The sequence below is a fragment of the Acinonyx jubatus genome, chromosome D4, assembly GCF_027475565.1.
Source record: "Acinonyx jubatus isolate Ajub_Pintada_27869175 chromosome D4, VMU_Ajub_asm_v1.0, whole genome shotgun sequence".
Classification (NCBI taxonomy): domain Eukaryota; kingdom Metazoa; phylum Chordata; class Mammalia; order Carnivora; family Felidae; genus Acinonyx; species Acinonyx jubatus.
The window spans coordinates 54,404,914-54,477,002 of NC_069391.1; the positions used below are offsets into that span (position 1 = coordinate 54,404,914).

Consider the following 72,089-nt stretch of genomic DNA (forward strand, 5'->3'; position numbering starts at 1 on the left):
ACCAGAAACAGAAACTCCCTGAAGCACCAGGCCCTGGATGCTACATGATCTCTTCTTTATAAGGTCATTACTTTCAGAGAAGGAGATATAACTGGCTTTTCTAACACATCAAAGCAGGTAGACACTAAGACAAAATGAGAAAACAAAGGAATATATCCCAAATGTAAGAATAAGATAAGGGGCGCCTGGGTGGCTCAGTCGGTTAAGCATCCAACTTCAGGTCAGGTCATGATCTTGTGGTTCATAAGTTCAAACCCTGCATTGGGCTCTGTGCTGACAGCTCAGAGCCTGGATCCTGCTTCGGATTCTGTGTCTCCCTCTCTCTCTCTGCTCCTCCTCTGTTCATGCTCTGTCTCTCTCAAAAATAAATAAACATACAAAAAATTAAAAAAAAATAAGTTAAGACCAAGGCCAGAGATCTAAGAGAAACAGATATAAGTAACATGCCTGATGGAGAATTTAAAGCAATTGTCGTAAGGATACTCAAGGGGCTTGAGAAAAGAATGGAAGACATCATTGACACTTTTACCACAGAGATAAAGTTAAAAAAGAATCAGAGATGAAGAGTGCAATAAATGAGATTAGAAACAGACTTGATGCAAACAACAGCAGGCTGGAAGGAGTGGAGGAATGAATTAATGACCTAGAAGACAAAGTAATGGAAACAATGAAGCTGAACAAAAGAGAGAATTATGCAAAATGATAATAAACTTAGGGAACTCAGTGACTCAATTGAATACAATAACATTTGTGTTATAGGAATCCCAGAAGAAGATAGAGGTAAGAAGTCAGAAAATTTATTTGAAGAAGTAATAGCTGAAAACTTCTCTAATCTGGGGAAGGAAACAAATATCAGATCCAGGGAGCTCAGGGAACCCTCAACAAAATCAACAAAAGCAGATCTGCACCAAGGCATATTATAATTAAACTGGAAAAAGATAATGATGACGAAAAAATCTTAAAAGCAGCAAGACAGAAGAAGACAGTTACTTATAAGGGAAAACCCATACAGTTATCAGATTTCTGAGCAGAAACTCTCCAAGCCAGAAAGGACTGGCGTGATATATTCAAAGTGCTGAGAGGGAAAAATCAGCCAAGAATGCTCTATCCAGCAAGGCTAACATTCAAAATAGGAGAAATAAAGAGTTTCACAGGCAAAAATTAAAGGAGCTTGTGACTACTAAACCAGCCTTGCAAACAATACTAAAGGGGACACTGTGAGTGGAAAAGAAAGACCAAAAGTGACAGTATAAGGGTAGGAAACACAAAAGCAATAAAAAATATTTCTATTAAGAAATCAGTCAAGGAACTCACAAAAGAATGTAAAATATGACAACTTATACCTAAAACATAGGGACGATAGGAGTAAAAGAATGGGTTCAAACTTAAATGACTATCAACTGAATATAGACAGCTATTTGCAAAAGATGTTATATACAAACCTAATGGTGACCACAAATCAAACTTTAGTAACATGCAAAGAATAAAGAAAATGAAATGCAAATATATCACTAAAGAAAATCAGCAAACCGTGAAAGAGAGAAAGATAAGAAAACATCAGAAAAAATTTCCACAAACAACCACAAAACAGGTAACAAAACTGCAATAAATAGATATCTATCAATAATTACTTTGTAAGTGGACTAAACACTCCAATCAAAATACGTAGGGTGTTAGAGTGGATAAAAAAAACAAGACCATTTATATGCTGCCTCCAAGAGACTAATTTTAGACCTAAAGACACCAGCACATTGAAAATGTGGGGATAGAAAAACACCTATCATGCAGATGGATGTCAAAAAAAGTTGAAGTAGCACAAACTAGACTATAAAACAACAGTAAAAAAGACAAAGAAGGGCACTATATAATAATAAAGGGGACAATCCAAGAAGATACAGTAAATGTAAATATTTATTCACCCAACATGGAAGCACCCAAATACATAAAACGATAGCAAACATAAAGGAACTATCAATAATAATAAAAGTAGACTTTCATACTCTACTTACATCATTGGTCAGATTATCTAAATAGAAAATCAACAACAATCAATGGCTTTGAATGACACTGGAGCAGATAGATTTGACAGATACATTCAGAACATTTCATCCTAAAAGAGTAGAATACACATTCTTTCCAAGTGCACATGGAACATTTTCCAGAATAGGTCACATATTAGGCCACAAAACAGACCTCAACAAATTCAAGAAGATTGAAGTCATGTGACGACTCTTTTCTTACTAAAATGCTGTGAAACTAGAAGTCAGTCATACACACACACACACACACACACACACACACACACATCTGGAAAGACCACAAATGCATGGATGTTAAAAAACATGCTATTAAGCGATGAATGAGTCAACCAGGAAACAAAAGAAAAAATAAAGAGAAAAATGAAAAAATGAAAATGAAACATAATGATAAAAAAAAAGTTTGGAATGTGGACCAAAAGTGGTCCTAAGAAGGAAATATATAGCAATACAACCTATCTCAAGAAGCAAGAAAACTTAAATAACCTAACATTACACCAAAAGAAGCTAGAAAAAGAACAACAAACAAAACTTAAAACCAGCAGAAGGGGGGAAATAATAACAATTAGAGCAGAAATAAATGAGATAGAAACAAACAAAATAATAGATCAATGAAACCAGAAACTTGTTCCTTGAAAAAATTAATAAAATTAATGAATCTCTAGTCAGACTTCTTAAAAGAGAAAGGACCCAAATAAATAAAATCACAGATGAGAGAGGAGAAATAACTGACACCATAGAAATACAAACAATCATAAGAGAATATTATGAAAAATTATCTGCCAAAAAGGTGGACAACCTGGAAGAAATGGAAAGTTCTAGAAACCTATGAATCACCAATACTGAAATAGGAAGAAATGGAAAATTTGAAACTGATAACCAACCGATAACCAGCAAAGAAATTGAATCAGTAATTAAAAAAACTCCCAGCAAACAAGAGTCCAGGATCAGATGGCATCACAGGTGAATTGTACCAAACATTTATTTATTTATTTATTTATTTATTTATTTATTTATTTATTTACTTTCAATATATGAAATTTATTGTCAAATTGGTTTCCATACAACACCCAGTGCTCATCCCAAAAGGTGCCCTCCTCAATACCCATCACCCATCCTCCCCTCCCTCCCAGCCGCCATCAACCCTCAGTTTGTTCTCAGTTTTTAAGAGTCTCTTATGCTTTGGCTCTCTCCCACTCTAACCTCTTTTTTTTTTTTTTCCTTCCCCTCTCCCATGGGTTTCTGTTAAGTTTCTCAGGACCCACATAAGAGTGAAAACATATGGTATCTGTCTTTCTCTGTATGGCTTATTTCACTTAGCATCACACTCTCCAGTTCCATCCACGTTGCTACAAAGGGCCAGATTTCATTCTTTCTCATTGCCACGTAGTACTCCATTGTGTATATACACCACAATTTCTTTATCCATTCATCAGTTGACGGACACTTAGGCTCTTTCCATAATTTGGCTATTGTTGTGAGTGCTGCTATAAACATTGGGGTACAAGTGCCCCTATGCATCAGTACTCCTGTATCCCTTGGGTAAATTCCTAGCAGTGCTACTCCTGGGTCATAGGGTAGGTCTATTTTTAATTTTTTGAGGAACCTCCACACTGTTTTCCAGAGTGGTTGTACCAGTTTGCATGCCCACCAACAGTGCAAGAGGGTTCCCGTTTCTCCACATCCTCTCCAGCAACTATAGTCTCCTGATTTGTTCATTTTGGCCACTCTGACTGGCGTGAGGTGATATCTGAGTGTGGTTTTGATTTGTATTTCCCTGATGAGGAGCGACGTTGAGCATCTTCTCATGTGCCTGTTGGCCATCCGGATGTCTTCTCTAGAGAAGTGTCTATTCATGTTTTCTGCCCATTTCTTCACTGGGTTGTTTGTTTTTTGGGTGTGGAGTTTGGTGAGCTCTTTATAGATTTTGGATACTAGCCCTTTGTCCGATATGTCATTTGCAAATATCTTTTCCCATTCTGTCGGTTGCCTTTTAGTTTTGTTGGTTGTTGCCTTTGCTGTGCAGAAGCTTTTTATCTTCATAAGGTCCCAGTACTTCATTTTTGCTTTTAATTCCCTTGACTTTGGGGATGTGTCAAGTAAGAAATTGCTATGACTGAGGTCAGAGAGGTCTTTTCCTGCTTTCTCCTCTAGGGTTTTGATGGTTTCCTGTCTCACATTCAGGTCCTTTATCCATTTTGAGTTTATTTTTGTGAATGGTGTGAGAAAGTGGTCTAGTTTCATTCTTCTGCATGTTGCTGTCCAGTTCTCCCAGCACCATTTGTTAAAGAGACTGTCTTTTTTCCATTGGATGTTCTTTCCTGCTTTGTCAAAGATTAGTTGGCCATACTTGTGGGTCTAATTCTGGGATTTCTATTCTATTCCATTGGTCTATGTGTCTGTTTTTGTGCCAATACCATGCTGTCTTGATGATGACAGCTTTACAGTAGAGGCTAAAGTCTGGGATTGTGATGCCTCCTGCTTTGGTCTTCTTCAAAATTACTTTGGCTATTCGGGGCCTTTTGTGGTTCCATATGAATTTTAGGATTGCTTGTTCTAGCTTCAAGAAGAATGCTGGTGCAATTTTGATTGGGATTGCATTCAGTGTGTAGATAGCTTTGGGTAGTATTGACATTTTGACAACGTTTATTCTTCCAACCCATGAGCACGGAATGTTTTTCCATTTCTTTATATCTTCTTCAATTTCCTTCATAAGCCTTCTATAGTTTGCAGCATACAGATCTTTTACCTCTTTGGTTAGATTTATTCCTAGGTATTTTATGCTTCTTGGTGCAATTGTGAATGGGATCAGTTTCTTTATTTGTCTTTCTGTTGCTTCATTATAGTGTATAAGAATGCAACTGATTTCTGTACATTGATTTTGTATCCTGCAACTTTACTAAATTCATGTATCAATTCTAGCAGACTTTTGGTGGAGCCTATCGGATTTTCCATGTATAATATCATGTCATCTGCAAAAAGTGAAAGCTTGGCTTCATCTTTGCCAATTTTGATGCCTTTGATTTCCTTTTGTTGTCTGATTGCTGATGCTAGAACTTCCAACATGATTTTAAACAACAGCGGTGAGAATGGACATCCCTGTCGTGTTCCTGATCTCAGGGAAAAAGCTCTCATTTTTCCTCATTGAGGATAATGTTAGCTGTGGGCTTTTCATAAATGGCTTTTATGATCTTTAAGTATGTTCCTTCTATCCCGACTTTCTGAAGGGTTTTTATTAAGAAAGGGTGCTGAATTTTGTCAAATGCCTTTTCTGCATCGATTGACAGGATCATATGGTTCTTATCTTTTCTTTTATTAATGTGATGTATCACGTTGATTGATTTGCGAATGTTGAACCAGCCCTGCATTCCAGGAATGAATCCCACTTGATCATGGTGACTAATTCTTTTTATATGCTGTTGAATTCGATTTGCTAGTATCTTATTAAGAATTTTTGCATCCATATTCATCAGGGATATTGGTCTGTAGTTCTCTTTTTTTACTGGTTCTCTGGTTTAGGAATCAAAGTAATACTGGCTTCATAGAATGAGTCTGGAAGTTTTCCTTCCCTTTCTATTTTTTGGAACAGCTTGAGAAGGATAGGTATTATCTCTGCTTTAAACGTCTGGTAGAACTCCCCTGGGAAGCCATCTGGTCCTGGACTCTTATTTGTTGGGAGATTTTTGATAACCGATTCAATTTCTTCGCTGGTTATGGGTCTGGTAAAGCTTTCTATTTCCTCCTGATTGGGTTTTGGAAGTGTGTGGGTGTTTAGGAATTTGTCCATTTCTTCCAGGTTGTCCAGTTTGTTGGCATATAATTTTTCATAGTATTCCCTGATAATTGCTTATATCTCCGAGGGATTGGTTGTAATAATTCCATTTTCATTTATGATTTTACCTATTTGGGTCATCTCCCTTTTCTTTTTGAGAAGCCTGGCTAGAGGTTTATCAATTTTGTTAATTTTTTCAAAAAACCAACTCTTGGTTTCATTGATCTGCTCTACAGTTTTTTCAGATTCTATATTGTTTATTTCTGCTCTGATCTTTATTATTTCTCTTCTTCTGCTGGGTTTAGGCTGTCTTTGCTATTCTGATTCTCTTTCCTTTAGGTGTGCTGTTAGATTTTGTATTTGGGATTTTTCTTGTTTCTTGAGATAGGCCTGGATTGCAATATATTTTCCTCTCAGGACTGCCTTTGCTGCATCCCAGAGTGTTTGGATTGTTGTCTTTTCATTTTCATTTGTTTCCATATATGTCTTAATTTCTTCTCCAATTGCCTGGTTGACCCATTCATTCTTTAGTAGGGTGTTCTTTAACCTCCATGCTTTTAGAGGTTTTCCAGACTTTTTCCTGTGGTTGATTTCAAGCTTCATCGCATTGTGGTCTGAAAGTATGCATGGTATGATCTCAACTCTTTTATACTTATGAAGGGCTGTTTTGTGACCCAGTATGTGATCTATCTTGGAGAATGTTCCATGTGCACTCGAGAAGAAAGTATATTCTGTTGCTTTGGGTTGCAGAGTTCTAAATATATCTGTCAAGTCCATCTGATCCAATGTATCATTCAGGGCCCTTGTTTCTTTATTGACCGTGTGTCTAGATGATCTATCCATTTCTGTAAGTGGAGTGTTAAAGTCCCCTGCAATTACCACATTCTTATCAATAAGGTTGCTTATGTTTATGAGTAATTGCTTTATATATTTGGGGCCTCCGGTATTCGGCGCATAGACATTTATAATTGTTAGCTCTTCCTGATGGATAGACCCTGTAATTATTATATAATGCCCTTCTTCATCTCTTGCTACAGCCTTTAATTTAAAGTCTAGTTTGTCTGATATAAGTATGGCTACTCCAGCTTTCTTTGACATCCAGTAGCATGATAAATAGTTCTCTATCCCCTCACTTTCAATCTGAAGGTGTCTTCAGGTCTAAAATGGGTCTCTTGTAGACAACAAATAGATGGGTCTTGTTTTTTATCCATTCTGATACCCTATGTCTTTTGGTTGGCGCATTTAGTCCATTCACATTCAGTGTTATTATAGAAAGATATGGGTTTAGAGTCATTGTGATGTCCGTAGGTTTCATGCTTGTAGTGATGTCTCTGGTACTTTGTCTCACAGGATCCCCCTTAGGATCTCTTGTAGGGCTGGTTTAGTGGTGATGAATTCCTTCAGTTTTTGTTTGTTTGGGAAGACCTTTATCTCTCCTTCTATTCTAAATGACAGACTTGCTGGATAAAGGATTCTTGGCTGCATATTGTTTCTGTTCATCACATTGAAGATTTCCTGCCATTCCTTTCTGGCCTGCCAAGTTTCAGTAGAGAGATCCATCATGAGTCTCATCGGTCTCCCTTTATATGTTAGAGCACGTTTATCCCTAGCTGCTTTCAGAATGTTCTCTTTATCCTTGTATTTTGCCAGTTTCACTATGGTATGTTGTGCAGAAGATCGATTCAAGTTACGTCTGAAGGGAGTTCTCTGTGCCTCTTGGATTTCAATGCCTTTTTCTTTCCCCAGATCAGGGAAGTTCTCAGCTATTATTTCTTCAAGTACACCTTCGGCACCTTTCCTTCTCTCTTCCTCCTCTGGAATACCAATCATGCATAGATTATTTCTCTTTAGTGCATCACTTAGTTCTCTAATTTTCCTCTCATACTCCTGGATTTTTTTATCTCTTTTTTTTCAGCTTCCTCTTTTTCCATAATTTTATCTTCTAGTTCACCTATTCTCTCCTCCGCCTCTTTAATCTGAGCCATGGTTGTTTCTATTTTATTTTGCAGCTCGTTTATTGCATTTTTTAGCTCCTTCTGACTGTTCCTTGGTCCCTTGATCTCTGTAGCAATAGATTCTCTGCTGTCCTTTATACTGTTTTCAAGCCCAGCGATTAATTTTATGATTATTATTCTAAATTCACTTTCTGTTATATTGTTTAAATCCTTTTTGATCAGTTCGTTAACTGTTATTTCCTGGAGATTCTTTTGAGGGGAATTCTTCCGTTTCATCATTTTGGATAGTCCCTGGAGTGGTGAGGACCTGCAGGGCACTTCCCCTGTGCTGTGGTGTATAACTGGAGCTGGTGGGCGGAGCCACAGTCAGACCTGATGTGTGCCCCCAGCCCACCGCTGGGGTCACAGTCAGACTGGTGTGTGCCTTCTCTTCCCCTCTCCTAGGGGCGGGATTCACTGTGGGGTGGCGTGGCCCGTCTGGGCTACTTGCACCCTGCCAGGCTTGTGGTGCTGGGGATCTGGCGTATTAGCTGGGGTGGATCGGCAAGGTGCACGGGGGCGGGAGGGGCAGGCTCAGCTCGCTTTTCCTTCGGAGATCCGCTTCAGGAGGGGCCCTGCGGCACCGGGAGGGAGTCAGACCCGCTGGTGGGATGGATCCGAAGAAGAAGCACAACGTTAAGTGTTTGTGCGGTGTAAGCAAGTTCCCTGGCAGGAACTGGTTCCCTTTGGGATTTTGGCTGGGGGATGGGCGAGGGAGATGATGCTGGTGAGCGCCTTTGTTCCCTGCCAAACTGAGCTCTGTGTCCTGGGGCTCAGCAACTCTCCCTCCCATTGTCCTCCAGCCTTCCCGCTCTCCGAGCAGAGCTGTTCACTTATAACTTTCCAGATGTCAAGTCCCACTTGCTGTCGGAACACACTCCGTCCGGCCCCTCTGCTTTTGCAAGCCAGACTCAGGGGCTCTGCTCGTCCAGCAGGCTGCCCCTCGGCCCCGGCTCCCTCCTGCCAGTCCATGTAGCATGCACCGCCTCGCTGCCCTTCCTACCCTCTTCCGTGGGCCTCTCGTCTGTGCTTGGCTCCGGAGACTCCATTCTGCTAGTCTTCTGGAGGTTTTCTGGGTTATTTAGTCAGGTGTAGGTGGAATCTAAGTGACCAGCAGGACATGGTGAGCCCAGCATCCTCCTACATCACCATCTTCCCTCTTGCTTCCAACCTCTACCAAACATTTAAAGAAGAGTTAACACTGGGGCACCTTGGTGGCTTAGTTGGTTGAGTGTCTGACTCTTGTTTTCGGCTGAGGTCATGATTTCATGGTTCATGAGTTCAAGGCCCGCATTGGGCTCTGTTCTGACAGGATGGAGCCTGCTTGGTATTCTCTCTTTCTCCCTCTCTCTCTGCCCCTCCCCAGCTCATGCTCTCTCTCTCTCGCTCTCAAAATAAACAAATACACTTTAAAAAAATAAAGAAGAGTTAATATCTATTCTTCCCAAACTATTCCCAAAAATAGAAAGGGAGAAACACTTCCAAATTCATTCTATGAGGCCAGTATTACTCTGATGCCAAATCCAGATAAAGTCACCACAAAAAAAGAGAACTGTAGGCCAATATCTCTGATGTCCATGGGTGCAAAACTCCTCAACAAAATACCAGCAAACTGAATCCAACAATATATTAAAAAAATCATTCACCATGATCAAGTTGGATTTATTCCTGGGTTGCAAGGGTGGTTCAATATTTGCAAATCAATCAATGCACTACATCACATAAAGAACCATATGATCATTTCTCTAAATGCACAAAAAGCAATGTACAAAGTACAATGTCCATTCTTGATAAAAACCCTTAACAAGTAGGCTTAGAGAGAACATATTTCAATATTATAAAGGCCATAATGAAAAGCTTATAGCTAATGTCATCCTAAGGGAGCAAAAACTGAGTGTTTTTCCTCTACTGTCAGGAACAAAACAGGGATTTCCACTCTCACCACTTTTATTCAATGTAGTACTGGAAGTCCTAGCCACAGCAATCAGACAAGAAAAAGAAATAAAAGGCATCTGTATCAGCAAGGAAGAAGTCAAACTTTCACTATTTGCAGATCACCTGCTACTCTATGTAGAAAACCTGAAAGACTCCACCAAAAACTGCTAGAACTGACTAAATAATTTAGTAAAGTAGAATGCAAGATACAAAATCAACGTACAGAAATCTGTTGCATTTCTATATACTAATAATGAAGCAACAAAAAGACAAATTAAGGAATCAATCCCATTTACAACGGCACCAAAAATAATAAGACACCTAGGGGTACTCTATTAAGACTACATCAAAATACAAAGTTTCTGCACAGTGAAGGAAACAATCAACAAAAGACAGCCTATGGAACATTTGCAAATGCAAATAAGTGAAAGACCTATACTCTGAAAACTATAAAATACTGATGAACAAAATTGAAGATGACACAAAGAAATGGAGAGACGTTCCATGATCATGGGTTGGAAGAAAAATATTGTTAAAATGTCTGTACTACCCAAAGCATTCTAAACATTTAATGCAATCTCTATCAAAATACTAACAGTATTTTTCACAGAACTAGAACAAAAAAAAAATCCTAAGACTCATATGGAACCACAAAAGACCCTGAGTAGTCAAAGCAGTCTTGAAAGAGAAAAGCAAAGCTCAGCATCACAATTCCAGACTTTAAGTTATATTTTAAAGCTGTAGTCATCAAAACAGTGTGGTATTGGCACAAAGCAGATGCATAGATCAATAGAACAGAATAGAAATTTCAGAAATAAACCCACAATTATATGGTCAATTAATATTCGTCAAAGCAGGAAAGAATATCCAATGGGGAAATTAGTGTCTTTTCAACAAATGGTGTTGGAAAAACTGGACAGCAACATGCAAAAGAATGAAACTGGACCATTATTTTTCACCATACACAAAAAGAAACTCAAAATGGAATAAAGACCTAACTGTGAGACCTGAAACCATAAAAGTCCTTGAAGAGAGCATAGGCAGAAATTTCTCTGACCCTGGCTGTCGCAACTTTATTCTAGAGAGGCATCCTGAGGTAAGGGAAATAAAACCAAAAGCTTTTTGGACTACATCAAAGTAAAAAGTTTCTGCACAATGAAGGAAACAATCAACAAAAGACATCCTATGGAATGAGAGAAGATATGCAAATGACATATTCGATAAAGGGGTAGTACCCAAAATATATACAGAACTTATCAAACTGAACGCTCAAAAAACAATCCAACAATCAGACACATTGATGGCCAACAGGCACATGAAAAGATAGTCAATATCACTAATCAGGGACATTAAAATGAAAACTACAATGAGATATCACCTCACACCTGTCAGAATAGCTGAAATTAATACAAGAAACAACAGGTATTGGTGAGGATGTGCAGAAAATGGAACCTCCTTGCACTGTTGGTGGGACTGCAAACTGGTATAGTCACTCCAGAAAATAGTATGGAGTTTGCTCAAAAAGTTAAAAATAGAACTACTCTGCAGTCCATCAATCACACTACTATGTTTTTACCCAAAGAATATAAAAAGTTTGCTAAGCAAATTAAGCAGGTTAAGTCAAAGAAAGACAAATACCATATGATTTCACTCATATGTGGAATTTAAGAAACAAAACAAATGAACAAAGGGGAGAGAGGGGGAGAGAGAGGGAGAGAGAGAGAGAGAGAGAGAGAGAGAGAGAGAGAGAGAGGGAACCAAACCAAGAAACAGATTCTTAACTCTAGAGAACAAACTTATGATTACCAAAGGGACATGGGTGGGGGGGAATGAGTTAAATAAGTGATGGGGTATAAGGCACTGGTGATGTATGGAATTGTTGAATCACTATATTGTATACCTGAAACTAACATTACACTGTAAAATAACTGGAATTTAAATAAAAACTTAAAAAATACTCCTTTATACATCTCTGAAATAAAATATCATAAAGATATCAAAAAAGAATAAAATACCTAGGAATAAATTTAATCAAAAAGGTGAAAAAGCTGTACATTGAAATCTACAAGACATTATAGAAAAAAAAATGAAGACACAAATAAATGCAAAGATATTCCAAGCTCATGGATTGGAAGAATATGGTTACAGTGTCCAAATTACTCAAAACAGTATATAGATTCAGTGCAATCTCTATTGATATTCCAATGGCATTGTTTTACAGAAATAGAACAAACAATCCTAAAACTTGTACAAAACCACAAAATACTGCAAATAAAGAAATCCTGATAAAGAGGAACAAAGCTGGAGGTATCATACTTTTTTCAAATTATACTACAAAGCTATAGTAATGAAAACAGTATGGTATTGACATTCCCATTGGGAACAGAAAAGCCCAGAAATAAACCATGCATATATGGTCAATTAACTTATGACAAAGGAACCAAGACTATACAACAGGGAAAAAACACTCTCTTCAATAAATGGCGTCCAAAAATTGGACCGCTATCTCATAGCATCCACAAAAATTAACTCAAACTTGAATGTATTACAAACTTGAATGTAAGACCCAAAACTGTAAAAGTACTAGAGGAAAACATGGTAAGCTGCTTGATCGGGTCTTGGCAGTGATTCTCTGAATCTGAATCCAAAAGTAACAAAAGCAAAAATATACAAGTGGGACTATATCAAGCTAAAATGCATCTGTCAGCCAAGAAAACAAAATGAAAAGGTAACCTACTGAGTGAGAGCAAATAATTGCAAATCGTATATCTTAAGGAGCTAATATCCAAAATTTACAAAGAACTTCTACAACTCAATAGCAAGAAATGATCCACTCAAAAAAAATGGGCATAAGATCTGAATAGCCATTCCCCCCCCCCCAAAAAAAGAAAAGACCTTCCGATGGCCAATAAGTCCATGAAAAGATGCTCAATATTATTTTTTTATGTTTATTTATTTATTTTGATAAAGAGAAAGCATGAGCAGGGGAGGGGCAGTAAGAGAGGGGGAGAGAAAGAATCCCAAGCAGACTCCACATTATCAGGTCGGAACCCTATGTGGGGCTCAAACCCACGAGTGGTGAGACCACAACCTGAGCTGAAATCAAGAGTCAGAGACTTAACTGACTGAGGCACCCAGATTCCCAAGGTGCTTAGTACTGTTAATCATCAAGGAAATGCAAGTCAAAACCACAGTAAGGTATCACCTCACACCACTTAATGGCTAGTATCAACAAGACCAGTGTAGGCAAGGATGTGGAGCAAAAGGAACCCTCATGCACTGTTGGTGGGAATATAAACTGGTATATTCATTGTGGAAAAATCTATAGAGCTTTCGCAAAAAAAAAAAAAAAATACAGAAATATGATACAATCTAGTAATTCCACTCTGGGTATTTACCCAAAGGGGGAAAACACTCATTCAAATAGATAGATGCACCTCTCTATGCATTGCAGCATTATTTACAAAGGCCAAGATACGGAAGCAACCTGTTTCCATGGACACCTGAATGGATGAAGAAGATGTGGTTATATACACACAACGGAATACCGCTCAGCCATAAAGAAAGAATGAAACTAGCCACTTGTGACAGTGTGGGTAGACCTCAAGGGCATTGTGTTAAATGAAAGAAGTCAAACAGAGAAATAAAAACACTGTATGGTCTCCCTCATACAAGGAATCTAAACGACAATAACAAAACCCACAAGCTCATAAATACAAAGAACAAACTGGTGGTTGCAAGAGGCAGGATGGGGGTGGGGTGTGAGAGATGGGTGAACTGTTTCTGTTTTATTTTTTTAGTTTAAATAAATTGAAAAAAAAAAAAAAGAAAAACAAACAAAGCCAAAATTGCTCTTTGCTCGGCAGCAAAGAAATATGGCTGGAACTAAGGCTTATTCCAATTTGCTCCGATGGTCCTTCCCAATGCCACTGGAAGAGGGGGAGGCCGGAGAGAAGTGTGTATTTGGTTCTGGCAGCAACATACAAAAGCTGTGGTTCCCTTGAGGGTACAAGCCCTGTCCTTGAGTCCACATGCGTCTGTGGGGCTGAGTGTGTGAAGGTTAGGGTGTGGGTACGGGTGTGGGCGTGTGCTTCTGTAAAGGGTGAAAAAGAATCTTTGCTGGAATAAGGAACGGAAAGCAACCCGGATCAGTTCAGCAGCCAAGCCGATGTGGTGGGGGGGAAGGGAAGACCGTGGTGGACTCCCTTCCAAATCGGTAGATGCAAATTGCAGCAGGAGGCTGACCTTTCACTGCAACCTGATGTCAGCTGCAGTTGTAACCTCATGCCGTTAATTATAACCCAGCATACCTCTGGTGGGCTTTCATATTGGCCACGGTTTCCCTCTTCCTCCCTCCTACTACTTTCCTCCTCATTGCCCACCCCACCGCAAGTCTCAGGTTGCAGGCTCCAGGTGAGGTGAAACGCTTTAAAAATAATAAGTATTATAAAGCCAGAGTCCGTGCGATGCATCCGATTATTTCTTTATTATTTATTTCTTTACTGCAAAAGGAATTTTATGTTGGAGCCCGAGAAAGTCTGAGAAGGCCCATACTGTGTTTTTGCCTCTAAATTTAGTGAAAACTTACACAAATAGGGTTCATGCCCCAAATTAAAACATCTCTCAACTGAGACTGGAATGTAGTAAAGCATCCCTCATTCTCCTTTTGGAAAAAGTCTGAAAGCATTTTCTTGCATGATTGGGAAACTGGAAAAAAATAGCTTACAAGTAGATCTAAAAAAGATATCTAACCCAACGATTTGGTGCACAGGACAGGAATGAAACTAGGATAATAGATCTGAGAAAAAAATGTTAAATTCTGGGCCCTTCTTTCTGTTCCATTGTGTGTGTGTATGTGTGTGTGTGTGTGTGTGTGTGAGAGAGAGAGAGAGAGAGAGAGAGAGGAAGAGAGAGAGAGAGGGAGGGAGAGGGAGTTTTTTTTAGCAAATCTGTATTTGCTTTGGATGAGAATCTTTGGGTTTTAGCTGCATGGAAAGAATGAAAACTACATATAGTACTGGCTTCACGGGCATGTGATTTGTGCAGTCACACAGGGTTCTTTGCTTATAGGAGCCTTGCACTTGGTTTAAATGCTTTGTTGTTACCATCCTGAAGTTCCTAAAAACGGAGGACAAAGGTCTCCACAATTTCATTTTGCACATACGTTATGCAGCCATTCCTGAAAAAGACCGTTGGAAAGTAAAATATAAATGGTGGGTTGGAGTCAACACAAAACTTTTATAAGGTTGATGTCTCTTGGACCAACTATTTCTGGAAATAGTCATAATTCTGAATAAAATAAATATATGCCGAGGCTTGTCTTCCTCTTATACCTAAAGTGGCACAGTTCTCTCAGCTGATTTTGGCACTCTGAATAATTAACTTAGCACATAGGACGTCTGATTTTCCACAATTTGCTTTGTTGACCCGGCCCAGAGCCTTTTAATATTTTCTCAGTTCATTCGTTACACAAATATTTCATATGACCAGGGTGCTCTTTAAAGATTCCATGGAGAGGCACCTGGATGGCTTGGTCAGTTAGACATCTGACTTTTGATTTAGGCTCAGGTCACCATCTCACAGTTGTGAGATTGAGTCCCATGTTGGGCTCTGTGTTAGACGTGGAGCCTGCTTAAGATTCTTTCTGTTCCTCTCCCATGGCCTCCCCCCAACTCATACTCTCTGTCTCAAAAAAATTATTTTTAATAATAAAATAAATTAAAATTCCATGGAAATAGCAAAAGCTAAAACAACCATGCCCGACGATTTCTCTCTAGAGAGAATGAAGTATTAAACACAAACACTAGTGACAACAGCTTGAAAGAAAACAAACGCATTAATTGGGCTACAACAAAGTGTTTTAGGAGAGCAGAGGAAGGATAAAGAATTCTGATTGGGAGGATAAGGGAAGGCAGTGAGGAATATCTACTTTTAACTTACAGAGACGAAATCAAAGGAGTTTCTGGGAGCAAGGAATGACTTCAAGATGTGGCGATGGGGAGAACAATTGATATGTTGGGGCAACAATGGCTCGAGTAGAGTGCTGTATGAGATACAGACAGGAGGGAGATGACCTTGGGAAGGGGGCTGAGGCCAATTGCTGTGTGGGCAATGCGGTCAGTGGCAAGTGCTAATGGGATAGGCGGAATGTTCATGCAGTCCAGCTAGCTTTCTACGGAGGAAAGAAGGTATCATAGAGACTGTAACTCTAGCCTGGCCAGGTAATTGAGATTCAGAGCCAAGAGAGACCAGACAGAGAAAGTGGAAGTCCCAACAGAGAGTCCATTTCCTAGCAGTATGGATCAGTTCTCAGTGTAGTCTTACTGGGAGGAAAGGAAGGAAAAAGGCCATCATGGCTTCTATGCAGTCTTAACATTGACATTCAATTTAGGACTTTCCCATAGGTGAACAAAACTTGAGAAATGTCCTTAAGTCTCCACCATTGGTTAGTGGTTTCTCTGTGTCTTTGGAATAATATTCCACCTTTCCATAGCATCTTCATTTGAATGGGCACAACAGAAATATATAAAAACCGTAAGAAAATGGGCATAGTTAGAAAAACAGCCGTGTACAAAGTGTATATACAGTTTGGTTACTGATGAGATTACGGATGACTCGTATGTTGGCATTGATTTTTTTTTTTTTTATTTTCAAAATTTATCAGAAAATAATGCGTTACTACTGTGGTTGGATTCGAATACTATATTTTATGGATGTAGCATTAAATCCTCAAAACGAATTATTTCAGAAAGTTGTTTATGATGTTGCTGTATCCCCATTATGAATCTTCAGTGCCACGTGGTACAGGGAATGGGGATTCAGTTTATTAAAAAGGCCACTAGGTACGCTGCTGAGTAATCTGGTGTTGCTTGAGTGGTGTAGGATTGTGCCCAGAATTGTGTTTTTGCTCTGTTTTTACATTATTCTATTAGTTTTCAGAAAATCATTCATAGGTGGAACACTTCGACAGTGTGGGATTTCAAGTCGTAAAACCTCCTTTCAGATTTTGGATACAGAATTTACTATTGCCCCAGGATGACTTGGAAAAAGAATTTGAAGAGTTCTGTTTTTCTTATGAGATCTATTCAGGGAGATGAATTACTTTTCCATGCCATGAACTCAAGTAAAAAAGTAAGGTGCAATATCGGCAATGACGTGACTGCTCATTTGGGGATGTCCCACTCGACCGGCTCGGATAATTTCCTGTGTTGTGTCTTGGGCCAAAAAGCTATTGAAAGGATATGATTTCAAGAACACAATATCTGCTGTGAGAATGTCAGCTATTGACAATATATTCAGCATGCTTATATATGGATTTGAATTTCATCCAGGTATACTGAGATCTTGATATATTTTTAACAAATTTTTAATGTTTATTTTTGAGAGAGAGAGAGAGAGAGAGTGAGCAGGGGAGGGGCAGAGAGAGAGGGGGGAGGGGAGATACAGAATCTGAAGCAGGCTCCAGGCTCTGAGCTGTTAGCACAGTGCCCTATGCGGTGCTCGAACTCATCAGTGCCGAGATCATGATCTGAGCAGAAATCGGACACTTAACTGACTGGGCCACCCAGGCGCTCCAAGATTTGGTATTTTTAATTGTCCTTAATATGTTTCTACTTCCCAATTCGTGGTTTTTAGTTGATTAATTATGTGGATAAACACATATATATTAAGCTAAGCCATATGGTATTGTGGGTAGTTAAGTTACAAAGATGTTTTCACAAGTTTATTTTGACACACAATCATGAATTTGTTGTGCCCATTTGGTTTATCATTTTCCCTCTAAATTTACATATATTTATATATTTTCTGAATTGTTTACGAACTAGTTGTGCCCTTTTACCTCTAAACACTATAGTTTGTATTTCTTAGGAATAAGGGGCATTCTACATGATCACCGTACCATTATAAAATCAGAAAATTGAACATTGATACATGCTATCATTTAATTCACAGTCCAAATTCATATGTTGTCAATTGTCTCAATGATATCTTTTATAATAATTTTTTTCCTGACCCGGGATCCAACCCAGAGTCATACTCCGTTTATATCTCTGTAGTCTACTTTAATTGGGGATGATTGTTCTCCCTTTCTTTGTCTCTCTTGACCTTGTCATTTTTTAAGAGTTCAGGCCAGTTCTTGTTTTGTAGAATGAGTCTCAATTTGGGCATGTCTGATGTTTCCTTATGATTAAATTCAGGTTAGGCTTTTTATAAGAAATACCACAGAAGAGATGCTTTGTCCTTTTCAGTGCATCCTATCAGAAGGCACACGATGTCAGTTTGCCCAGTATTGGTGATATTGGCTCTCATCGTTGATTAAGTTGGTGTCTACTAAGTTTCTCTAAAGTTATCATTTTCCCCTTTGTAATTAATAAGGAATTTGTGGAAAGATACTTTGAAACTATAAATAGCTGGGTTCTCATCAAACTTTCACCGATCTATTGATAATTTTCTAACCCCCTCACTTACCATATCTTTGTTGATTGGCATTGTACTGTAAGGAAGGGGTTTTTCCTCCACCAAATAAATACATAATGTGTATTTAGTAAGACAGTAAAGCCTTGGTTTGGGAGCATAATTCATTCCAGAAACATGCTTGTAATCCAAAGCACTCGGATATCAAAATGAATTTCAAGAATCATTGGCTCAGTTGTGATCATGTGACCATCAGCTTCACGGACTACTTGCATCGCAAGACATTGCTCGTTTATCAAGTTAAAATCACTTAGAAACGTTTGCTCGTCTTGCAGAACACACACAGAACAAGTTACCCGCAATCCAAGGTTTTATTTCATAGTTGGGTAAATATGGCCTTCAGTAGAATTTGAACGTTCAAGTGACAACTTAATGTGCTATCACTTATGCGCTATGCTTTTAGTATTGGAGCGTAACATACGTGCACCTTCGCATCCAATGTTATCGGCAGCAACTGAAACATACATTCTTCATTGGCAAGGCTAAAATGGTACTTTCTCCCCCACGTGGTGACCATGTCAGCCTCACTCAGCATTTCACTTATCAATATAGAAATCTCCACCCATTCGTCTTACCCACAATAACACATTTCACTCAGCCCATGTTGAAACAGCTGCACGATGGCCCTCAGTTTAATCCAGTCTATATTAAAGTCAGTGTGAGTTGTGGATGTATAAATATAAACAACATCTTTACTGCCCCTTCAAATATTTTGTTTTTGTAAGGGCTCTTCTATTTTTAAGACTTCAAGTCAATTACCAAGATTTTAGGGGAGAGAGATATAATGTGAACTCATCTGATAATAAATGCAGAACATAAACTTCTTTTTTAGTCAACTCACCTGCACCTTTATGGTAGTTTTCACTTTTCATGTAGCAGTGGAAAAAATAGAGTATTATACACATTTGTTCAGAAGAAGTGTCACCAGATTGAATGATTTGCTTCAAATTCCATTTACCTTTTGTTCTAATGTCCTCAATCTGTTGTTTAAAACTTTAGAAGCATATAAAACACTTTTTAAAAGATTCCACATGTGATTTTTTTTTTGAAGTTTATTTATTCTTGAGAGTGAGAAACAAGGAGGGGCAGGGAGAGAGAGGAAGGGAGAGGATCACAAGTGGGTTCCATAGTGTCAGTGAAGACCCCAGTGTGGGGCTTGGACTCACAAACCCTGAGATAATGATCTGAGAAATCAAGAGTCAGATGCTTACCCGACTGAGCCACCCAGGCACCCCTACCTGTGGTGTTTAAAGACATTTCTTCAGAGTTACATTTCTTTGATGTCAGGATTCATGTATTTAAAGTAAGAAAACAAAGTTAAGGCAAAAAAAAAAAGCTCATTCAAAATATGAAGGTAATATAGTGCCTATCAATTTATGAGGATTAAATGAGATATTTGTAAAACATATAGCTCAGTGCTTGACATTCAGCACATGACGTGTTAGCTGTTTACTATTACTTTCATTCTTAGTAATTTCAACAGTTCTCACTCAATGTCTTAAAAAAAACCCGAAAGGTAATTTTTATAGTTACATAAAAAGGAACTAATATAAATAACTATCGCATCGAGTCGTTGAAAGTATGTGGAGTTCTGGTGTTAGTTTGTCTACCCCATTAATCCCAAAGACTTTTAATTCTGGTTCGACCCACGTTCGGTAACAAGTAGGCCCGTTTCTTTGCTAACACGTCTTTGAAAGAGGGGGCATAAACCATGGTGTTGCTCTCTCATGAAATAGTATCTAAAATGGTCTAGCCAGAAAGGATTAACGGACACGAGAGGCTTTGGTGAACATGTTGAGTGGGAGGATGAAGGAAAAGGTTCAGGAGGCGTGGTGGTCAAAGAATCTGAAGAGGTGAGAGAAGGAGCAGCGTATTGTCATGGATGGTGGGAGGCGATGCTTACCAACGGTGCCATGTGAGAACCTTACCCAAACTGAGACTCAATTTTTGTAATATGCAGTTGTGCGCTAACTCCCTTGGAAGTGACTGGCCCAAATTAAATACTCTAGGGCTCCCGAGCCTCAGTTTCCACAACTGTCAACTGGAGAAAAAGAACTGTTTACGGAGTTGTCGTCAAGACTAGGTACCTGGTCCCTATCAGGCAGGGGACTCAGAAACATTCCTTTCAGCCACCCATGGAAAGTGAATAACCTAGATGGGTTTTCTGACTCACTGCATTTCCTGCCACGGCTGATGTCTTAGCTCCGCGAACAGACACGTTTTGGTTTGTTTGTTGGTCCAGTTGTTGCTTGCCCTGGCTGAAAGCGCTTTGTATGGGAAGCAGTGGCTTGTGTCCAGGGAAGAAATTATGAGGGGTCAACGGTGGCACGAGGCGGGAACCTGGATGAATAGCGTGCAAGATTTGGTAGTGGTTTGGCAGCAACCCCTACAAACGAGGAAAATTCCATTGTCGGAAAGATCTTTGGAAGACTAAAAGATTCTTTGCGGGCTTCTTTGGAACAGCAGAATGGGAAGAAAAAGAGGTGAAAAGGTAGGGAGAGTTGTGTGATACAGGAAATGTCCTAGAATTGCTGGAGGCCCGGATCCAAGGCAGTAAAGAAGGTGATCAAGGGAGAAGAGCAGAGATGGGAATCTCTCAGAGAACACAGTTTTAGTGCCCAAAGTCAACATTTTCCATTTTAACTACTCAAGCTGGTCGTTGTGGCATTCTAGCGACCAATAGGTATTTTAGGGTTAAAGGCACTTTATTTGAATATCCACATTTGCTAAACATCCTTTTCCATGTCAGGCACAGTACTTTAGTCTGAACTTGACAAATGGAGCCAAATCTCACTTGTCAGATTAAATTGTTTAACGTCAACCTTTTCTATGGCATGAAATGTATTTTACAAAACACATTGTTATCTGATTTTCTGGTAAGATTTTCTATGAAATCAAAATTTAAAAGAATTTGCCTAGGGGCACCTGAGTGGCTCAGTAAGTTGAGCGTCTGACTTGATTTCGGTTCAGGTCACGATCCCAGGCTCATGGGATCGAGCCCCGCTTTGGGCTCTGCACTGAGCAGGGAGCCTGCTTAAGATTCTCTCTCTTCTTCTCTCTCTTTCTCCTTCTCCCCACCTCTTTCCTTCTCCCTTGCAAAAAAAAAATGCCTATCGTGGAAAACATATTGTCTAGTTTGTAAGACTTTTTGATCCTCCCCCCCTTCCTCCCCCCCCCCCTTTTTTTAAAATTAGAATAAGAGATACGTTAAGGAAAGCTCAAATCTGTCTTGGGAGCCAGAAGTATTTGGTTTTGGGCTGTTATCAATTAGCTGTGAACTTGGGAATGCTCTCTCCCTTTTAAAATAAGGGTGATGACTACTGTGTTGAAGACCTTTTCAGATTTGTTAGTGGAAGATCTCGTGTCTGTGTTCCACCTCACTGCGGACCCACAGGCAGATGTGATAATCATACCGACATTGGGAGTAAGCCAGCTAGACTGCTTTCTCTTTGCTATCTCTTGATCATCTAGGACATGCCTTTTTTTTTTTTTTGTTAAACAATGTTTGGGGTAAAACAATTATTCTCTAGGTAGTCTTGTTTTGTAAGTGAATTTATAACCGTGATGGACAGTATCAAATATTTGAAGTACATCGTGCAGAGTCAGAGGCGACAGGCACATACAACCACACTCAATTGTTTGCTCCTACCCCTTCTCCATACTCTGCTCAAATGCCTTAGGGAAATTGGGGGATTTCATTCGAATGAATTCGAAATGGGCACATTGGCCTGTCTACTAATTTATAGCTGTTCCAAAGATAGGATTTTAAAGCAGCTGCTTTGTTTTGATTCTGTCTTTACAATCAATGTTACTAAATGTAAAAATCAGAATTTCAGGCATTAAATATTTCATCGCGTCTTCCTTCCCAATTGATTTTTCAACAAAGGGTATAGAATATCAATGTTAAATCACAGGGGGTCCTCAAACTGTCCGTGCTTAGAGATGCTCATTTATAGGTATACACTCAGCATTATGTCATTTCTGCTTTGCTACATTATACTATTTTCTAGAACTATCTGCATTCTGTTAAATCTATTTAACACTATGATTTCAAAATAACTACTTAAATAAATGAAGCAACCACATTCTTCTTCTTTTACTTTTGACCATGATTTTTCGCCCAGTATTAATCTTTTCTCCTTCTGCACAATTTCTTAACTAAGGTTGTGTAATGTAGAATGAACTAGCCGAGAAAGTCAAGGACTTGGGTTCTATTTGGACTGTTTTATATCTTTAAGCAAATAAATTAGGCTCTTGCTGCCAGCCCTCTTATCTCCAAAATGGTGTGGATGGAATAAGATGATGTGTATGGCTCCTCCTCTGACATCCTACGATTTTATTAGTCTTTGGCCATGGGCAAATTGAGCAGAGTTTCATACTCAATAAGGCAATTGAATCAATATGAAAGGCAATCTGGATAATTTATCTCCATGTTGTCTTTATTCTTAATAGCATGGTGGAAATTCTTTTCCTTTCGGTTTAGCTGGATAATTGCTTGAATTCGAGCCAGGACCATTTCACAGCAGAATTTCAAATTTCAATTTCCACATTATCTCATTGTCCTCCTACTCTGTTGACTGCTAATCCTGGTCTGAGGTCTTCTTTCTTTTTGAATTTGACAGTGTTTTGAATCCATGAACTCCTATAGAATTGGCAACAACCTTAAAAATGAATGTGCCCATTCCATTGTGAAGTTGGCTTGGTTTTTACTGCATGTTAAATGTGAGCACTCAGTCCATTTATGGGACTCATGGAGGATTCTATGACTGCTTTTAAACCAGCTGTTTCTTTTTCTCCATCTCTTTTTAAAACCATTGGAGAATTGCTTGGAATATCAATTTTATTTCGGAGCAATTCCTGGCATGGGATAACATTGAAATAGAGCATGCATTCAACTTTCCCAGATGAGAGGGAATAACAACGAATAATAAGACTTTGATACTGCTGTGAATAATTTTTTTATTGTGGTAAACTCTATATAGCATAAAATCTACCACTTTAAACGTTTTCAGGAGTGCTCTTCTGTGGCATTAAGTACATTCACGTCGTTGTGCGACCACCATCGCCATATATCTCCCGAACTTTTCCATCCTCTCAAACTAAACTCGGTACCCATTGAACGATAACTTCCTATCTCCCCCTTCTCCCAACCCCTGGAAACCATTTTATTTTCTGTCTCCATGAATTTGAGTGCATTAGGTCTCTTATGTGAGTGAAATCCTATAGCATTTGTCCTTTTTGGAGTGGCTTATTTCACTTAATACAACATCTTCTAGGTTCATCCATGTGTTAGCATGTGTCAGAATTTTATTTTTTATTTTTATTATTTTTTTAATGTTTATTTATTTATTTTTGAGAGAGGTAGACAAGAATGTGAGTGGGGAAGGGGAGAAAGAGAGGGAGACACAGAATCCAAAGCAGGCTCTAGGCTCTGAGCTATCAGCACAGAGCCTGATGTCGGGCTCGAACTCACAAATAGCAAGATCATGACCTAAGCGGATGTTGGACGCTTAACTGACTGAGCCACGCAGGTGCCCCTAGAATTTTTTTTTAAGTCTGAATAATATTCCATTGAATGGATATACCACATTTTGTTTATCCATTTCTTTGTTCATGGATTTTGGGGTTGTTTCTACCTTTTATTATTGTAGATAATTCTGTTATGAATATTGGTGTACATACATTTGTTTGAGTCCCTGCTTTCAATTCTGGGTATATACCCAGAAATGGAATTGCTGGATAACATGGTAATTCTGATTTAAATTTTTGAGGAACTGCCATATTGTTTTCCACAAAAGCTGTACCATTGCATTCCCACCAGCAATGCACAAGGGCATGGTTATATTGTTTCTTCCTTTCCTCTTACCTTTTCTCTTCTCTTTTTCTCCCTTACCTCCCTCTGTCCCAGCCGAAGCTTACTACTTACCACTGACTTTAGGAAACTGAGGTACTGCTTTTTAGCAGAACTCAACAATAAATTATTAATGAAGATAGGAAGGTAGGGTGAACCCCAGATTTTGAGGGAGCAGTGGACCCATTCCAGGTGGCAATTATTGTTTTCATGTGCCCAGGAACTTAGCTAAATCTCAGACTATATCATTAGTGTAGACCCAGAGACAAGAACAAGTTGTAAGGCACTTTATTAAGGCTATTAGATAATTTATTTTACAACCCCACGCTTTAAGTGAGAGTTATGTGCCAAATGCCTTTCGAAATCTGGTATTAATAAATTTTGGAATATCAGTTATTCTCTATATGCTATCTCCTTGTTCTCTCAGCAAATGGCGGCACTTAACTTCATAAGCATAGCAAATTCTCTGAAAGCAGGGACCATAGGGAGCAATTCATTATCATCTGTTTCAGAAAAACAATCATTTCATCTTATCAGAAGTCTTAAATGATCTTAGGATGTTGGACTCAGAGGGGACTTCAGAGACATCTAGTTCAACCCACTCATTTTAAAAATGTAAAAATTGAGGGGCGCCTGGGGGGCTCAGTCAGTTAAGCATCCGACTTTGGCTCAGGTCACGATCTCACGGTTTGTGAGTTCGAGCCCTGTGTCGGGCTCTGTGCTGACAGCTCAGAGCCTGGAGCCTGCTTCGGATTCTGTGTCTCCCTCTCTCTCTGCCCCTCCTCACCCATGCTCTGTCTCTCTCTGCCTCTCAAAAAATGAATAAATGTTGACAAAAAAGTTTTTTTAAAGTAAAAATTGAGACCCAGAATGAGTCTAGTGATAAAAGCTCAAACTTAAGACTCTATACCCAGAGACCACAGTTGTTTTTTTAATGCCAAAAAATTTTTAAGTTGAATTCCTATGAATCCTGATATCAATATTCCTTCTCTTAATGCTATCAATTCATGACATCTACAATGTACAGTTCAGTGAAAACGCCAATGCCCTCTTTCTATAAAGGTGTTGAGTGGAGAAACCAAAGTGGAGGACGAGCTGGTAGCAGCACATGCCAAAATGTGTGTGATTTCCCTGAAAATTATATCAGTGTTAATTTTACCGGCTATTTTATGTTGATGAAGCTGCATCAGGGGAACTTTTGTGCTGAAACGATGGAGGTACAAATGTAGTGATGACTCTGGACTTTCCATTCCCTGGGAACTGCAGCGGGTGCCAGCCTGCGGACACAAGCTGGGTCATGGGGTCAAATATCTAGAAGATTTGGGGGGAAATTGAAGTGGGATGAGGATACGAATAGTTTTAGAATGAGTGATTGAGATAATTAAGTTGATGAGGGTTCTCAGGTTAAATTGCTTCTTTAAATGTGATCGATTTCAAGGGTTAAACAAGCCAGCAATAATGAGCTTTTGCCTATGGGTTGTGCCTTTCATTCTTGCTTATTTGGGGGAAGCACGATACCCTATTCAATGACTATATTGAATTAGCAATAGCTAGAGCGAGTGGAGAAAGGAAGTGCTTATCTAACTGAAAATTTAAAATAAGAGGGAAATACATTATTGAAAATATTGACAGCTTAATTTAAAAGTCTGTAAGTGATTATAATAAAGCTAGTAATTTTCCATTCAAATTCAGTCTGCTCAAGACATAGACATTACTAGTGTTTGTTCAGCAATACTAAAGGGAATCACAGAAACCCGGAAAGAATGCTGGGTATCTCTAACAACACTAGCTTCAAATGCTATCCAGATTTGTTGTTAGATGGGGAATATTTTAAATAAAATGCAGGGCATTTGCCTGATACTACTGATACAAAAAGGTAAATCAAATACATCTCTGTAATCATTCAATCAAAAATAACTGTCTCAAGACAGACCACTGTTTATGGTTTATTTTTACACTTTTCTTTTTCTTCTTGGTTACAGACCTAGGCCTCAGACCTATCTCCATATGTAAGGTTTTTCAATTATGAAGGCGGACTGGCAGTATTCAACAAATGGTTTTCTCATAAGGGTAATAATGTATGAGTGGATAAATTTTAAATCCTAATAAAGGATGCTAAAACCACAACAAAACAGTCAAGATTATAACCTATTTTGCTATCCAGAAAGCATCAACCTTCTAAATCTCCTTCTTTGAGGGCATTTTTTGTTTGTTGGTTCTTATTTTTATTCTTTTCTATTGTTGTTTTCTGTGTGATTGTTTTTACCAGCTTTTACTACCATTAATCTGAGAGATTTAGCCTGGATTAATTTTTGCTAATAACAAAAGGAGGGTTACAGATACACTGAGCCTCGTCTCATTTGCCCACACACTGTTGGCATTTATTGTAATGATCGCCACGTTGCAAATTTCTCTTGGTTCTCCTGAGATTTAAATGTCACTAAATATCTTATTTTTTGAATTAGTCTGGTGATATTATTGATAATAGCCAGAGGGCAAACTTCAGTTATTGAATATAAAAGCATGTTTCAATTTTATATTTTTCCCCAGTTTCATTGAGTTATGATTGGCAAAGAAAAATTCTATATATTTGTACGGTAGAATTTTCTTTAAAGATGTACAATGTGAGGTTTTAACACACACAAACATCGTGAAGTGAGTCTCACACTCAAATTAACCCACCCATCACCTCCCAGGTACCTTTATGTGTGTGTGTCGTGTGAGCACTTACAATTTCCTCTCTTTGCAAATTTCAGGTATACCATGCAGTATGAACTATAATCACCATGTTCTAGATTAGATCTCCAGGCCTTATCCTTCTTGTAAATGACAGTGTCAGTTTTATATTTTATATAATTCACAGATTCAGGCTTGATTCATGTGCCTATGCTGAAAGTAGTTTTTTTGGTTAGCACTGTCAACAGGAACAAGCCGTCTGTCTACTAACTCAACTCCATGTGGAAGTAAATAATTACATGCCCGTGAAAGTGGGAACCATGGACTATTTGGCTGACTCTATTAAATATTAAGGGAGAACTTAAAACAATCTAGAATTATCCATATATATACATCTATCTATCAATCTATCTATCTATAGATAGATATGCCTATATATCTATATATGTAGATTTTTTTTTTGCAAAAATGCTCAGAAAGGGTCAACCACAGAAATGTGAACATGTCAATGCATTTGCTTCCTATTATCTTATATACACAGTCGATACCATTACAGTTCAATAAATACCTCAGCTTGTAAAGCCAAAATGATTTTTCATTTCTGTATCCATAGCCAAACTTACTAACCATGGTAAGACTTTCTTTCAAAATTTCTACTATGGGCTCTTCTAACACAGTGCCTCCAGACAATTGCTGAAAATGGCTGTAGCTTTTTAAAATTATATAACAAAGAAAAAATAATCCTTTTCCTCCAATATGCTTTAAAAAGTTCCACAAAAACTTTGATATGGGCAGAGGCGAAGTAAAATACCCCCCCCTTCCTTTTTTTTCCTTTTTGCTGCATATTACTTTTCCTTGGCACTCTCTTATCTGGACTTGGCTAGAATTCTTGAACTTTCTTAACTGAAAAATCTGAATCTCTAAACTGCTTATTCATTCTCCTGGAATTTTTGTTTTTAATATTGTATTTTAATTTTACCATAAACCTATTTTACCTGCTCTGAACAAATGTGACAGATTCTTATTGTATAATTTTATTTGGTGCCGTACCCCTAGTATACCGTATGCCTTATTCTCTAACATTTTTGTCAGAGTTTTGTGTTTCCTCTGACAGCATATCTGTGCTCACTGCCTAGGGAGAGTACTGGCTCCCTAAAAATGAGCTGTTTAGAAAGTAAAAGAGAATCTGTTTCTCTTTTCCAAAATCCCTGAAGACCTTACAGAGGCGTGTATCACTAAGAGCTGTTTTAAAATTTTTGTGAATGCTTACTTACTTTTGAGAGACAGAGAGCAACAGAGAATGAGCAGGGGAGGGGCAGAGAGAGAGGGAGACACAGAATCTGAAGCAGGCTCCAGGCTCTGAGTGGTCAGCACAAAGCCTGATGTGGGGCTCAAACCCACGACAATCAGGTAAGATCATGACCTGAGCTGAAGTCGGATGCTTAAGCAGAGGTGCCCCAGAGCTGTCTTAAATTCCTTGAGGACCTTGGTCAACCTCATATCATTTATTCTCTTCCGCAAGTGGAAAGTCATCTAGGAGTGATCCAAGGGGCAGCTGAAATGTTTATCATAGCAAGATGGGATAATATGATCTTAATTCATAGATAGTGTGCCTTGGCAAGGAGGACTTTTTTTTCTTTTGGTATTTTTCTTCACTGTAAATATACTTAATCCCAAATGTGGATCTTAGGCGGGAATGTGGTAAGTCCGTATCATGTCTCTCATTTGGAGTCAGAGCTCTCCACGTCTTTAAAGTGAAAGAAAAGTAGCATGTAAGTATTTACCGTCAAGATAGGACATCTTTTTAGCACCGCTGTAAATTCGATCATGTGTTCATCCAGCCGTTCCATCGGCACGTATTGGGTTCCCAGTATGCATTGGACTCTGTCACAGGTCTGGTGATGGAGAGTTATTTAAGACATTATTCTTGTCCTTGAAACTCTTCTTGACAACTTGAAAAGACAGGCATGCAAAATACAATGCAGTGTGCCCAAAAATGGTGTACAAAAGTTGTCACAAGAGCATATTTCTGTCCACATATTTTTGTGAAGTGCTATGCAATCTCCGGTCTGAAGACGATGATTGATGATCTTTTAAATCATTTATTTCCAAGCTCAGCTGAAGCCAGACAGATGTGGGGGTTTGGGCATTAGGTCTGTGGTCCTGGGTGCTTGTTAGACAGTCGATGTCCTTATTTCTACTCATGCCTGTGGCCATCACAGTTACCAGCCTTATGTTGACATTGGCTGGCATTCTGGCTCTGTGGCCCTTAGGCAAACCCCAAATTGGTTAGCCTTACTTTCAGGGTTTGAGATGATCACAAAGGTGATGATCGGTCACTGCAGAAGCCATTGTGGAAACAGCCGGAAATGCCTGCTTTCCCCTATCGCTCTGTCTACAACGCTCGCTTCTCTTGCCACCATTTCATTAAAGCAATCGCTGCGCCTGAACTTGGCATCACTGTTCTTCTCGCACGGGCTCACACTGAGCAAGTACTTCTTCCTGAGGGTCTTCAAGGAGGTGGGAGAGGTTTTCTAGATATTCAGACCGGCAGGTTGGGTTAACCTTGTGTGTTTCGGAGAAAAGCAGCGTCAAAGAAAACCTGAGTTTTCTCTAAGACAAATGTCTCCGGGGCTTTTTAAATATCGAGCCATTTGGGGCACCTGGGTGGCTCAGTCGATTGAGCATCTGACTTCGGAGGTCATGATCTCAGGGTCCGTGAGTTCAAGCCCCACATCGGGCTTGCTGCTATCAGCCTGTCTGTGCAGAGCCCCCTTCGGATTCTCTGTCTCCCTCTCTCTGCCCCTCCCCTGCTTGCACTCTCCTGAAATAAATATTTTTAAAAAATCGAGCCACTTAACAGCAAACAAGTAGAACTGTGACTGCTGGCTCCTTCGCCTAGGAGGCTGAATTGTGACTGAAATACATTCACTTCGTTCTGCGGAGGGATAAGAATGATCAACTTTGATCTCATCTTCAAATTGTGTCAAGAAGATGGCTTAAAAAAATTCTGTCCTCACCTTTAACCCCATTGGTGATCTCTCCTCCCTTATTGAGAAAGTCCGGAAGCTGGGGAGGGAAGCATCACCCGTGAATGATCTGATCTCATAGGAACACCTAAGTTCCAGAAAAAAAATAGAAGAGAGAAAATATTTGCTCATTTATTTTGGTCAGGAGAGAAATGCTTTGACTCACCTGACTTTGTCTCTTCTTGCCATTAGGAATTATAAGCTAGAATGTTTGGGGGAGTCGGGGATCTTGTATTGAAACCGAGCAACTCAGATCCTTCCATGTCACCTCAAAAGATACACATTTTTAGGTGTACAGAGTCTTTACTGATTGTTCTGGCAAAAAGGAAATGTCATTATATAAGAGACATCCAAAGTTATACCAGGCATGAGATCTTCTATGACTCAAGGGAATCTTTTGGTTATCAGATCATTTTGTGAAGAGTCCACCATGGGTGTGCCCTGGTAGCTAATCTAGATCTTACATGTACAAGTTCATGTTCCTCTGCAACACGAAGCACTTTGTTTTGTTTTGTTTTCTGGTTACCGCCGTCTAGTTGGGGAATCCCTCTTCCCATTATAATGGGATTGATCTTACCCCAGGATTCATTCTGATTATTCTAGCAATATATGTGATTGCACCATAATAAATGACCAATATCCAACAAGTTTTGATGTCTCTATGGCAACGTCCTGTGAGTAGAGTTAATACCTCCTGACCCCTGATGTAGCCTGTCTGGTCTGTCCAGAGGTGTGCTCCAGATGTTACACAGAAGAGTCCACTGTGGCTACCGGCCCTCAATGTCCTCCTGAAGGGTTGAGATCCCTGTGGCCTCGCCAAGCATGCATCTTTCCAAGGTGTCCCCACAAGTGCCATTGTACACATGCTTGCGTGCTTATTTGTGTACAGCCAACAGCTGCTGCATCACACACACACACACACACACACACACACACACACACACACATGCGTGCGCGCGTTTTAAGAGCAAACGTTAAGTCAGTAATAGGGAGCAAGGAAAACTGCCCCGTACTTTGAAAGGCAGCTGCGTTCCCGGAGGTTAGTACCTAACATGTAGGTAGAGAGCTATGCTAGTTCCTTTTATTCATCCCCTTGCTTTCGTAGCCATTCCCTTGGCGACGGAATGACCCAGCCCAACACTTGAAATTGATGCATCTGAAGGCAACTGTTTTCTATTTTAGACAAAACCTACCTACCGCTCCCATTCCCGAGTGGTGGTGAGGAGGAATACAGATCATGGCCGTGCCCTTCTCAATTCCAGTGAGTAACTACTGTTCGCAATTCTAGTTCAACAAATAGCACGCCCAGGGCATCTTAGCGCATTTGCTCCCCCCCCCCCCCCGCCCCGATTTATTTCATCTGTTCTTTTCTGTATTGTGAGCCAGCAGGCTGATGTTTTGCCTTTCTGTCACTAATGAGAGCTTCTGGACACATGCAGATGGCCATTCAACTATTGGGTGAAGGCAAGCCTCTAAGTCCCAGCCTTGACTGTTCAGCAATAACAGAAAGCTTCAGATTATTTGGAAAACACCGCTTAGTGGGCAACTGAGATTTTCCCTACATATCACCTCATCTATAACAGAAGCAGCATGGTAAGGTAGAAGACCCATGGACCTCAAGGCATTTTAGGTTCTCTCCTTGGGTTTTGATCTCTCTTATTGCTAGCGGGGGAAAGCCTGGGCAAACCACTGAGCCAACATCAGTCTCTGTTTCTTGACTCATTGTGAGGCTTAAATGAGAAAATAATAACAATATCTAAAATCTGTTGAGTATGTATATATAATACATAATGAATATATAATGAATATATACATGATGAATTATACATACATAATGAATATATACATGATATATAAATATATTAATTAATGACTATATAATAAATATATAACAGATGATAAATCTCATATATTTTATTATTTTTAAAAAATTTTAACGTTATTTTGAGAGAGAGAGAGAGAGAGAGAGCGAGCACAAGCAGGGGAAGGACAGAGAGAAGGAGAGACAGAATCCCAAGCAGGTTCTGTGCCATCAGCGCAGAGCCCGATGCAGGGCTTGGACTCACAAACTGGGAGATCATGCCTTGAGCCGAGATCAAGGGTTGGACACTTAAGCACCACCCAGGCACCCCTCATATATTTTAACTCACTGAATCCTCCCTCAACCCTATGGGATTCCAGCCATTTGATGGCTGAAAAGTGTGGGGCACAGACAGTGAAGTAACTCACCCAGAATCCCACGCCTAGAAGTGAAGGAACCAGGATTTGACTCCTGCGTGTCTAGCTCTGGAGTTAGGAATTTCATCGCTACCTTTTGCATGAATATAGAATGTATACTACAACACATAAAATAAATATCAACTTCGAAATGTGAACTCTAACCTGACTACCAACGCTAAGAAACAGAACCAAATAAGCTCAGCTTCAGGCTTCCCTTAGTCTTGTTTTTGTTTTTTGTTTTTTGTTTTTGTTTTTGATAAACTATCACACTTTCCTTAAGTATTTTCTCCCGTATCAATGTGAAAACTTGAGATGCTTTCCCAGGCAGGTCCAGGTCAGAGCTTGAACTGCTGTCTCACTCTCAAGTCCCTGCCAGAGCTGTTAGGACATGAGTGAGTCTGCTTTCCGCACCACCCTGTCCTGCCTTTGGTGCTCAACCCTGAAGTGCTCCCGGGGTCCCTGACCAGAGGCCCTGGATGGTCTAACTCCCTCCACGCCCTTTCATTCCCTCTTTCCTTTTGAACCACATTTTCTTGGAATCTTGTCTGCTGACTCATTCTCTCCAGCTCCGAAGGCTTACCTGCCTACTTCCTTGCTTACATCACTTCAAGGCTACATACTTGGGTCCCTAAGTTGGGCAGAACACACAGACTTCTCCTAGGCACCTCGCACGCACATATGAGAAGTCTGTTGGAAATAGTAGTGGAAAGAACACAAGTTTTGGAGGCAGAGTTAGGTTCAGATTCTGTCTCTACCACTTTCTAGCTCTGTGCCATGAGGCAAATCTTTTAACTTTTCTGAGGCTCTATTTCTTTATCTGTAAAATGGGGATAATAATAATAGTGGCTCAAACACACTGAATTGTTTGTCAGGAGGTAGGAACGGGGCTATGTGTGTTTATGTTATCTCATTTTTTTTTTTTTTCATCCTGTGCCGTTTCTCATACTGTACAGGTTGGGCCTGAGCCTTTATAAGGAGAAATAAATGAGCTAAGGTCTGGCAGACAGTAAATGCTGGAGCTGGAACGCAAACCCAGGTCTGTCGGTCGGGATGCTTGCGTTCTTTCAGTGAATACTTATTGTCCTCGTTATGTTATAGACACTAATAACTTCTTAAGAGATTTGTAAGAGTTAAATGAAATAATGTATATAAGGTACCCAGCATAGAGCCACATACATTTTCTTAAGAAGTATCAGCTCCTTTCCCCTGCCCTTTCCCAAAGGCCCTCCACTGATGGGAAAATCAGCTTTGGCAGGCAAGATAGGGGAGCTATTTTTGGCTGGGTGAGTGAGGCTGGGGAAGAGGAGAACCAGGAGCTTTTCTGCATGTCAAATCACACAAGGGTGGCAGCTTTCAACCCTGTCTATCCAGAGGCCTGGCTGGCCTTGTTGGTTACGTCTTTATATAGACTCTCATGTCCCTTTTTGAACCCTGTAACCTGAGAAAGAGTGAACAACTGGAGGAAAAATGAAAAAGATGAATGGATTAAAATATATTCGCAAAAAATTCCTATAGGAATTGGGGCTACTTAGCCTGGTGAAGGGAAGACTAGGGAAAAGAATTCTTCGTGTAAAGGATTATATTATCGATAATGGCAGCATGTATTTCTCTAAAGGTGAGAGGCTGGATGTGATGACATCCAAGTCCTTGGAGAACCTAAGCTTTCACATCCATGGAAATGAAGAATGGACAGTTAAGATTAGAGTATAAATTTCAAAACCATAAAGACTCGAAGACAGTGAAAACCTGATAGTAAGTTTTTCTGTTCTTTGGCTACTTTAGGTATATGGATTATAGATCTTTCCTTCTTCCTGTGATTGCCTCCAGTCTATTTAGGTGGGGAATAGTCATGTATTATGTGTGTCCCAAAATAAAGCCTTTTGAATGCTTCGTTGCTGTAAAAACACACACACACACACAAATTCTGTGATTGCTTTTCATCTGAAGGCCCAAATTTTCCTTTTTAAGATACGAATACATATTTTGTATTCTGTGAATAATGGCCACATGGTAGGCCATCTTAGTCATTTACACCTTAGCCTCAATTAGTTTAAAAGTTCCATTCAGTAAAGAAATTGTGGTTTATATACACAATGGAATACTACGTGGCAATGAGAAAGAATGAACTATGGCCCTTTGTAGCAACGTGGATGGAACTGGAGAGTGTTATGCTAAGTGAAATAAGCCATACAGAGGACAGATTCCATATGATTTCACTCCTATGTGGATCCTGAGAAACTTAACAGAAGACCATGGGGGAAGGGAAGAAAAAAAATGGTTAGAGAGGGAGGGAGCCAAAACATAAGAGACTCCTAAAAACTGAGAACAAACTGAGGGTTGATGGTGGGTGGGGGGAGGGGTGGGTGGGTGATGGGCATTGAGGAGGGCACCTGTTGGGATGAGCACTGGGTGCTGTATGGAAACCAGTTTGACAATAAATTTCATAATAAAAAAAAAGTTCCATTCAGCTGAATAAGCAGAGATGTTAGAGAAAAGTAAATAAATGTATTGTTCCAAGAATATTACTAAGGCAAGACTCGAGGGGTCAGTACAACACAGTGAACTCAGGTAGCTAAGCGGCATCATGAGGGCAATGGTACCACTCAGGAGAGAAGATGGAAGTAGCTCAGTGGATGACTGGAGAATACAAAATGGCGGTGATGCGTTCTTTCAGGGTGTCAGTTATTTAATCAACCGCGACGACATACCAAGTACTGACACAGACGCTGGAGGCACAAAGGTTACAAAGACACAGCTCTACCCTTGGCCACCGTGTTATAGTGGGTAGCACTGACTGCTGCAACAGAGAGGCTAAATTTATTTTATATATATGTGTATATATATATAACCATATATATATATATATACACATATATATGGTTATATGTATATAATATTTATAAACATAGTAGCTAAAGTCTGATAGACCTTATATATATGTGTGTGTACATATGTATATACATATATATGTAATTATACATTTTATATATAAATATATACATATATAATTGTAAACTCAAAACTATATATACTTTTGCACTTACAATTTGTAATTGGTTATGTATGTGTATATATATATATGTGCATATATTCACACTTTCATGTATATATATACACATACATATACGTATGCACACATATACATACACACACATATACATGCACATACATATACACATGCATATATATATGTAACTGTAAATTGCAAAAGTATATTTCCTCTTCTTGTAATGGCCCAAGGTGGATGCCCCTGGTCAGTGAGCGGCTTTTCTATATGTGGTCCCTGAGGGACCAAGTTTCCTCCAAATTTGTTCTCTACCACCTACTGTGACCCCATTTTCAAGGACCTTCGGCCAGTAGAAGGTGGAAGTGAGCTCTTCCCTGTTCTCAAAAGTGACTCACCTCACCTCAGCTTACATTCTGCCATTGTAACTGGTTACACAGCCATGGCTAAGTTCAAGCATGGCTGGGAAATGTATCCTACTTGCCTGACCATGAAGAAAAGGAAAACATTCTGGCAAACAGCTGGCATTCTTTGCTATATAAACTTAGAACTAATCTTTTTTTAAACTATTTTTCAAACTTTTTTTTAATGTTTCTTCACTTTGAGAGAGAAGGAGAGAGAGAGCAGGTGGAGGGGCAGAGAGAGAGGGGGTACAGAAGATCTAAAACAGGCTCCGTGCTGACAGCAGAGAGACCAATGCCAGGCTCGAACTTAGGAACCTAAGATCCTGAGTCAAAGTTGGGACGCTTAACCAACTGAGCCAGCCAGGTGCCCCCAAACTTAGAACTAATCTTAAGAAAAGTCACAGATGAACATAAGAGAAGGGAAACAAAAGTAATATAAAAACAGGGCAGGGGACAAAACAGAAGAGACTCATAAATATGGAGAACAAACAGAGGGGGTTACTGGAGGGATTGTGGCAGGGGGGATGGGCTACATGGGTCAGGGGCACTAAGGAAACTACTCCTGAAATCATTGTTGCACTATAGGCTAACTAATTTGGATGTAAATTTAAAAAAAAATTAAATTAAAAAAATAAATAATTAAAAATAAAAGAAAAAGAAAAAGAAAAGAAAAAAAAGAAAAGTTACCCGGGTTCATGTGAAGTTTACCTGTTCTACCATGCCAGTTCTTCATACATAAAAATCCCATAAGCCCTGTGCAAGGGCATTTTATTTTTTAACTTCTCCGTGGATTTATATACTGGTCCCTCTTATCCATCACCCTTCCTTTCTTCTTTCCTCTCCCCACCTTGCTTGCATATCAGTGGCTCTGGGCTACTCTCTAGCCTATACAAGCTCTAGGCTTGGAGTCAGCAAAATGCGGGCCCCTAGGCCAAATCCAGCCTGCTGCCTGTGTTAGTATGGCCCAGGAACTAAGAACAGTTTTTACAATTTAAATAGTTGGAAGAAAAAAAACCCAAACAGGAATACTAGTTCATAAAGTGTTACGAGTTACATGAAATTTGAATGTTAGTGTCCATAAATAAAGTTTTATTGGAACACAGCTGTGCTCCTTTGTTTACGTACTGTCTATGGCTGCTTCTGCCTATAACCACAGAGTTAAGTAGTTGTAAACCACAAAACCTAAAATACTAGCTGCCTGGCCATTGGCGGAAGTTTTCAGGCCATTGGTACAGGTCACAAGACAGTAGAGAGTCTCTGTTGGAGGACAAAGGTGTGATAAGTAAGCTGTAGCATGCTGTAAATATGGTACAAAGTAGACAACAAAAGGTAACTTGAGACTAAACTCTTGATCCCTGACACTAATAATTAAGAGAAAAAAAGAGAAGATGATCAAAGTTAGAAGAGACTTGCATGATGTCCAAAGCAGGAAAGTAAAAGAGATTAGGAAAGAATGAAAATGAAGGGGACTACCTGGCATATTTCAGAATCAGGACCCCAAATCTGGAAACCACTCGCTAGTATTTACATTGGTACTCCTTTTATCCCTTTTAAATTTATATTTGTGTACATGCTTAATCTCTTTAGATTGCATTGTTTTACTTTTTATGGTATACAATATCTAGAACCGTCACTTGTACTCAATGGATTTTCAGAAAAGACTGATTTAGTGAATGAATGAATGAATTAATGAATGAATGAAAGGAAGCTAGGCTACTCCTCATGTGTATGGCACTCATGTACCAATTTGGCAAAACTGATGAATTTGGGCATATACAAGCCCTGTGTGCAAATGCCTTGGCAAGAAGGTGAGCTGGATTTACCTACCTCTTGCCCTCTGGTCTCGCACCCTGTGCAGGGGAGTATTGCACAGAGGGACATGGTGACCCTGAATGGGGTAACATGGACACTTCCGTTGGGCAAGACCTTGAACACAGAGGCAACTTAGCGAGACTCTCGCGTACACTCACCTCTACACGTGGCAGCTATCCGACCTCCTAAATTGGTCCAAAGTAGAATATTGCAAAGTAATTGTCAGCCTGTTTGCCTCCGGTCATGCAAGTTGCTTGGTACGACTATGATTCCTCAAGTATTCAGACACTGATCAGCTTACAAATTAAAGTAAGCCCAAACCCTCATTTAGAGGGAAAGGTTATATGCCATAAAACTACTTCATGCCAGATATTGGAGTAGTGTAGAAATTGAGCCTATATAAACACCTTGGTGCTATTCCATTTGGACACATGCCACAAAAAATAACCGAGAGTAGTTGTGAAAAAATGTCAATAAATCATCTATTTAGCTTGACACGGCAACGTACCAATTTCTTTCTTTTGTCAGCCTAAGTGCTCTTCAAAGCCAGACAACGCGTAAGCCCCAATTAGAAATTTATCCTCACGTAGGTCTAAAGGACGGCCAAAATGTAGTTCAAAAAGAAAGATTAGAGAAGGGGGCTCAACTTCTGTGGCCTAAAATAACTGCCATTTCAATGACTCCAATGCTGCACCCCTGAATCTAATCGGGTTTTGAATGAAAAGACTTGATTTCCTACAACGTATTGTTTCTTCCCACATAGGCCTTAGATGTTTGTCATTCCAGTCTTTTCCCCACTCCCTTTCCTTCTCTCTTCCTTTCTCTATTGTTTTCTCCTTTGTTCGCACCCCTGTTGTCCTACCTCACTGGTTAGCAGCCTCTGGGTCCTAACAGTGACCCCACCATGAAGAGGTTGGTGACTCGTTTACTGTCGCATTATGAGGCGGACAAGGAAGGATTCCCTGGTGTGGAAGAACCTTGGATCAGATCAGCTCAAACACAAGGGTTTTTCACTCCAGGCCTTCGATATACTAATGACCGCCGTGACACCATAAGGCGTGGGTACACGTGTGGCGTTCATTGTCAAACAGACTTCAGACACTTGGTTGACTTGAGAACCTCTTTCAGTAGAAACAATAATGCCCTGGAGAGCTCACTTCATGATCCAGTGCTCAGTGTCATAGCCCCGTTTTCAGGGCCAGGGAGAAACAATGTGTCAAAGGCAAAACTACATCTGGGACAAAATTAATGAAGGTTATTTATTCACGAACTTGCATGGAAAGAACTCATCTGTGGTCACTGTTGTTTCAGCAGGTGCACAAGCTGGGGGTGGGTACCTTTTATAGAATAAAAAGAACTACTGAAACAGGTTTTGATCGGCAGGTGTTCTGTTAAAGTGAGGTCTTAGAAGTGGAGAAGACTTTGTAATTGGCCTTCAGGTATATTTGGCCTTTCTCAATTGGCTACAAGGGGCCAGTGAGCAGTGTGGGGACACTCCAGGAATGAAAAAAACAAGTGGGGTTCCATGGAGGCATTGGCATCAAACTGTCTCATTATTCCTTGTGGGAGACAGCTGGGTGGCAGGCAGGTTCTCAGATGTGAAGATGAACCAGAATATTAGACACTGGGTCAAAGTGAAGGGAAAGAGTCTACGGACCAGGCACTCTGCTAAGTACCTTATGTTCACTTTCCATATGATATTTTCCTTCATTTAAGATTGCCGATCTTTGAGAGAGGCACTATCATTTCCATTTTACACATGAGAAGTTAAGTAACTGCCCAAGTTTATAGCAAGAAAGTCATGGAACTCAGTTTCTAGGCTGTCATGCCTGCAACTCCTTCCTAATACACCAACTGAATCCTGCTAAGTCCCGGTCAGTTTACAACCTACAAGGATTTGACGTTATTCTATCTCACACAAGTCATAGAAACCGTGAACTCCAGAGGGGGTTCAAAGTTTGGTTATACTGGAATATTGTTGAAGTAAGTGTTACTGAAAACAGTTGCAATATACATCTGGCTTTTGCTACGCTGAAGTCTCGTTTTGGGGAAGAGGTTCGGTTGTTGTTTTTGTTCTAATGATATTTGCTACTATGGTATTTGATCTAAATTGTTCCTTAAGCCTGGGATGGTTTTCAGTAAATATTTCAATAATGGATTAAGGTGGAGTCTGAATATGGGAAAAAGAAGGTGTACTGTTCTTTGTTTGGCTTTCAGCATCCTAAATGATTGAATTTAGCCCAGCTTTTCCAAACTTACTCTACATCTCTCCCTCTTTCACAGCTCCAATCCTCTTCTTCAAAAAGGCATGTACTTTTCCAGCATAGAAAGTCTGTTCTTATTTCTATTCGATTCCTAACCTTTTCTGTCCTCCCTTTTTCTGCATCACCTTCTCCATCATTCAAAACCCAATTCAAGGGGTGCCTGGGTGACTCAGTCGGTTAAATGCCCAACTCTTGCTTTTGGCTTAGGTCATGATGTCATGGTTCATGGGATTGAGCCCCACATTGGGCTCTGCCCTGACAGCATGGGGGAGGCTGCTTGGGATTCTCTCTCTCCTTCTCTCTGTCCCTCCCCAACCACACACACATGCTCTTGCTCGCTCTCTCTGAAAGGAAGGAAGGAAGGAAGGAAGGAAGGAAGGTAAGAAAGGAAGAAAACTTAAAAAACCCAATCCAAACCTTTGTGAAAGCATTGGAGTAGTGGGCAGAACAAAGAAAGCTAATTCCTCTGTAGAATCACTTTCCAACCCCCACCCCCGCCCCGACCCAGTCATGGAAAATTCTATACGTACATAAATGTAGGGTGAATAACATAACTCACTGTCAACAATTGTCATCCAGCTTTAGCATTTATAAATGCTATCTTGATTCCTCTATTTGCCCCTACTACTCCTCTCTCGTACCCTTAAAATGTTAAATAGAAGCAGTCAGAGGAGACATTCTTGCCTGTTTCTCAATTCTAGAAGGAGTTTGTTCAATTTTTATCATTAGTTATATTAGCTGTAGGTTTTTGTTGGTCTTTTATCAGAGAGAGAAAGATTCTTTTTAAAAAAAATTTTTAAAGTTTATTAATTTTTGAGAGGCAGAGACAGCATGAGTGGGGAGGAGCAGAGAGAGACAGAGACACAGAATCTGACACAGGCTCCAGGCTCTGAGCTGTCAACACAGACCCCGATGCGGGGCTTGAACTCACAGGCCACGAGATCATGACCTGAGCTGAAGTCAGATGCTTAACCGACTGAGCCACCCAGGTGCCCCGAGAAATATTCTTTCTATCCCTAGTTTTCTGAGTTATAAATCTTGAATGGGTGTTGAGTTTTGTCAGATCCTTTTGTACATCTATTGAGTAATCAATCATATAGTTTCTTTAGACACAAAATATTGTACATTAAAGTTTTTGTTTTGTTTTATTTTTGTTTTGTTTTTTGAGCGTCCACTAATCTTGCATTCCTGGGATGAAACTACATGGACATAATGTATTAACTTTTTTTTTTCAATTGCTGGATTTAATGTCCTAATATTTTTAAATCATTTTTGTGTATATCTTATCCTTTTGGTCTTTAGTTTTGTCTTTTTAGATTTTGGTACCAGGGTAACGTTATGGGTAATAAGATGATTGGAATGTGTTCCCCAAACCTCTATTTTCTGAAAGCATTTGTGTAAGATTGGTACCAATTCTTCCTCAAATCTTTAACACCATTCTCTAGAAAACCCATCCTGACTTGGAGTTTTGTTTTTTGTTTTTTTTTTGTGGGAACGTTTTTCAAAATTCTGATGAATTCAATTTCCTTTGTAACTGTGTCGATAGGCAGATAGATGATCGATAGATAGATGGATAGATAGATGATAGAAGGCTATTCAAATACACATATTTTTCCCTATTTTCCATTGTCAGTTTTGAAATGTGATTTTTCAAGGAAATCACTTCTTTATTTCACCTAAGTTGTCAACTGTGTTGGCATAAAGTCATTTTCTTGCACTCACAGACTAGGACATGGCAGAAGAGAAAAGCAGCCCAACTCTTCTGAGCTCCTGTCCAGTTCTTTATCTGCTATCTTCCCATAGGACACAAATGATGACTTAATTAACATGGCAAATATTTGTTGAGCTCCTACAGTATACCAAAATGTTTGCTGTGCCACGGAAATGCAGACGATCAAGACGACATATCTGGCTTCAAGGATCCCATAGTCCAGTCAAGGAGATAAACTTCTAATCTTTGAATATAAACCGATAATTGAATATATCAGAAGAGGAAGTGATTGATGAACTTTGGAAATGGCAGGATCAGAGAAGTCTTCATAAAGAGGGCAATATTTACAGTGGGCCGTAAAGGAACTGCAGGAATAGACCGGGTAGAAAATGCTTCCAGGTAGGGACAAGTCAACGTACAAAGGAACCAAGGTATGGGAGGGCGAGCTGTGCTCAAGGAAGAATGACAATCTGGCCCAGCGCAGATGTATTCAGAGAGAGTTTCAGAGGCAGGTGGAGGTCAGGGTTTGAATGGTCTAGCCTATATGCCTGAAATGAATATTTGGGAGGCTGGGGGGATTCCTTAAGTACAGAAGTAAGGAGATCAAGATGCAGAGATTAGACAGCAACAGGCAGTATTCCTCAAAAACGAGCTTGGAAGCAGATACATCAAAAGAATCCCATGCGGATGTTTGTTAAAAATGCAGGTTCCGGCGTCCAATCCCACTCCTACTGGATGGAGTTATTGGGGGTGGGCCAGGGAGGACGTATCTTATGCCCTATGCCTCTTGGATGATTCCTGATGCACACCATGCTTAGAAAATGAATTGGAGCAGAGCTTTGGTTTTCGAACTACTCTTGGGTTTGGGTTCTGGATTTCCTTCAAGCAAAGCATCTGCTTTTTTAATTTTCCCCATGTTGAGCACCCACATACAACTTTAGATTCACAAATGGTTTCTACAGATAAAAATAGGTTGAAAAACATGGGGCTAAAGATTGGAGAAATTAGTGTTTTGTAAACCATTTGGAAGCTGTGGCAGGGATTGCTAAGTGCCTGTGAGGAGTACCTGGTGGGAAGGAGGGCCAAGACAGGGATGGATTTGAACACCGCTTCTTGGGTAAAATCGTCAGAACTTGTGGAAGGGCTGTAGAACGTGGAGAAGCAAAGGGAGAATGACTAGAGTTATTCTCAGTAGCTCTTCTGGTTTCAGTCCCCAGAACCTATATTTGTGTATCTTTTCCACTCTTTGACTCCTGTCAACTCAACAACGTCAGGAGAAAATCACTAAGTATAAACCATAAGATTCCCCTATGTTCCCAGGTTGCCAGTTTACTCACCATAAGCCGCTCACTTAGTGGGTTAATCCTCAAACTGATTCTTTATCATGCAGTATTACCACCTCTCACTATAAAGAACCTAGATTTGCTGTAAAAATAAATGCTTCTCTAATCTAGATAAAGAGTAGGCATGAGCTGGAAAATTATGTTGTTATAATGATTCAGTGCCAAAAATTCTGCTCTTTTTTGGGACATTGAGCCAAATTTACTGCTCTGTTCTTGAGCAGAAAGAATTCATAATCAAAATAAAATAAAATAAAAAAAAACCCTCAGAGTTCAAAATAAATAATTTTAAAAACTTGGAAAGGAGACTGTTTTCATGATCTTTAAATCTTTTCATTTTGCTTTGTTTGTTTGCCTTTTATTTTTAAAACACATTTAACAGTTGGCTTACATTTGGCCTGCTGACCAAAATAAAGCTAGTTGGACCCTTGTTGTTTTGGTTCACTGATTGGTCAGAGGTTCCTGACAGCGCCAATGGAAGAAACGAGGATCCCTAGGACTTACACTGGTGGATTGCAACAAATAAGCGGACTCTTCAGAAAACGGATGAGCCACCTATCTGCTAACCTGTTTGAACAGGTAAAGAAACACAAAACACACTGAGCTTCCCTAATGCTAAATTAAGTAGATGGGCTTATTTCATTGGCTTTAGTGAAATCAACTCTTTGGGCCAATGGCAAAAACATCTCCTATCATTAAAAACCTCATGGCAGATGAGAAGACATAAACATCTGTTATTAAATCCATCTATAAAGTACCGTAAACAGCACCATTGATTAAATCTATTATCAAAATACGGCCTAGTGCAAATACCTAGAAGGTAGTAATAGGATCACCTTCACTTTATTCTTTTAGATTAATTTCAACGTCCCGATGATTTGATCTCTGAATACAGGGGCAATCAGGAAATTAAATGTTTCCACATCACAGCTACAGGGTTTAAACAAATGGGCTCCTTCCAGATATGTGTTCTGAAGGGATCAAGTACAACCCTACTTTTCTTGCAGGTAAATCTTGGGAAAAGCTCTTGACTTAAACTTAGTTTCCCGCTCTATAAAATGGAGCTAACTATATTCTCTTTGAGTGTATTATAAATTATACAAGATAAAATATACAGTTGGTATAACATTCAAAAGATTGGGGTGTGTGTGTGTGTGTGTGTGTGTGTGTGTGTGTGTGTGTCTGTGTCTGAGTGTTAATGTTTGTTAGTCTCTGAACTGCCAGGTTGGTGACCTAGAAGTTGAACATAAAGATTTTTGTTCTTGTTCCAGACTGAAGTCAGATGGAGTCAACTGTTTCTTAAGTCATATTTCCCAAGTCTTCAATTTTTGTAGTTTCTTGGTTCTATCCTACACATAATTTATAGAAAGCTAAATTAGAACAATGGTTGCCAGCAATTGTGAGAGCTTTACTATCTATAAGGCACTTTCATAGACCTTGTCTTTTTGGAGCCTCACACAACACTTTAAGGGGATAATTACATCTCCCAGTTTATAACATGGACACTGAGGCTCAGAGCGGTAATAAATTGTGTAAGATCATATAACAAGTACTGAGTCTAAGGCACTCAGGTTTTCTGCCGCAATAAAAAATGTGTTTCTTCTGTGCATATATTTAGATATATGTTCTAGGTGACCATGAAAGTAATCATCCAAATTGGGACATGTTTGGGAGTGAAAGGGAGTCGTATTAAAAATTCCACCAGGGCCACTGGGGTAAACTGGGATTGTCTTGAGCAAATCGAAACATGGATCCTTCTTGATAAAATTTGTTTCATGAGATTGGATGGTCTATGCGAGGTCTCCCATTTAGTCTCAGTTTTAGCCCACCTTCAACAGATATTTGAACTGAACTTTAGAGAAAAGGTTTCCAGGAAGAGAACATAAATAGAAAAATATTGACTTTTTTTGGCATAGGGCAGTAGTACACAAAATAATTGTTGAATTTCAAATCACATTCTATCTCTTTGCATAGAAGCTCTCTTGTCATTTACTCTTCCCCAGTGAGATTCCCTGGGATCTAATTTGGGTCAATACTGAACATGCCCACAAAAGGAAAGAATCATTATATGTTAGGAAGTTGACTAAAAAGCATACTCAAAGACTTTGTAAAAACTTAGCAAACTGGATTTGCAAGGCAGCCTAGGCTTGCTTAACTGATACACAGGTTCCAGAGAACCTGCAGAGATCTTTAAAGATCAAAGGCTAATTGTATCTCTTGTCTTCTGTTTTCCAGCTATCTTTGTTGATGATAGGCCAAAGAAGTGTGTAAAATCTGTAATATCACAACAGAATTTGTGTGCATTACACAGGATTTTTTTTAGAATTATTTTCGGCAAAGCAGGGAATGATGAGTGAAGAGAGATTTAAGTTGCTTATGGAGGCTGCTAGAGTTTTCCTTTCCTCTGTCTCTTCTCTCAGTCCTTTGTTCCTTCTCTCCTTCCCCTCTCCCTGCCTTCTTTCTTTTCTTTATTGATCTTTTCTTTCTCTATCTCCCCTAAAGCCTGGAATTGTCCTTTGTACCTACTAGGATTCTAATAGTATTTATTATTTGATTGATTTTTTTTTAAGTAATTGACTGGTTGGCTGACCTTTCAAAATGTGCCTTTCTAGCCCTCAGATTTTTATCATCCTTCCTAGCAAGATGGGCAGAACATTGTTGAGCACTTTTGGTCACATGCTGATATTAAAGGGAGCCATTAAGAGTTGTCTGACAATGACTTTGCACCTCATCAAGGGAGGAATCCTAGGGATTAGGAGGAACATAGAACCTATTATTTTTTGGCTATCAGACAATTTCTAGTCTTCATGAAAGCAAAATGTTAGCCACTTCAATAAGAGTTATTCTAGATGTTATAGGCCATGGCAAGGGATGGGGGGGGGGCTGTTTGTAAGTTTAAAGAAAGAAAAATTGAGAAATAAGTAACTGAGATGGTTTCAGATCATACTTCATCTATTTCCTCCCTCCTTCCATGAATCAGTGAGACAGCAAATGAGAAGATAATACTTCTAACACAGCACCTACTTTACTGCGGTATGTGAATCCACTTCCTACTTGTGTGACCTTGGCAGATGACAACCCATTTGCAAGATGAAGGGAGGATACTTGTTCATCCCTTCAAGGTGTAATTACTGGGATTAAATGAAGCAATACAAAAAAGACCCCTGGGCCAGTGACTGGCCCATAGTAAACATTCAAAAATTATATTATTTGTTATGACATCATTTTTCCTTCGATGGTGTTCATGCCATGCTTGAGAGTCCCATCTTACTTCCAGGCTGAGACCTGGGGGATGTTCTTTCAGAGATTCCCCCAAGCAACCCCAAACCCCAAATACTTCCTATGTTCACCAGTGCCCCCGCTAAGGGCCTTTCATAGGAAACATGGTCTGTCACTCCTCAAATGCCAAAGAGGCAACCTTCAAACTCTGGTCTGAGTCCAGAAAGGACTTAAAAAAAAGTTACTTTTGATGGAAAAATCCAGAAGATCTAGGTGTTTCCGGGGAGTGAGAGCAAAGGCAGAAGGAGAGAAGGCCAAAAAACCCCACACCACATCCCATGGAAATAAACAGGAACCCTCTTGAATTTCCACTAACATCCCTGCCCCTCTATTCTTTAAGTCCCCAAAGGCTTGAATAAAGGACTAGGAAGTCATGGCAGCCCACAGGGCATTTTCAGGACAAAGAAGATTCCTAGGGCTGCAAATTTCCTAAGTAACACCTGGGGATCAATTGGTGCACATGAATGAATATTCCATTGTAGTTTTGAGGATTTCTTTGTAAGTATCTAGCTTCAAGAATGAAGGGTGATGTCAGTCAGGAAAAAACCCCCAGTGAATCCTAGGACTTACTCCTCCAATTAGGCAGGGAGACACGTTAGAGCATGAAAGATTGGGTAATAATTCATACCTGTTGTGTTTCAGCGTTCCTTGTGAGCCTAAATGTAGACTGCCCTCACTCAAGCGTATGCATTCTTCTTATACAACAGCTCCAAGGTCTTGAATATTTAATTGCATTTTTCCTTTAAGACAATCACTTACGAGGAAATGTTGAAAAAGAACCTCCCTGGAAGAAAAGTTCACACCTCGTGAAAAATAAACCTGGGTAAAGTGACTTATGAAAGATCTATTCCAGTAGGAGCAGAAACTTTGAAGTCCTTTTCCTGTTCGAGAACAAAAACCCAACTTCCCTGACGATAAATTTACAGCACAATAGGCTTTGGGTATCACAGGAGGCTGTTGTCAATCTGGGCTTCCAGGTCATTCTGGGTTTAAACGGGACTTACTGTCACCCTTGCTTCAAAGGTCCTGGCACTTGTTTTGAGGTAGACCTTTCGGGGTTTTAAGGAACTTGTTTCTTTTTTTGAGGAAGAACCTTGCTTTTTCAGATCATAGCAGCTGGCCAGTTTGTGTACAAAGTATGCCTGGGTTCTTTCTTTCTAAAAAAATGATTCTTGAAATGAAGATCTGGAAGGCCTTACTGGCGGACTGGGATGTAAGATTCCACAATGGCCCTGAGCATGGATTTTGGGATCCGATGTCCTGAGTTTAAACCCAGTTTTGTCAATTCCCTAGCAAGGTAAATGGGGGTAAAATTAATTCATTCTCTATGCTTCAGCTTCCTCAGGTGTAAAAAGGATGATATTATCTGTGATAGGGTTCTAGCAGGGGTTAGAATGGAGGACACACAAGTGTATGGCTTAATGCGGAGCATAAAATGAGTGCTTGAAGGGAGGTAACTGTCACGGTTAATCCTAACCATCTTGGGGTGTAAACCACTTTGTGGGGGTTCTTTTGACCAATAATTTAACTAAACTACAATCAAAATAGATTTACTCGCTTGATATAAATGAACAAAGTTATGGGAGTCTTCTAATGGCAAGGAACGAGGGCTGAATAAGGCACTATAAAGATTTTTGTGGGGCACAATGTCCTCAAGTAGCTTGATTCTAGTTGAGATTAGACGTGAGCCTAAAAACAATAATGTCAAGCAGAAAGTGGCAAGGCTATAAGAGAATGCAGATGGAGTGTGACCAGAATCCAGAGGCTAGAGAGAGAGTAACCTAGTTGAAGAAAGTCAGAGAAGACTTTGCAGATAAGGGCCCTATGGTACATATCTCTGTGATCTCCATATTTTGACAACAGGACTCCCAGAATTGTAATGACTTGGTGGAAAAGATCCGTATTCTATAGTATACAAATTTTGCACATGCTTGAGAACGTGCAAGTTCAATGTGTATTCTCTGATTACAGTAACCTAGTGCCATAATAAAATCGGTATCCTTTTAAAATGAGATTCAGGCTTAGCTTTCCCAAAGGACACTTGGCCATTTGCCCAGTGGTCTGTGCAGTAATGTACTTTTACAAACTTCCTTAGTTTGGAAATAAGGGAAGGGCAGTGGGAGAAGAAACCAGAAGGAGCAGGGCTGATCTTTAAGCTGTGGAAACTCTGCATTATGGCCCAGTGCCAAGAGAATCTGCTCCTGTTCTCAGGAAATCTGCTTTTGGTGGGAGCAAGGTGGACATTCGTCTTCTCCTTCTCCTGTCCTGTTCTAATTCTCTTTCATCTTCATGTAGGTTATTTTCCATTCTTTCACCCCTGTGTCCATTTATTCACCATACATTCACTAGGTTTCTAGGCTGAAAAACTTAGGTGCTGGTGGAGGCAAGTGGATGAATAAAGCAAGACCCCTCGTCCTAATCACCCTGGTAAGAACATCCAGGAAGGATGTAGGGAGTGGGGTCCCTATATGAAATGCCGGAGATGCAGACTTTTCCTATATTCCTTCTATTTCTATCTGTGTGTGTGTTTCTGCATACTGTTAGGAGCTAAATTTGCCCCGCCCTTTGATGTTAGGCACTGCTTCTTTGTGCTTTAGCTCTCCCTCTTGAGTAAGAGCTTTGCCTGTATCTGGAAGCATTTTAAAATTTCAGTATAAAAAATGATTGGGTTGACTTACAGGCATGAAGGGGAAAAGAGGGCACAGTTGGGGAAAACCTGGTTGTAAACATATTCTGAAACAATAGAATATAAACAATTTGGTTGGGTTGTTAGGAGGGAAGACTAAGTTTAGTTTTCCCAGCCGTTCTCTACTTCTAGAGGCTTCTAATCACGACTAATTTGTAGGTGGACCCCTATTTACCTTTATTTTACGTTTGAGAGGATTTGAAGAGTAAGACAAAGTCTGCAGTCTAAAAATATTTCTCCCTTTGATTCCTGAAATTTCAAGATAAGCAGTTTAATTCTGTCTTAATTACTGCCGTCGTCGGACCTATGTTTTGGAAAATGTTCTTGCTCTGGGCAGGATTATAAGAGAAATCTCCAACTGTTGGAAAACGCTCTTAAAATCACTTTTTTCCAGAATTGAGAAAGATGGGCAAATCAGAGTTCTGGTTTCTTCTTCTTCATCTTCCTTCTTCCTTCTTTCTTCTTCTTCTTCTTCTTCTTCTTCTTCTTCTTCTTCTTCTTCTTCTTCTTCTTTGTAAGTAGAATCTAACTCCATTCATTTGACTATATATAACTAGCAAAGTACAGACTGTTGGATTCATTTTTGCTTCTTTTTGTAGAACTTGGGCTCATGTCTGTGATGAAAAGTAAATACATAAAAGAACACTTAACTGAAGAATACAGAGACTCAATATCTTCACCTGAATTCTCTAGACCTTTGTGGACTAGTTGATTTTCTGGCCTCTGATTATCAGGATAACTGCCTTGTGTGTCTCCTTCATGCTACTCGTGGGGAGATGGCAATGGATTATAACAAGGACTGTTATGGTCTTCAAACCATTAATAGAGAGCTCGTCCAGTTTTGCAAGTTGGATTAGTTGACAAGAGGCAGAAAGCTAGAATACATTTGCATTCATTGGTTTAGTGGAGTTTCTCGATGAAGTGTGTTGTACCACATTATCTCGTCACTACTTTGTAACTGACATATGCCCAATTGCCTTATACACTTTAGAAGCAACTGTCGTTTTATCTTGAAGAACAATTAAGTCTTCTGAAGGCTAAATGTTTCCAAGGAAGAAAAAAAGCCAGACTACAGTTTAATTTATTGAAAGTTATTTATAATTTAGTACTTACTGTCCTGAAAATGCCTGTCCCCTTGGAAATATGATTCAGATGCCCTGAACTGAGGAAACATTTTCCTTTTTCCTGTGTAAAATATGAAACAAAAGACAACTGGAAAACACTTCATTAAAAACAGTTCCTTTGTCCTTTTGACAATGAAAACTGAAAAGAGACATGCCAGTTTGGCTATGTGGGTGGTCCTCTTTCTATGCTAACCTTAATGTGACCTCACAAAATTTACTGAAATTTATTTGGTGGTTCTAGAGATTTTGAAAATATGTGTTGAAAAGCAATAGTCACATGCACTAAGGGATTTGAGAAATGCCATCTATTAAAAGTGAGTTTCCAAGAGCTAAAGGATACACCCAAGACCTTCTGCTCTGCCCAGACCTTAGTGTCCCCACAGCCTCGCCTGTTTGCACACCTGGGCAAAACTTTCTGTAGTCTGATCATGTTCCTTGGTCATTTGGTCTATTAGTTCAAGATCTTTCATGGGCTGAATTTGCTGTCGGCTGCATGTAACTGGTCTAAGTCAACGTATGTATGATATGTAGCAAATAAACTTAAAGTGTGCTCCCCATGAGAATATCTCTGCCTTTTTTTTTTTGTTTTGTTTAGTAATTCTAGAACGTTCCTCGTCTCATAATGCCCTGACCTTCTTCATAGTGCAGCAAAAAGAGGGTTGATTATCTGATGAAAAATGAAAATTAGATATTGTGTCTTGTTTCTTTTTTTTTCTTCTTTAAACGTCTTTTACTCTTTTGGAGTTAGCTTTTAATTTCCTAGGGCTGTCTGAGAAAAGTCAGTGAAGTTACCAGAAAGACTGCTTTCCGATTAATCTCTTTTGCTAGCCAGACAACTCTAACAGTTTTGAGAAATGAAAAATGAACCATGTACGTTTGCCTTTGGTTAACATTTCTCTGTTAAATGAAATTTGATATTTTACCTCTAACTCTATTAAAATGATGTTGTCCAAAACTATCATGTGGTGAAAGTCATTCTTTTTTTATCCACTATAAAATAGCTTTGTCTAGTTTGGTCGTAGAAAAATCAAAACTAAGCTAAAGCATTCTTGTTTTAGTGATCCATCCCATCTAAGTAGAATATAGGGATATTCTCATGAAGTCTTAAAAAATGAATCTTCCTTCTTGAAAAGTTAGAAGCTTTAAAAATAAAGAATAACTACTCCACAATCTTCCTGTGAAATGCAGGCACTGGAATATGTACTTTTTTTTTTTTTTAAGCACATTGCACACCTTTTGTTATTCAACTTGACATGAATCATGCTTACAGAATTTTGGCAAGACTCACAATTTAGGTTCCCAAATGAGTATTCAACTTAGATTAATTAAGACTGTTATTTCATGGAGTATAAATACAACTGCTTATTAAAACATATTTATTGAGGATAAACAATTATGTAATAGAAACCAACTACAGAATATAATAATATGACTAATGAAAAAGGCAATTGATTACAAATGACATAATTACTGAGGGTTAAGAGCTATGCAATTGATATGACTAGTATTCTTTAAGCAGGTTTTAATAAGCATTTTGATCATTATTTAACATGCAATAACTCACTTTTTACATCCAAGCACAGAGTCACTTTCCAACTTGGTACATGTAGCTTTCACAGCGCTTATGGGAGGTGCAAAGATTATAGCTTTACCCTTAGGATTGAGGGAAGACATTGACAAAGAATGTTAATTAAGTGTTACATATTGTATTTTATTTTAGGAAATGGAAAGAAAAAACTGAGGTCTTTGACTGGAACCTTTGGCCAACTCTGTGACAAATGAGAAGCCCTACACTTGTCAGAGGTACCTCAGTTTGCGGAGAGGATCTAAGGCTACCATTTGAATGTTTGTGACTTGATCTTTCCGAAGGAATCCCCTAAGAAATCAACTTCATTACCATCATCATTCCTAGGGGTGGTTTACCAGAGATTAGTAGCTTTGGTTTGATTCTGGCATTAAAATGAGTATTTCCTCTAACTTCTTTACGGTAACGTGATCTGCACAGTGGTACTGAGAAGGGGAGAGATGTGAAGAGACACAATCGTAATTTATGACCTCAGTTTTAGGTCATGGACATAAGGGGTATGTTATGAAGTTAAAATAGTGTGAATGGAATTAAGCCTTTTCCGAGAGTTTACAGGAACCCAGAGATGGGAGCTGGGAGAAAGAGCAAGTGTGTTCACGACAGCTTTCCATGTGGTGCATCAGAACCCAATATCAATGCTGTGTAGGTCACACTGCAATTTGGTTCCTGCAGCAAAATGCCTTCTTTGTTCTCTCAAATCTAGTTACGAATGCTGTTCTCCAACATTTTGGGGTTTCCGGATGATTCCTTTACAGGGCTCTCTGTTATCATTTCTGAAATGTTATTTACTGATCCTTTTTCCTAAAGGATATACAGAAGGGATCGGCTTCTAGCCAATGGTGATGGGACACTGTATATTTGTGTTTTTAGATGACATTCGGAAAAGGCTTTCATTCAGAATTGTGTCTTTTAAGATGTAGATGGTCATGTTATCTCTGCTATAGTTTGACAGTATGGATTGGGACAGGAGCCTTGATCTTACAGTTTGACAAATACTGCAGAGGCATCTCAAAATGGCCTTTCTCATGGATGTTAAGATGCCCATAACTTTTATCCTTTGAAGGGCGTGTCATTTGGCACAACTGTGAGATGGATGATGTGTGTGTGTGTGTGTGTGTGTGTGTGTGTGTAGTATCCTTGTGTTCCTTTCTGTCACTTCATCTCTGTAGCTCTATTCACCCTCAGATGTTAACAGCTTTTGTGGTATTGACATTCAGATCACCACAATCTTCCCCTCTCTCCATCCTGCTTGCACCCATGCATGAGTACCTTCACGTAGTCACACACTGAGTAGATAACTCTAAGTTATGTCTAGATTTCCTTCCTCCATGCTCAATTCATAATTTAAAAAAATTATCCACTTGCTGTTGTATTCCCTCTGGGTTCTGCTGAGGGTCGCAAAATGTTGTAGTGGTGTGGTTGAGCACTGACTTTGGGTCAGACTGCTCTGAGTTGGAGTCTATTCTAATATTTGCATCTTGACTACCTTGGCAGACCTGTTTCCATTCTCTAAGCCATGGTTTCTTTGTCTGCAGATTCAGGAAAATTAAAAAAAAAAATTGTGTCTACTTAGGGTTGTTGTAGACAATAAATTAGATGATTCATGCACAGCACTTACTTAGCACAGTGCCATCCATATAGGAAGTGTCCCATAAATTGTAGAACAGTTATTGCTGCTGTTATTGAAGAAAAAGCAGCTACCCTATATAACTGCCTAATGTAATCAGATCTATATCTAGATGTGAATAGTTAGGTCAATTGCCTCTATCTCATCAAAGCATCAAGGCTTATAGGAGCTATTGTTCTCCCTGACTTCCATAGCCACCTCTGACCTCACAGGTTCAGTGTAATCAATTTTCCCAGCTCTCTTCATGGCACCTTTCTAGGTGCAATGGGTTATGGGGAAATGAATAACTCCTCTTTGACTTTCTTGGACTTTTTCCATATGTGAAAAAAATCTTAACCTTTAGGATTGCCTTTGTTTCATGTGACTACAATTTGGCTCATCTCTTGGGTTGAAAGTCATAGGAGAGGGGGTGGAAGGCTGGGCAAAAAGGTGGAGCAGAATAAAGCTAACAACAGAGTTTATCCAGGGGCTGTCTTATTCGTCTTTTAATCTTCAATATATTGCCTAAGCCTGGTGTGCTCGTGTTTAGTAAACATTATTTGATCTCTGGAATGAATGAATGAATGAATGAATCCTCTTCCAAGCATGCCACGTAGCCTCCCAAGGGTCAGAGGCCATTGCCCTCTGAATTGGTGTGTAAGTCTTCCAGCATAGAAGGGTACATACCCAGTCCTCATTGTGGCTCTTGTGACAGCTGCTCTGTGTAGCATCATACCACATAAACTTCTCATTTATAGGTCACTCCTTTAAAAAAAAATTAAATTCCCTGGCTTGATAGCCACATAATAGGGATAATGGGAGTTGTTTTGTCTCAGCTTCCCTTTCAAAGCAAGAAATCTTAACCTGGGACCAGATACTTCCATGGTTCTAAGAATCCCCTGAAAGTGTTGCCCAAAATTTGGGTGTCTGTGCAGTTTTTTCTGGGGAAAGGATTCATAGTTTTTATGATTCTCAGTGGGCCTAACTTCAAAGGTCACCTTTGAAATTTACAAGCCATTCTCTTGAGGGCAATGGCACATAGAGCTTTGGATTCCAGTGCCATACAAAGGCCCACTCTCAATGAGAGTCCATCTCAACTGTTCTGTTTTAGATTTCAGGGGTGGGATACTACCGAATTATCCTATCAACATACGTGTTTTTGGAAATATGGCCTATAGGTAAATTTGAAATCCTAGAACCCACTGGGAGGGTTTGGTGTCAATTAGATATAAGACGAGGCAGGGTTTTGAGTACGGTCTCTGGGAGAAAGGAAGCAAATTGTGGTGAAAAGAAAATGTTGGAATTAGTACACACCCAGTGTGTCTTATGGAATGATGAGACAAACAGCCGGTATCCACCTGAGGACACCTGTGGGTCACTCATTCTGTGGAGTCCCTTCTGGAGGTGTAGCCAAGAACTCTTACTTTAAAAATGCAATACACTCTTGAATACCTTCAGGATATTAAAAACTATTAGAGGCGGGATGGGAGACTTATGGCAATAGCACATCAGCTATGACAGGAGTAACTTTTGTGTTTTTCAGCTTGCACACTTGGGCTTCTGGTCACCACTCTGACATTGACAGATGAGACACTCAGACAATTCACTCAGACAATTTTTACAGATACGGTACAGGTCTGCATCAGGCTTGTTTTAAAGATTACTGTGCGTTTTGCAAATGAGCTGCACGAGCACCTGTAAAACCTATTTGTCCCTGAGTGGAAAAAAAAAATGTGGCAACTGTGCTTTGTTGGAAGGTGTATAACTTTTGGAATAAGAAAGGGTTAGGTCTGAATACCAACTTCACTGCTTAGCAGCTGGGTGGAGTTGGAAAAGAGGAATTCTTGCCGAACCTCAATTGATCCCCCTGTAAATCAGGGATATTAATACTTAATTCTGGAGTTGTTGTCAGGCTTGGTGGTTAATGTCTAGCTTCATGAATAGTAGGCAAGTAATAAATGGCAACTATTATTGTTAATATGAAAAAGGATATAAGTCATTTATGTGCCATTAGGCAAAAAAAAGAGGTTCATATAAGTGAATTTCAAGAACAGCTCTTCTTCTGAAACGCTATATTTTTAGCTGCTTTCTAAAATATACATCATATAACTTTCCCTTCCTTGAGGATACAGGAATAATATATTTTATCTTTTCTCAGGATTCAACATCATTTTTGAGATCATCAGTGATGTATTATTATATTCTACTATAAATAAGAATACTTGCTTTCAGATCTGTTGGTTCCCAGAAAAGTGAGATGAGCAAAAGGAACATCATCATGGAGATGGGAAAATGCCAATAGAATGAGACTTTTTTACAGTGGGGTCCGGGGGTGGGGTGGGGGCTGAGGGGAAGCAGGACCATTGAGTTGAATAAACCCAGAGAGCCCTGGGTTCAAGTTCTACCTGCAGCATTTACTGACTTCACTTGGTTTCTTCCTCTGTTTCACATACCTCATGGCTTCAGTTTAACGAGTAAATGAAAATTCACTTGATTAAATGAAATAGTCTGTACAAATGTAGGAGATATAATATAGTAATCGAGTTTTCAGAAAATTCAGGATGAGGACAAGAAGCAAGCATAAATAAGGCAATTCTTCTCCCTACTTTGTTCATATATACTCGATTCCAGACATTATAACCAACATTATATATAACATATATATACATATAGCCAACATTATATTGGTTTCAGGTGTACACATGATTCAATATTTGTATATGTTGCAAAATGATCACCATAAGTCTAGTTAACATCCTTCACCATACATAGTTACAGAATTTTTTGTGATGAGAAATTTTAAGATTGATTCTCTTTTTTTGTTTGTTTATTTATTTTGAGAGAGAGAGAGAGAGAGAAAGAGAGCGAGCATGAGGAGAGGAGGGGCAGAGAGAGGGAGAGAGAGAATCCCAAGCAAGCTCCATGCTGCCAGCACAGAGCCCAATGTGGGGCTTGAACCCACAAACCATGAGATCATGCCCTGAGCCGGACTTGGATGCTTACCCAATTGAGCCACCCCAGGTGCCCCAGGATTGGCTCTCTTAGCAACTTTCAAGTATTCAATGCGGTATTATTAACTATGGTCACAGTGCTGTAGATTCCCATGAGTGCTGTATCTGATAACGGACCAGCTGATTTTGAGAGGACTTCAGTTTGCTTTTGAAGCGATCTTTCTCACAGAAAAGAATCATGCAGAATTTTATCCTTAGAAAACAAAAAGCATAGGCAGGACAAATAGAAAGGTTAGGTAACCCCAAGAGATTATGTCCGTTGATGAGACTGTTTTGGGGTTGTATCTTCTGGGTAACTGGATCAACGCCAGAGTTTGCCACTGCACCCTTTGTAATCCATTGCCCACTGTGATCCCCCAGGAAGAGTTAAAACGAGGCTATTAGATGACATGTGAGTGTGGTCTGAGAGAGTGGTGTTCAGACTCTGTTCTTCAGCATTTGAGGGGTCCACAGGAGTGATCGGAGGTTTGCGAGCACTAGGAAAGCTTCCAGGAAGGTGTTCAAGAAAGCACAGCTATCAGAGTCCTGTCCTTACTTCAGTAAGGGTAACTCCACCACTATCTGTTTAAATATCAGATTTCATTTGGAAACAAACAAACAAAAACAAAAAACAAAAAAAAAAAAAAACAAAGGAAAAAAAAAGGATTTCTTGGCTTAAAAACATCTGAGACTCAAAGGGAAGTACTTTATCCAAGAAGCAGTTGGTCTGAAGAAGTTGGGGAAATTGCCACAATAAAATCTGAACCCAGGAACTATACATTCACTATCCATTCTCCTCCCTCATTTCTGTTTAACTGCATGAGTTCGAATACTCCTGAAGAAACCTCTCATTGTTCCTAAGTGCAAAGGATTTTCTTCTTTTTTCTGGTCACTTGTTGACATCATTGTATTGGCCACGGTAGGCTGATGGCCATAAGCGCACCAAGTCTCAGTGACTGACCACACTGTGAAGATAATTTATCCATTAGGCATCATCCAGTACCAACCCTCTTGGTCAGGTGGCTCTGTTGGGTGTGCTGCCCCATCAGGAGGTGGGTTCTTTCCACCATGCCACACCTGATACCTCGGAGGCCTCCGGTGGCCTTTCTGCAGTCAGGATAGCAAGAAGTGACAATGTGAGGACTTCATGGCGCATTTGAGGAGCCAGGCTTACAACTAGCATCCTGACCTCTTGGCTGTAACTAGTCACATTTTCCCATAGAGACACAAGGAGAGCGAGGAAATGTAGAACTCCTTGGTGGCCAAAGGAAAAAAGGAATCACTTGTCGAACACGTAGCACTATCTTTTCCATGCCATTAGCTAACCCTTGTCCACCTACTGCCTTGGGGAACAGGTACCTGTGTGTCGATCTTAAATCCTCAACCAGATTTCAACCTCCTAAAAATAGGAGTGATGCTTTCTATGCTACTACTTATAATCCTTGAACAGCCTGAGCGTATTAGTTAGGAAAAGCCACTGTCAAGACAGACTCCGTGAAAATGTAGTCCTTTAAGGAAAATTGCCCCGTCCCTTATTTACTTAATTTTATTATTATTTTTTGCCTCAAAATAGTTCTCGGAAAGTGTCACAGTTCAGCAGCCCCTCCTCCTTAGGCTCTTATTCAGGGACCTAGGCTAACCCAACTTTGTCACCTCAGCATTACTTTGTACATTGAAGGGCCGGCCAGAGGGAAGATGAAGGTGTGGTGGTGATGTGCGCAGGCGCATTTTATGGATCCAGCTGGGACGAAGCACACATCGTTTTCATCCATATTGCACTGGCAAGAACCCACTGACATGGCCTCACTTCCCTGCAAGGGTCACTGGGAAATTTCGTTTCTAGCTGGGCAGTTACAAGCCAAATCAGTTACCGTGAGAAAAATGAATATTCGTGGAATCTGCAATCCTCCCCACGGGGAGGCAGGGAACGTTTGTTCCATTCTGGCAATTCTTCAAATTAGGCTTTGTCATTCACTGTTTTTGAAACGAGAAACGGATATTCAAAGGGGAAGTAATGTGCCCAATGGAACACGTCTATGAGACCTTCACACTGGGTTTCATCTCTATTTTTCCCTAGTTCCCAAACCCACTTTTCTTCTTTTATGCCGTGCTATGTCTTACACATAGAAGGGTCTCAAGAAATACATCGGGGTGATGCTGATACCTGCATCACCTCATTCTTGTTCTTCTTCAACCTCTCTCTTTCAACTTACCCTGCCATTTTTGGATGCAGTGATGTGTGAAGGGTGACTTCTGTTGGACATTCAATACAGTACTCTCAGGGACTTTGACCACATGACATTCTGTTAAGGTAAAAATGTGAGCCAGAAATTTAAACCAGACACGTTCTTGTCTCTTGACACGTTCTGATTTTATCTTGTTACCACCATTTTTGTTTTGTTTTGTTTTGTTTTGTTTTGTTTTGTTTTGTTTTGTTTTTTTCTCATTACATTTGGCTCAAACGGTGAGCGAATGTCTCCTGAAGGTTGATTTCTGTGGAGGAAGTGATGGTATTTTGATGGAAAGGTCAGAAAACTCCTTTCTCATCTGCCCTGGGATATGTGAAATTAATAGTGAGGTCTTGGGTGACGCTAAGGAGGGAACACCAGGGCAATGTGCTGAGCCCTTGACTCTGCTGGTTCCCTCTGCTTCCCTAGGAAGAGGTTTCTGCCTCATGCGGGTTCCATTCTGCCACAAAGGTGCTACGGAAAATGCTGTTATAAATTATAACCCAGTATCGTTTCCACCGTTGAGATTAATTCAGCAATGTTAGGAGTAGTTTACAAGTCCAGAGTTCTAATCTAAGACTTCGTACAAGGCTTCCTGTTTTATAGTTAGTAATAACAAGGTAAAGAGGGGGCAAGAACGACCCTCTCAATCTCTTTTCTCAACCTCTTTCTCCTCTGTACAATTTCCAGGTCCCTCGAAGTAAGCAAAGCTCTCCCATTGCTTGGTTGTATGTCTTGGACCAATTCATTGAAACCTTCTAAGCTTCAGTGTCCTTGTGTGTAAAATAGGAATACCATTTGCACTTATATTGATAACGGAGTTTAGTAATACATGTAATTTACTTAATACGTTTAACATATGCTAACTATATTTTTGTCTTGAATTCAGGATGTCCAAAATCCTCTTTAATCTGTACCACTTCAGGTGAGTAAAAAGATGAATGGGTTTTTGCTGTTTTTTAATGTCCACAAGTAAGAGGGGGGAAAAGTACTAGTTTTCCTTTTTTTTTTTTTTTGCTTTATTTTTATTTTTAAACATATTTCTCTTTCTTTCTCTTTCTCTCTCTCTTTTTTTTTTTTCTTTCTTTCTATTTTAAGAGAGAGTGCACATGAGCTGGCAAGGGGAGTGGCAGAGAGAGGAGAGAGAGATTCCCGAGCAGGTTCTACCACTATCAGTGCAGAGCCCGATGTGGGGCTCGAACCCACAAACCATGAGATCAAGACCTGAGCTGAAGTCAAGAGTCAGACACTCAACCGACTGAGGCACCCAGGTGCCCCTTTTGCTTGTTTCTTTTAAAACATTAACTTTCGGGTCACCATATTGCTTGGCTTAAGCCATATCTACCCAAATTTCATCAGAATGTAACTGTAACAATGGTCAACCTATTATTCCTGCAGTTAGCCCGTTAGACCCGTTTGCATACAGAACTGTTTAGTAATGCAGTGGCCTTGCTAAATTCCACAACATTGGAATAAATTTGCCAGTGTTTTGATTCTGGCTAGGAGAGGGACCATAGACTTCACATGGAGGGGACTTCTGTTGGAATCTAGATACCATCATTAATTGTGCAGAATACAGGAGAAAAACACAGAGACCCCAATATAATTGTTTAGAAATTTCCCATCTGTAAGTCTCTATGTCTGTTGAAAATAATAGAGATTTATTGTTTGAGATCAGGTTTCCCCTAATGCAGCATGGTACACAGTTGGAGAAGATTGGTAGGTTTTGCAATTCATAACAGTGTTCATCTTTCTAGAAGCCTGAGGGTGTTGACAATGGAAAGTTTTTCAGGGTGACTAATGCTTTCTATGAATAAACTAGATCCTTAAGTTGTCCTCTGAAGGCCTGAAATCTTAACCCAAACCTCTTTTAGGAAAATTAAGGTTTTCTTAAGGCCCACGCGGACACGTTGTTCTTAAAGACAGATCTGAGATCCAGATTCCGTTAAAATATATTGGGAAACTTCTACTTGCCACGTCCCTTCCTAGAGGCTTTCCCGTCCCTCCTGTCACTGAGACATCACTGCCATGATCTCCCCCAATCAGATGGTTATGTTGATATGCCCTTCCCCTGTTGCGCACTGAGACGTATCACCCATCGGCTACGGTTGTCGCGCTCTCTCTACCTATCTGAAAAATCACAGAGGACTTTTGCTGCCCCAGACCTCAGCAGGGAAAGATCAACCCCTTCCTGTTGGACAGCCATTTCAACCAGTGAAGCCACTTGAGTCGGGTGGATCGTATTGAGATTTCTCAGGTAAGACTAACACAGGAGGCATTTGTGACCCAGGGTGGGGATTCATAACCAAGACTGTACATTTGGCCTGTTTGGCCTTTTTTACATGATGTGAAATGTCCTTTCAACTCTAAAAGGGAGGGAAATGAAAGAAAGCCTAGGGATCTAGCCTCTGCTGTTCTTTCAGTGGAGAGGAGAGCATGGGGGAGTTTACCGCCCTACCGGTTTAGCAAAAACACTGGAAGTCTGTCTGTCAACCGGGGCATCCTTTCTTGTCTTGGCTTGTTTGGGAGCTAGGGATAGTCTTCACCCTGTCTAATTTATGTAGCTTCAGAAAGAAAGGTTGTCAGGTTCCACATGATGAAGAAAGAGGGAAAGAAGCAAACGAGACTGGGGACATGTCTCAACCTTCTCCAGCAGCATTGTCTCCTTGCTCATCAGGTAGGAAAGAAAAACAGATTAAAGCAAGTTCTTTGTTTCCAAATTCCAGGCTTGCAAAGGATGTATTATGATACTCATTTCAAAATATGGTTACATCTTGAAAGCATTTTTGTTAGATAGGCATATTATCTTTAACAATGAAGCAAGGGAAGGGAAAAAAAAAAGGTCGGTACATTACAGTAGACTCTTAAAATACCTTAGCTCTAACTTTATATATATCTTTTCACATTAGCATTCAAAACTCCTTGGCAGGAACAATAGGAACAGTTCAAAGTTCAACTCATAATCATAAGCAGACTTCTCCTTCTGCTCCCCTCCCCTCCCTCTGCAGTTTTTGTGCGTGTGCTCGGAGGGGGTGGAGAGAAGAGAGAGGGGTCACAGTCAAACATCTTCCTCCCCCTCCTCCTTTCCAGGACGGGTTCTCGTTTCATAATAGGAGAGTTTCATTCAGAGTTAACTACTTTGGGTTCAGAATGATACTCGGAGAAAAATATATAAAGTAACGTTTTAAAAGCTCCGGCTGTGAAAGAAAGGACCAGCGCCGCTTAGCAAAAGCATATGTGGCTGGTGGGACCTCGCAACCACATTCAAATCACACTCCTGCCAAATCACGTTATGTTTCCAAAGCTCCTTATTTGAATTTCCCAAGCGGGGTTCATATGGCATGTTCTGTGTTTTTGCTATACAGTATTGAAGGAGGTCCTTAGACATCTTTCCCCGGAACAATCCTTTTTTTTTTTCTTTTCTAAATAAAAGTTCTAATTAAACCTAGTTTACATTTATGGAATGCGGGACTCCGCTCCACCGACGACAACAACAGAAAATAAAAACCTGCTCTCGGCACCCCTCGGGGTTCCGGGGTTCCAATGACGCCCAAGGACGTGTGGGGCAGCAGGGCCGGGGTCAGGGGCGCCCTGACACTTGAGGGGCTCTTGTGGGAGTTGGTCCCCCCCTCCCCTCCCCCTCCCCCCAGCCCCGTGGTCCACCTTCACTGGACCCTGCAACGCCAGCCAAGCAAGTCCCGGCTGCAAATTTAGGCTGTGTTGAAATCACCCCAGGCCAGTGTATTCTTTCCTTCAAAAGATTACAAATAAAAAGTCACGGACTTGGAGATTCGGTTACCTATTTCTGGAACGCGTTTGAGTGTTTTACAAAATCTGGACGCAGGAATTCACCCTGAAGTTGAATGTCCCCAGTCAACGCCTGATGTTTGCTCTCGCGTTTGAAGACTGTTTCTCTGTAGCCTACTGTTCTGTTTAGAAAGCCTGATTGTTTTTGCTTCTTTTTAGGCTCTGTTTTAATCATTGTTTATGGTTTTGATAGTTCTGTCCTGGTACCCCCGAGTTCCTTGTAACTTAATTATCATATCTAGCTTTACAATGAATAAAATGATTATCCTGCCCCAACCTCCAGGCTTTGGTTGTTGGCTTGTAATAAGCTTTAGCTATTATGACATGAGATCTTTGCGTCACTTTCTCAAGTACAGAGCACAACCAGAGAGAAATGGCCCTGTTAAGGCCACGTTGCCTAATGGGTGCTGCATAAGCTCTCCAGTTACCACTGCCAATAGTCAAGTGGGTCTGCCCAGCCTAAATATCTATCTCCTGAAATAATGGAATCATATAGCTCAACATTGCATTTGGAAAACAAAAGGATTTATCCCGAAGAATAGAATTATGGGTGACACAAAACGTGGTTTACTGACATATAATTCTATGGAGTGCATTGCAAATTCTATTCTGTGAACTTTTGATTTTTATTTTTAATGTTTTCCCCTGCAAACATCCCCCGCTCTCTGCCCATTTCTGCTTTATCACCTCGGAACTAGGAGTTTTGTTTGTTTGTTTGTTTTTCAAAACTTTTACACAAGGTAAGGGGATAGCTTTGTTCTCTCTCGTCCAGATCTCACTCCTTCTTTTAGGATATGGTGATCTTCCAAGTGCTTTACCTGGTTCATGTTCTCTGCTTATGTTCACTGTGCTTTCATATGTAGTTCAAATTTCACTTAAAATAGAAACTCTCTCTCTCTCTCTTTTTTTTTTCCTTTTATCCTGACAAGCAGCATAATATTGTGGTGATGAGCACAGCTTGTCTAGATCTAAATCTTGGTTCTGTGATTTTGGGCAACTTACTTAACTTTTCTGCAAAATGGGGATAGAAATTCTCCTTAACACCTCCTATTGTTGAGAAGGTTGAATGGGTTAGTAAGTTTCAAGCATTCAGAACTGTGCATGGACCTACGTGGCTCTCTGTAATGATATTGGCTATGAATAGTCAACTGTATAAGTCTGTAAAATGTGTGGCTACCTTTTCTATCTGCGAAGCCTGAAGTTATTTGTCTCTTCCTAATGCAAGTGCTCTGCTCTCCTTTTTTGGTTCTGGCCAAAGGAGAGAGTCCTGCCCCATGCTCCAGCAATGAAAGGAGATGTGTACTTGGCTCCTTTGATGGGAAGAGTAAGGTGTACTTCACGGTGAACTCCTTCTCCCTAATGGGAAAAGACACCAAGGCTGTGTTTCTTCCCCTGAATTACTAGGAAACATTTTCCCAAAGATTGTAGCCATATCTCTTTCCTCTGCAGCGGGCTGTGGCTGAGCAAATGCATTTACTTCAACAGCTCAGTTCCCAAGCCTTTGCCTTATGACTGTCCATTCTTCTGTATTTGTCATTTTGAGAGTCAAATACGTTTCCTGTTTCCTGGTTAGTATCACCGGCAATACAAAGAAAATGTTCTATCATTTACATTACTACTTCTTAAAAAATGATGAAAAGTGTCAGGCAGAGAACCGGCCCCTGGAGACCTCCATGCGCCGCCCCCGTGGCCTCCTATGACTAGCATGCCTTCTAAGCGGTGTAATACGGAGCTACAATAAGTATATCATTAAAAGTAAACTGCTGCCCACTTCCTGGTACAGTGTCAAGCAACTCAGAACTGACACCTGCCCAATAATCTTCGATTTTGCTACGGCCACCAAACTGTCAGAACACCATGGGAGAGAGCTAGACTCATCGGAAGGAAGTAACTTAGAAAATGTGAATTCACTTCCTTCACAAAATCACATTTTATCCTGTATCTCTTAGGTGCTTACGCATTCACTCTTCCGTTTTACGCGGGGACGCTGTACGCTGAGGCCCAAGAGCACGGACTCTGGAATCAGAATGGCTGGGTACGCAGGCTGGCTCTTCTCTTTATCGGCTTGGGGGAAGGTTCATGCAGGTTTACTTACCCTCTCGGAGCTTCAGTTTCCTCATCTGTAAAACGAAGATGATACTCTGGTTGTGGTGAGGGTTAATGTGTGCAGTTGTGCTTCCTGTATGGATCCATCGGAGAAGTAATAGGCGTCATGAAAGATGAAGGACAGTATCGCTTAATTTGTGTAACACCTAACTTGTGCGTTAGTCTTGACAACATAGAACATTGCCGTCTGACTTCTCTTCCTCACACCTCTTTCTCTGACCAGATACCAGGATGCAGATAAAATGCTGTGATGTGACCTTTTCCTCGCTACCGGTTGAGGAGAAAGTGGGGGAAAACGAAACCGGAGCATGTGTTTACCCCACCCGGGCTGAGGCCATTTAATAAACCAATTAGCTAGCACCTAGAAACAAACACGATGAAATACACATCGGGGAAAAAAAATGGGGGCCCATCTAAAGAAGTCAAAGAAAAACACTGAGCCTGGGGTGGAATATGACAAAATCATACTGGCGGTACAAGAATAATTAAAATGTGGGAAACGCTTGCAATTCAACTAACGAGCGCATTTCTCCCATGATGCCTAACATGCCACCTGAGTTATTTTCTGTGAGTGAACACTTTCAAAGTTCTGCTGAAAGGAGAGAAATCGTCTGGGACTGAGGGAGATGGGGAGTTTGCCTTTAGCTCGTTGCTAGTTATTCTCACTAACGGATCCGTGAATCAGAGCATCGGAGAATGGGTTGTTGTGGAATTGTGGTGTGAGTTCAGGAAATCTCTGGAGCTGGAGGCCCTGCCCAGCAAGTGGGGAGTTAACGATGTGTGCCAGGGAGGGCCCCAGACATTGACGGGTGAGGGGGACTGTGGAGAAAAAAATGTCCTTACCAAAACAGTTGCAAGCCTTTTGTCTCTGACTGTTCTTGCTCAGGCTGTCATTTCTGTCTCTCCTTCCCCTTCTTTATAGCCCCTCACACCGCTAGAAAGTCCTTCTCGTCTCCTTTTAAAGCCCCGACTTCGAGCTGGCTGCAGGTCAGGAAGGGCCTCCCCCCTCCGACCGGTGTAAAAATGCCTGCGGCAGTGATGCTTTTGTATACGCTCAGGGCCCGGTCTTTGGGAGTTGGAAGGCAACAGACACAAGAGTTCAAGAGTACAATTTTAATTTGAAGACAAAAAAAAAAGCCCCCCGAAACAAGCAAACAAAAAAAAAACCCACCTCTGCATGCTGAGGTGTGCCGTGCAACTGTTTTCCCAAGAAACACGTTTGGAGAGAGAGCCTGGGTTTTCTTCCAGACAGAACTGAGTTCAAGTCTTCCGTGTCTCACACGCTAGAAGGTCGACCTCACAGTATGTAACCTCCGAGCTGCAGTGTACTCACCTGGTTAGATTGTTGCCCCTTTGGGAGTCACGAGTTACAGCGAGACAGGGTGCACAGAACAGCCTTCCCGGTGCTTGCAACACGTTTCCGCTCCAGGAACATTGTCACCTTCCCTGTTACCTTTGTAAAAACCATTATAATTAGAAAAGAAATACAGGAGAGAAAAACAATCTGTATACCTGACATCACCACTATAGCTATCACCATAACTGTATACTTATAATAAACGTATATGTTTATCTCCCGTGTTTGCTTTTCGTATTGACTCCTATTCTTTTCCTGATCTATCCATTTGCTTTTGTCCGATTTTTAGGTGATGGCTAAGTGGTTTATTGCATTGTTTCAGCTCGGCGGGGTGAATATGTGCCACAGTATTTTATTTTTCACGAATCACTGCTCCTTGTGTTCTGTCCAATCTCCCAATCCTGCAGATTACCGAATCACATTTTAGGCAGATTTCAAAATCTCTTGTGTACGTGTGTGTGTATGTGTGTGTGCACACATGTGTCTATATGTATATGTGTGCGTGTAGGTATCCCCAGATGTACCCACCAGGTACGCCAGGTGTAAACACCGAGAGTAGTGAGAAAACAGTTGGCCTAAATTCCTATCAGATGAGAAACAAAAAGTTCGTCCGCTCCAGGATTTCAGAAATAAAACCAGGGCATAAGAACACAACAGTATGTATGCAGATTTCATTCCAGACAAGTCTCAATCATTATTCCCTTGACCTGTACCTTTCCGGGACTGTGTTGTCTCTAAGAGTGTCAGGGTATTAGCAATTTTAGAGGATTACCCCTCACTGAAATTTTGTCAAAAGTTCTTTTTCCTTTGTATGTTTCTCCTGCAAATCTCCTCTTTCTGTTCTTCTTACTTCCTCCCAAATCCTCAGTGACTTGGACAGCTGCAATCTCTTCCTTCCACTCCCCCGTTGGATGTGGAACTGTGTGGCCGTTGGAGACCTCCCCAGCTCCCAGGAGCTGGCTCTGTCCAAGAACTTAGGTGGTGGACTTAAAGTAGCAGAAAGTAGTCAATAATTAGAAAAACAGATTTTCAGCCAAACTGAGTAACCGGAGCTTGGAATTTCATATCTGAGATATTGGTTTCGCTAATTAATTAGCACAAAAATAATGGTCTGTGGGGGAACGTAGCTTTCTAAACTTTTGGCCGGGACTGTAAGAAATGAACAATACGCACAGGAAAATGTTAATAGTTGAGGAGGAGAAAGGCATTTTAACAAAGTTTTATAGTATGTGGTTTAGGGTCCTCAGGGCAAACATATGCATTACACATCTAACCCCACACTGAGAAAATAATCCCTAATGTTGGTTCCTCTGCTAGTCCTATTAAAAATTCCCCAGAACGTCAAGGCTGCCAATTTTAGACTAAGAATAAATGGCTCGTGGTTCCTTCTGCAACGGCATCCAAGATTCATGCTCTCAGTGCTGCACACGAATTACTGGGGAGGAATGTCTCTGGTTTCTGGGGTGCCAGAAAAGGCCATTGCGTTGATCCAACCCCATTTATTTCAGACAGGGCACCCAAAGGCCACTTTCTGTCAGAGATGGTTGGACCGGGGATTTCACATTAAAAGAGGTCAGCCCTGTGTTTGCTTTCTGTATAATGTAGCCAGAGGGTGGGGCTTGGAGCTCATGAGGGCAGAACTTCCAACTGCTCTGCGTTCTGCAGAGGTCCCCTCTCCTGGAGTTTAACATCCACGCAGTAAGAAGGGAGGCCTCGGCCAGTCCACGAGGCTGGCCATTTTTACAGAGGACTCTAATGCAGTGTTAGTGGTGCTGGCATTCAGGTGAGTGGCTGGCCTCCTCCAGCCTTAAGTATTCAGATTATTAACCGGTTATGTGAAGCATTATGAGAAGGGATATGGGGTGGAGATGTTAGTGAGAGAAGGCACGGACAAATGTAGAATTGGTTCAAATCAAAATTTTCTTTATTGATTGGAGAGAAACAACACTTTGATTTTGAGGTCGGAAAACTAAAGTTGGGATCGCGGCTGTGTGACCTGGGATAATTCCTTTAGCTTTCCCGGGCCTCAGTCTGCCTATCCAGAAAACGGAACAACTCCTGCCCAGACCACATGGAAGTGAGGATCAATCAGGTGGTTATAAACTGTGGTGCAAATAGGACCTATTGTTATTTGGGGGTTTAGATACGCAAATGCACATCAATAGTGGTTGGATCTCATATGCCCTTTCTGTGGTTCTCGGTGACAGCTCCCACTCATATTCCCATATGACTTCTGGTTCCTGGCCAGTGGGAATTTAGCTCATCAGGAATTCACAGCTGTCCTGGACGGAACTAGGTGTTCACAGTTACACATGCCTCAACTAGGCTTTAGTAATTATGTGTGTACCAGAGGTGGGGACACCACGAAGACGAGCCAAGTCTGGTGGTCACTTCCTTATAATTCTTCATCCCCTTACTCACGCTTGTGGCCCGAAGGTTGACTCATCTCTCAGCATTCTGATGTCTTCCAAAATAATGACTCATTCATTCATGGGGACTTTGGTCTGTAAAGGCACTTATAGGCAAGCGTCTGTTACTCCTCTAGGCTCGTAAGGTGTTTCTGTATGTGATCTTTAGGTAATAAGTTCGTGTCTTCCTAAAGCCTCTATTCTCAGGGGCAAGAACGTTTAGACATGTTCCTGAGGCTTCTTAACTTTGCAATTTGACCTGCAAAGACAACTGGATGTTTTGTTTTCAGCTACCCTCAAGCCTGCGTGTTCCTGTGCACAGGGATTCCTGGGTGTGTGTAGAAAGGATTGGCCTGCATTTCTGAGAATAAGCAATTATGCACACATATAGACAATTTCTTTAGACTAGGTAATTTTTTTTAGAATGCCTTTTGAGAGGACGTGGTACAAATACTATCTGCTTTTTTACTGACTCTAAATTAGTCATTCAAAATGCCATTTTATGATGACCCTATTCTACACTTGATCTTAGCCAAAAGGCCGAGAAGCGATATGATGACCCTATTCTAATTCGAACTCCCTACAGTGTGACCGTGTCCCTTTTTATTCCGAAGCCCAGCCTGTTTTCCACCTTTGCCCCCTTTTATGGGTGGCAAAGGAAAGTGTACTTCTGTTGTGTATCGTATGATGACAACTTTGACTCCCCAACCTTGGAATGTTGCCTGGTGAGGGGCTGACATTAGGTTACATGTACATTGGACTCTGCGACGGGAAGAAAGCAGGATAGATCTGTTCGATAAAAGCCCCCCCTTTTTTTTCCCCAGCAAATTCCCAGTCGAGTATTGTTCTAAGTAACTAAGGATCTGATTCTCAACAATTAAATCTGCTGTCACGTTTTATTTATAGTGGAAGTTCAAGATTAGGCTAGTAACCGTAAGGTCTTAATTTCTTTTGGCATCCGCAAGGCTGAGGGAATGGAACGGGTATAATAAAGGAGGCAGGGACATTCTTGGTGAGGGTTAAGATAGAACTCTGTACTAATGGCCGGGGATCTTTGTGTGTGAGGTGAGGGGATACAACAAGCAGAAAATGGGGTGCTTGAGATCAAATTGTGTGTTGTGTTGGATCTCCTTATATGGATCTAACCCCCCCTATTATTCTGAATTCTTTTTTTTAAAGATCTTATTTTATTTTATTTATTTAATGTTTATTTCTGAGACAGAGAGAGACAGAGCATGAGTGAGGGAGGGGCAGAGACAGAGGGAGACACAGAATCAGAAGCAGGCTCCAGGCTCTGAGCTGTCAGCTCAGAGCCCCCCCTATGCGAGGCTCGAACTCACAAACCATGAGATCATGACCTGAGCTTAAGGCAGTCTCTCAACCGACTGAGCCACCCAGGCGCCCCTATTCTGAATTCTTTTAGAAAGTGAGGGCACAAGCAATAAGGCCATTTATCATTGCAACGTGTGGTGAGACACGGAGATGTGATAGCAAGGCAAGAAGGTGGAGGCGATAAGACCACTGTGCCAGAGTATAGAATACATATTATAGTCTTCATTTGTATCAGGAAGGGCCTTATGGGGGAAAAAAAAATGGAAACCAGTGGCATCAGATGAGGCTGGGCAAGGAAAAATAAAATAGAGCCGTGGCAGATAAAGGCCTTTACTCTTGGCCCATGACAAACACAATATAAGGCAAAGGAGACTGGTGTACTTTCATGGGCACATCCAATAACAAAATGATGCAACCGTCTTTTGACATAGCTGCAATCTTTCCCTTCTGTTCCAAATTGCAAATGAGTTAGTCTTGAGGGAATATTAGTGTGAGAAACAAAAAGATTTAGTCACCATCACCTGAGAAGAGTTAAAGGCACAAACATGCATCCATGCAATAATTTCCCAGCTTAGTCTTGTAGCCATCTGGGAAACTTCTTGAAAAAAAAAATTATACATATACGTATATAATTTCTTGGTCTCACACTAAGGGATTCGTGATTTGATAGATCGGATGGGGGGCCCATGATTTCATTAAGCTGTTTGACTGTAATAATAAATAAACTTTGAGAACCAATTTTCTAATTAAGGTGAAGTCTCTAAAACTGGGAGTCAGGATACCTGGTATCTCCTGCCAGATTTGCCCAATTAGAAACAATTCAGCTTTCCATGGTAATGGGGTTCTTTTCCTTTTAGGGCATTTTGTAAAGCTCCAAGTATCATAGATGTGAAAAATTGGTCATGTGAAAGTGTAACTTTTTAACTCCTCTTCTACCTATAGAATTAAGAGATTAGTTTCCAAACTTTGAAGATGTTTCTATCTGCTCCGTCTCTTAAAAATCTCCCAACACACCAAAATAATAGGAAGAAGAAGAAGAAGAAGAAGAAGAAGAAGAAAAAGAAATACATAGTCTATTTTAGAGAAAACTAGACAGGCAATATCTGCAATATGGAACAAGGTGTTTTAAAAAAAGATAACCTGAGAATGATATGGAGCTCTTGGGAATTAAAAATAAAAGAGTACCTTATTAACTATGTGGGAATTAAAATATAATAGCTTCAATTAAGAAACCCACTAAAATATTTGTATAATGTTACCCATAAATAAAAGAAAACAAAGAGATGGACTACAAGAAAAAAAAGAGTAAAAAAATTATAGAATAAATCTAATAGAAAATATGAAAAAAGAGCAAAAAAATATGAAAGAGAAAAGTGATCAAGGAACAAAAACAAAACCAAAGGGCAAATATCTTCAGATTGCAAGGGTCCCTGGAGTACCCATGCCAATATATATTTGAAACAAAAAAACACCTAAAAATTTCCAAATAGAGAATTAAAACAGATTCACACATAAAATGGGTCAGATATCAGACTACCGGTAGCCTTCCCAACATCTCTTTTGGCAGATAGAGGGAAAATGGTGCCTTCAAAACTTTAAAGGAAGTGATCTTCAATCTATAATTTTCTATCCTTAAAAACTACAAATCAAAGGTAATGGAAGATGAATGATATTTTCAAGCCCAGAAAGCCTCGGAATTTTCACTTTAACCTGCTCTTTCTCGGTAAGTTACCCGAGGGTATTTTCCACTAAAACAAAAGAAGTAAAGAAAGAAAAAGCTAACTAGGATCTAGTACAGAGTATAAGGAAAGGAAACTGGCAAAGGAGAGTTTCAAAATAAATGAAGTGGAAATCTAAAGAGATTGGAGCAGAGAGATGGAGAATCCAAGTAGGATTATGTATATTAAAAAAAAAAAGGTAAAAACTACAAATTATCTAATGGACTTGATCATGTGCAAAATTTAGGTATTCTACAGATTGTGGTAGCTAAGTAAGGGGAGACTTAATGAGGGATAAATAAATAGAATTTTTTTTAAAATGAGGCACTTGTTAACCCCAGGAGAAACAAGGAGCTAGTACAAGAAAAGATGTGTAGCCATAGTCTACTACTTGACTGAGCACTGAACAATAATCTCAATATCTAATAATGAAAAGAAAAAAAAAACTGTGGTCAGCTATATGGGGTGGGGAGGGGACAGTATAAGAAAGCTAAAATTCTCATTTATTAAAATATGGCTAATAAAGTCTAAATGTGATGATCCAAGATATGTGAGTAAATGCATGTGGTTCCAGGAAAATTGAGATAATTTTTAAAGAATTTTTAAAAGTTAAAAATGGTTACCTCTGGTGAGGAGCAAATGGGAGAAAGGAAGTAGAGGGGACTTTTTTTTTTTTTTTACAAGCCTACTAGCATAATCTGACCTTTAAAATTATATATATTCTTATCATTAAGAAAATCACAGTTTAGGGGCCCCTGGGTGGCTCAGTCGGTTGAGCGTCCGACCTCGGCTCAGGTCATGATCTTGTAGTCCGTGAGTTCGAGTCCCGCGTCGGGCTCTGTGCTGACAGCTCAGAGCCTGAAACCTGCTTCGGATCCTGTGTCTCCCTCTCTCTCTGCCCCTCCCCCGCTCATGCTCTGTCTCTCTCACTCTCAAAAATGAATAAATGTTAAATTTTTTTTTAAATAAAAAAAGAAAATCACGACTTAAAAACCAAATATCAATTAGGGTTGAAACAGATTTGAGAAGAGCTGAAGGCAATTCACTGATTTCCAGCCTATTGATCGGTTTGGCATAGGTTAGATGTTGCCGTAGATCCATTCAAGGTGTGGAGGCCCCAGCAGAGGTCACAAACTTGATATACTTTAGAATCCCCGTCTTCTTAAAATGCAGACCTCCAGCAGATTCACTTCAGAGATTCTGATCCAAGAGGACTGGGATGTGCCGATGAACTGATTTTAACAAATATGTGAGATGAACTTGATGGAGGTAATCAAGAGAGTCATTTAATGAAAACTCCCATAAAGGTATGGGAATTAAAAATGTCAGTACCTCCCGAA

The 72,089-nt window shown here is 40.1% G+C and overlaps 1 long non-coding RNA gene and 1 pseudogene across 1 annotated transcript; one reads left to right on the forward strand and one right to left on the reverse strand.

Annotated features, from left to right (window-relative positions):
• Positions 1-32,538: 32,538 nt before the first annotated feature.
• Positions 32,539-51,589, forward strand: LOC128312201 (uncharacterized). The gene is made up of 4 exons (XR_008291186.1): positions 32,539-33,024; positions 33,604-33,740; positions 42,906-43,102; positions 51,333-51,589. It is a non-coding gene; the product is annotated as an uncharacterized LOC128312201 (long non-coding RNA).
• Positions 51,590-68,176: 16,587 nt separating this feature from the next.
• LOC113595903 (uncharacterized) lies at positions 68,177-68,251 on the reverse strand (annotated as a pseudogene).
• Between the last annotated feature and the right edge of the window lie 3,838 nt (positions 68,252-72,089).